Raw genomic sequence first — 72,089 nt, forward strand, 5'->3', positions numbered from 1 at the left:
GGACGTGCTGAGTTTGTGGATCTTGGGAGGTTTGCAGCTGCCCGTGCAGGGACTCCTATGCATAGATGTTGACTCAGAGCTCCCTGAGGCCCACACTAATTTCTGGCAGCGTCTCTGATGTTACTACCTGGCTCACAGCACAGTGCTCTTCCCTGAGGCATATCTGTCACGTGCCTCACAGTGGACATGTGAAGCATCAGGACCACTCCCAAGAGAAAACAGATGGAACACCCAGTCTGCCTCATGCAACAGGTTGGCCTGCTCCATTGGGCAAGCTGACAAAAACAATTTCTTCTTCTAATGGTTGCTCTTAAAGAAGACACTGGCTTTGTGACAGAATCTTGACTAAACTGCATGTGGTGTGGGTGTTGAGTATACACAGCTGGGATGCCATCTGTGTGTCCAGTTCTGGTCCTTTAGGTCCAAGGATGAACCATCATGAGTGCTTCTGAAACAGTAGCATATAGAGCAGATGCTGGGTGATGAATAACTGAAGCTTAATGTGATGTCCAGCCAACAGGCTTGAGTCTTTGGAACAGCTGCTTTTTCATTTAATTTTGGAAAATAAAAAACATACGCATTAGAGATCCACCCCAGGCAGAAGAAACATTCTTGAGCTCTCCTTCCCGCCTCCAGCCTCTCCATAATCTGGGAACTGTCCAGACTCATTCTGAAGTAACTCCATTCTTTATTCATGCCTCACTGATGAAAGATATGTAAAGGCTTCAATTGAACAATCAAACGTCGAGAAAGCAATGTTTTTAAAGGCTCTAACTTTAGGTCATACCATCTAGGCAACTAAGCATGTAATAAATGCCTATGATTAGTCACACATGCTTGAAGAAGTGAACTCTGGCTGACTTGAATGGCAACTTTGAATCATACTCACGGACTAAGTTCTCTCATAGTGTACAAAATTGTATTGGACAAATCGTGGGGTAAGGTCAGAAATTGATGCTCTGGAAGTGACTGGTCATAACTGATTTTAAAGTGGATAAGACTATGAGATAAACCCTCAGGTTTGTTGGTAAATATGTACTGAGGGAAACTTGTTAAATCTTGGTTGACAAATGTCAATTAAGATGACCTTGATATGTCCTTGAGAAAATACAATAGGGTGTAAATAAAGGTTACATATAAACAAATGAATATTATAAGCATGTCTAAGGAAAGCATTCTACCATGAAAGCAGAAGGGTGAGAGTACATCTGGGGTGTAGGGATAAGGATCAAAAGGGTGGAATAGGAGGGGTTTTGCCTCTATTCCAATTCCACAGTCACCAAGCACAATTCTCTTATTTAATTTGTCTCTGAGTGCTGGCTTTCCTGCAGGTGGAAGAGGTGCCAAAAACCTGGTACAATGATTTTCAATCACCTAATCAGAACATTCCTTATTGTAAATTGCTACCTTGTTAGTCAGATTTATATAAACTGGTAAGTTTGGCTGGTGCTAGTCAGTTCCATAACCTTTAACCTGATCTTCCTCATGAGCTACAATCTGTGGGGTTGCAGGACGTTTTAGACTTGCCAGTTAGCAGTATTTTGGTTTAAAAAGAACATTTTGAATTTGACTATTTGGTTTATTTAAAGTCCCATTCCAGGGGCATCTGGGTGGTTTAGCTGGTTAAGTGTCTGACTATTGATTTCATTGCAGGTCATGATCTCAGGGACAAGACATCAAGCTCCTGAGCTGGGCTCTGCACTCAGCGGGGAGTCTGCTTGAGATCCTCTCTCTCCCTGTTCCTCTGCCCCTCCCCTCCATGTTCTCACATGCTCTTTCTCTCTCTCTCTCTACCTCAAGTAAATACATAAAACTTCAAATTAAAAAACAGTCCCATTCCATATGGAATTTTGTCTTAGACAAAAGCTCAGTCTTCACAGTGTGACTCTCCTGTTTCACCTTTTCTACAACATGGTATCCCAAAGTATGAAGCTTGTTGTATAATAAAGAATGTGCCTGGCCTTTGTCCCTGGTTCCTGGGAGGGCATGGAAACTCCCAAGGACTCTTCCAGACCTTGCCCTATGTACCTTTTCATGTCTCACCCCCATTTGAATCTTTTATAATAAAACTGTATTTTTAAATACAGTGATTTCCTGAGTTCTGTGAATTGATCTAGTGAATTAATGAAATAAAGGTGGAGAGGTGGGCATGGGAAACTCCTGGACTTGTAGCCATTTGGTCAGAAGTGCAGATGGCCTGGGGATCCCTGAACTTGTGGCTGGCATCTTAAGTGGGGACAGTTCTATTGGGGACTGTGCCCTCTAGCCTGTAGAGCCTGGTGCTAACTCCAAGGGTTTGCATCAGACTTGAACTGAATTGCTATACACAAAGTCTATCCTCATGGCCGGGGCAAAGACATAACTACACTGTCCTGGTGTCCTCTGGATTCTTTCTGAGCCACACCTCAGGTAAGCTCAGTTTCTCTTATCTTCATTCATTTCATGCCTTTTGTCTCTAGAGGCCCATGTCTTGGGAGAGACTCATAAATGTGTAAGTTGACATTTTTGGTTATTGTTATAGCATTGAAATAACTTATAACTTTTTAAGTAATTAAAAAGTCAAAATTTCTTAGGAGGTCTGAAAATCATATTTTCAACAATTGGTGCCTGTGCATCTAGTATATGGGCTATTATCCAGGATGATGTTGAACCCAAGGGATGCCAATGCCCTTCTCTGAAAAATTAATTCTAAAAATCAAGCATTGAAGGGAACATAGGGCACTACTGCAAACACAGAAGCTCTGCTGCCTTAAGAAACAAACTTCTCCCAACTTGTTACTCAGAGGAGGCACCCCCACCACTACTCATCTCAGCCTGCTGCACAAAATTCCTTGAGAGCGTGGGGTCTGCGGAGGACTCTTTTGCTCCTCCCTGGGGTATCTATTCTCTTTGGGAGCAGCAGATGCTCCTCTGACAGCAGCTGCCACCCTCTACCTCAGCACTGGTACAGATTTCTCAATTCTGGCTGCAGGTTAGAATCACCAGGGAACGTTTCATAAAATGTCCATAGCTGTCTCTACCTTCAGAAGATCTTGCTTACCCAGCCTAGATAATTCTGGGTTCTGCTGGACACTGCCTTACAAGGCACCATGCTCTGCAATTGCCTGCAGCCTGCTGTCTTGGTTAACACCCAGGGAAAGGTTCCTATCCAGTTGCATCTCCTGATGCACTCGTGGGCTAGGCACATCCTGTCTCAGTCTTAGCTTTTACTACTAGAAAGAGTTGTCAGTTTGAAGTATTTCCTCTAGTTTTGCAGTTCCAATGAAGCATCTCCAAATCAATATCAAGAAAACCAACAACTACTTTATTTAATGAGAATTTACACTGTGCTAAAGATGTACATGCATTTTCTTTTTCTTAGCCTTTTTATGGTGAAATACGACACACATACAGAAAAAGTTTACAAAACAAAATATGCATCTGAGAGAATTATCACAAAGCAAACCCATGTATAAGCATTGCCTTAGTTAAAAAAGAAATACAGCACGGCTAGCACTCCAGAAACCACCCAGTTCCCCCCTTCTCACTAACCCCTCACTCCCCATCAAAGGTAGCCTCTGCCTTGACATTTAAGGTAATCACTTCCCTGTTCCTATTGATCGTCCATCACCAAATATGCATCTCCAAATTTGGGTTTTGTCTTGCAGTTTGTGAATTTCACACCTATGGAATCTCACAGTGTGTGTTCTTGTTCAGCTTCTTTTGCTCAATATCACATTTGAGATTAATCCATATTGTTAAATGCAGATGAAATTAATTTATCTTCATTGATATATAACATTCCATTGCATGAGAATAAATCCACTTATTCACTCTACTGTTGAATAGCATCTGAGCCAATTCCAGATTATGGTCATTGCAACAATGTTGCTATGAACATTCTTGCACATATCTCCTGCTGCGCATGGAATTGCTGGGCTATGGGCCATGCTCATCCTTTGCTTCAGTAGACAATGCTGAGCTATTTTCCAAAGTGGCTGCATTTATTCACATTCCCACACTCTATATTCTCACCAACACCTGATGTTGCCAGTCATCCTCTTGCTATCTGTGCTGGTGAGTGTGTATGGTAGCCCACCATGGTTTTGCTTTGCATTTCCCAATACAGTGAGGTTGAACACCCACCCTCTTTTATGTTCACTGGCCACCTGGGTATCTTCTTCTGAAAAGTACCTGTTCAGTTCTTTTGCTCATTTGCTCCTAAATTCTCTGCTTATCTCATGATTTTCAGGATATTCTGGATGCAAGCCTTCTCTGTTATATATGACAAAATAGCCCCTGCAGTGCAAGACCCGACACCTCATTCTCCCAACTAATGTACTGAGACAAACTGAGACTTGTTTTAAAGCAGACCATGTACATTTTCTCAAATGATCCTTCCAAAATTCCTATGAGGTAGAATTATTGCCCCTATCCTCAAGGTGAGGAAACTTACTCTTACAGAAGTTAGCTAAGATATCTAATAAGGGACAGACTTGAGATTAGCTCTCAGATCTGCCAGACTCCAAAGCCCATGCACTTAATCCCCAGGCTCTACTAATAACGACTTTGTATTTGTGTCTTGGTCACAGTCCCAGCAAGCAACACTTGAAAGCCAGGTTTGTAGATTTCTGTCCTTTGTTACCCACTCTGAACCACTACTCTACACAGGATAGATACACATTGACTGTTGACTATTAGTTATTAAATATTTACTTAAATAATACTGTGAATTTAATCCTGGAAAAAGTCTCAGAGGGGAATTATTATCAGGCCACACTTGGCAAAAAGTTAGCTCTAGTTAACCTCTTTTACTTTTTTTTTTTTAAGATTTTATTTATTTATTTGACAGAGATAGAGACAGCCAGCGAGAGGGAACACAAGCAGGGGGAGCGGGAGAGGAAGAAGCAGGCTCATAGCGGAGGAGCCTGATGTGGGGCTCGATCCCATAACGCCGGGATCACACCCTGAGCCGAAGGCAGGTGCTTAACCGCTGTGCCACTCAGGCACCCCTAACCTCTTTTACTTTTTTAACACAGTTTTCATGTTCTCCCAATCATAAGCATGACAGGGGAAAGATCAATCATGAGAATTCAAATGACATCTTCTGGGCCCCTCACCTGTCCACTCAGCAATGTAGGGTCCCTGCTTTGTGCTGCATTTGGGGGAACTTAACTGAGTGCATGTGGCTGAGTTGGCTGGTAGAAAAAACAAGAGTGATGTCAGACTTGTGGTGTTTCATCCTATGTTCGATGTGTATCAAACACAGGATGGTGGAAAACAGAGGGATAGAAAAGGAATACCTGGCAAATGCCAACCAAAGAAAGCTGGGTGGAAATATTATTATCAGTATTAGAATAACTGTGATTTCTTTGTTGCACAGAGCAAGCATTTTCAACCCCATCTGCCGCATTGCTCAGTGGTAGCTCTCATCCAGAGGATGAGTCCTTGCATTCTGATTCATTTTTAAATGGTCTACAAGAAAGTTTAAAGTTCTTCCCTTCTGCTTCTGGGTAAAGAGGGACAATGCCCAGCTGTGACCTGGACACTCCCCTACTGTGAGGCCAAGGAGAGAAGGTTCAGGTTTGACTTGATCATGAAGTGTTGCCATTGATTGTTTTGCGCCAAGACTAGTTTCTCTTAAGACCTGGTGCTATTCACAATGTGTTTAAGACCAAATTCTCAGAGTCAGATAGTATGTGTGTTAAAAAAGAGGCAACAAGCCCAAAGTGGAGTAATTTGTGCCCCCCCACCCCATCAAACAGCAAACCAAGACTTAATTATTGTTTCAACCTATCCCAGGAATGTGACCTTTTAATAGTCAATCTGATATTTCCTCATCAGCACTTGTGAGGTAATCTGCATGATACAAACCCTGCTGGCCCCTTCCTCCCCAAGAGTCATCCTGGCCTGAAACAATCCTTTTTTTTTTCCCCTTCTTTTGCTAATAACTTCCTTGCCTCATCCTCTTTCCTGTAAAAACCTTCCATCTGTACAACTCTTCCAGAATCTTTGTACTTGCTAGATGGAATGCTGCCCAATTCATGAATCACTTAATAAGGACAATTAGACCTTCAAATTCTCTTGGTTGAATTTTGTTTTTTAACAGTCTTATATCTGGAGGGAAGAGGGGCACTTGTTCGTTGACCTGGAAACAGAGATGGATCAGCCTGAAGGCTCCACTACTGGCAGAAGGAAGACTGACTGGGACAGACGTCCAGGAAGACGCACGGTGGGGCATTGCCTGGTGAACCCTCTTGGCAACACAGGGTGCCTGCAAAGAAGTGAATTCTGAAGAAAAAGGTTAGTTGCTTGGTCTAAAATGTTAAGCTTGCTCTTCCTTTCCCTCTTACTTAACTAGAGAAAGAGGTGAAAAGAACAGGAGTTACAAATTAACTGGAGAGAGGGAGGGAAAGAATCAATGTTTAAATGTTGACCCCTAGAAATTCAGTCTCTAGCACTGGGCCTCCCTTTGTGACTCACTCAACTCCCTGAACCATGGGGCTCTGGGTAGGGCCTCCGAGGGAGCCCTCCTTTGCATTGTATTCCTCAGAACGCTTGAACTGGGTATATGCTACTATTTGAATTTTTAATATACTGAAATGCATGTGCAACTACCCAATGTCTGTTTTGTCTTCTAGAGTGACTAGGACACTTTCACAGACATGGATCAGACCAGAGCAAGGGGATAAACTCTTTTCCTATTCTTGCTCTGGGGCAGGGTCCCAAAACTCTGCTGTTCCAATACCCGGGACACAAGTTTTGACACATCTATGCACCATCTGTTTTGTTATTTGTTTACTGATGTAGGAAAGAGGTTAGGGTTCCAAGCCAATGGCCAAGAAAGAATTCTTGAGATATCTTTGGTGCAAAAAGGTGGCTTTATTAAAACACGGGGTCAAGATCCATGGGCAGAAAGAGCTGCACTGGGGTCATGAGGAGTGGCCCATTATATATTTGAAGTTGGGAGGAGGTTAAGGACAGCATAAATCTCTAAGGAATTTTGGAAGCAAAGTTTCCAGGACCTTGAGGGAGCTAGCTATTGTTGGGAAAAGGTCATTTATTACTGTCTAATAAAACCTGATTCATGAGACACTTCAGATGTATATTGGTGGGCCATATGCTTGGGGGATGATTGCCAACATGTATCTTGGGAGGTATAGAGATAAAAGAAGTTTCCAAAAGAATTTTTGTATGTTGAAGTAGGCTTACAGGATTGGGGGGGGGAGGGTGGGAGTCGGGCTAGGATTGCCTTTTGCCCTTAGGAAAGTGTCAACATCAGGGCAGTTGAGTCCTTAGCGGAATGTCACTCTGCCTGTTTCAAGGACTTGCCAATGCGCTGTAGGTATTAAGGAAATTTAAGAACTTTTCTTCTGCCTTTGTTTCTCAGATCATTTACTATTTTAAAAAATATACTCTCCTTGTTAATTAATTGAATTTAAATAAAATAAAAATATACTCTCTTTTCTTTAGTAAATGCATTTTTTGTTAAACCTTTATACTTCTCAATCAGATTTTACCAATATATAAGTTATGTATACACATCTATTAAGCATTTTTAAAAAGCCTTTGACCACCATTGTTCTGATTGCCACATAGGGGGTACTGGGGGGGAAAAAACTGAAAAGACTGGTTACCAATTGCAATCAGGTAAAGAGACCAAGGATACTGAAAACTGCACCTGGGAATGAACAGGGTTTTTAAGGAGCCCGTCCATATTTATTGTACTGGGCTTCAAGGAAGTGTATGAAGAGATGAGAATTTTCTCCTTGGGAGGAACTGTAATATATTTTGGGACCAGCCAAAAACAAAACGATGTTCAAAATATTGACTCCTTGGCAGAAGTTCACAGGCAGGGGTGTCTCATCGGTTAAGTTTACCACCTCCAGAAGTACCCTTCTGAAATACAATGCAGTTATAAACAGTCCACCCTCTTGCCTGCCTGTCTCTTCCTCTCTCAGCCCCAAGAAAGAAGGATGTGTGGGATCTAGAATGCTCCATATCTCCATTTACCCCAATTACGCCAGTGTGCACAATTCTAATAAAAAACTTCATCTTGAAGGGAAACATTTCTAAGATTAAGAATTCCAAAGGCACAAAAAGAGAAAACAGAAAAATATCCTGAATCAAAGGCCTGAACAAACCTCAACTGAGAAGACGCACCCCACTCTGGCAGACGCACTGTGACCACAGTTTACACATGAAGAACCTCAACAGGTGCAAAAGCTAGTGTGGAGGTCAGAAGTCAAGGTGACCTTGGCTTCCAGCTGACTCCTTTGATTTAATGGCTTAAACCATACCCTTCCATGGTCACCTCCTGTCAGCAGGCCTCCTGTCATAGCAGCAAGCAGTAGAACATGATTTGCCTTCTGCCCTGTTGGAGTTGTACTTGGGGTATAAACACAAGTACAACTAGAATGGAGGGAACTGTGCATTTGGTCAAGAAGATGAGTTTTTTGATAAAGCAATAATGGAAAAAGTTCATTGTGGACTTTAATGCTGAAATGTTAATAGCTAACATTTATTGTAGACTTTTGGTACTTCAGGTGTTATTCAAACATTTTGCTGATGTAATCTTCACAGCAGCCCTAAGAAGTAGGTACTTTAGAGATGAGGGAACTGAGGCTCAGAAAGGTTAAGTGACTTGCCTAAAGGCTTCAGTTTGGAAGGTGCAGCCCAGGACTCTCACCTGGCAGTTTTTGGGCTGGCTGGCATCTGCAAGCCCAGACCACATGGAACCATTGTAGAGTCTTGATGAATATTAGCATGCTAACGAGTCTGAGAAGTTCAGTAGTAACACTTAAAAACAAAGTTGTTTATAATACTTCAGCCTGAAGTTTCTCATACTTAGCTGACAATAAGCCCTCTGCCCCACCTTTTAAAATGAGATTATTATTCTGCAGAACATATAAGGAAGTAAGCAAGGCCTCTGTGGGCATCTCTGTGCAGGTGTGGGAAGAATGTCTCCTCCCATGTCAGCTGCTCACCTGCCTGTCTCCAAGTACTCACTCCTGTCTTTGGCCAGCCAGGCTCCTGGCAATTGTCAGGCATGGGATTAGCCATGGAAGCCCAACTGCTGGCCAGGATCACTAAGTGCCACCTAGTCAGGTACTTGAGGCCAGTGCCTGTATACCCGGGGCGAGGCCCAAAGAAGGACTTTTTTTGCTTTTTCAAGACTTTTTTAAAATTATGAGTGTGAGAAGAGAGAGTGCAGTGATTTAAGGTGGGGAGGGGGAAAAGGAGGGTATACATGTATCAGTTCAAGAAGTCAAAGAATCCAGGGAATAAAGCTGGGTCCAGATCCATCAGAGTCCAGGGACCAAAATAAAGCCGCTCTCTGTCTCTCTCCACCATCTCTCAGCTTTGCCTTCCTTTGTATTGTCTTCGTTCTTGGACAATACTCTCCCTGTGTTGACAGACAGGAGCTCCAGGCTTTATCAGCTTTACTGCTGAAAGACCCTATAGTTCTAGCCCAGGCCCTGACCCTGCCTCTCCCTGCACTCATGGGGGTCATGGTCCATCCCAGAACCAATCTCTGGCACTTCTTTGATCTGCCAGCCTTGTGTGATGGGCCTAGGTGTGGTGTTGGCCCTCTCTTTGCCACGTGAAAGGTGATTTGGAGATCTGCGTTGCTCCCATACAGCCTGTTTGGGTTTTTTTAAAGATTTTATTTATTTATTTGAGAGAGAGACAGACAGTAACAGAGATAGTGAGAGAGAGCACAAGCGGGGAGGAAAGGGAGGAGCAGACTCCCTGCTGAGCAAGGAGCCCTATGTGGGGCTTGATCCCAGGACCCTGGGATCATGACCTGAGCTGAAGACAAACGCTTAACTGCCTGAGCCACCCAGGTGCCCCCATAGAGCCTATTTTCTAAGGGAAAGGGAGACTCAACACTAGTCTAGCAAAACCAACAGCTATGCTATTGGAGGTGGGGTGGGGGGTTGCTGTGAGTCAGGAGTTGTCTATTTTAGGGCTCATCCTCTGTCCGAGCAGTTCCACTTTTTTTTTTTTAATTTTTTAAACATATTTATTTATTTATTTATTTATTTATTTTAATAATGATTTTTTATTATATTATGTTAGTCACCATACAGTACATCCCTGGTTTTCGATGTAAGGCTCGATGATTCATTAGTTGTGTATAACACCCAGTGCACCATGCAATACGTGCCCTCCCCACTACCCATCACCGGTCTATCCCACTCCCCCACCCCCCTCCCCTCTGTAGCCCTCAGTTTGTTTCTCATAGTCCACAGTCTCTCATGTTTCATTCCCCCTTCTGATTACCCCCCATTTCTTTATCCCTTTCTTCCCCTACTGATCATCCTAGTTCTTATGTTCCATAGATGAGAGAAATCACATGATAGTTGTCTTTCTCTGCTTGACTTATTTCACTAAGCATTATCTCCTCCAGTGCCGTCCATGTTGTAGCAAATGTTGAGAACTCATTCTTTCTGATTGCTGAGTAATATTCCATTGTCTATATGGACCACAACTTCTTTTTTTTTTTTTTTTTTTTTTTTAAGATTTTATTTATTTATGTGACAGAGAGACAGCCAGCGAGAGAGGGAACACAGCAGGGGGAGTGGGAGAGGAAGAAGCAGGCTCACAGCAGAGGAGCCCGATGTGGGACTCGATCCCGGCGTGCCGGGATCACGCCCTGAGCCGAAGGCAGACGCTTTAACGACTGCGCTACCCAGGCGCCCCAGGACCACAACTTCTTAATCCAGTCATCTGTTGCAGGGCATCTCGGCTCCTTCCATGATTTAGCTATTGTGGACATTGCTGCTATGAACATTGGGGTGCATATGGCCTTTCTCTTCACTACGTCTGTATCTTTGGGGTAAACACCCAGTAGTGCAATGGCTGGATCATAGGGTAGCTCAATTTTTAACTTTTGAAGGGACCTCCACACGGTTTTCCAGAGTGGCTGTACCAACTCGCATTCCCACCAACAATGTAGGAGGGATCCCCTTTCTCCACATCCTCTCCAACAATTGTTGTTTCTTGCCTTGTCTATTTTTGCCATTCTACTGGCATAAGGTGGTATCTCAGTGTGGTTTTGATTTGAATTTCCTTGATGGCTAATGATTTTGAACATTTTTTCATGTGTCTGTTAGCCATTTGTATGTCTTCATTGGAAAAGTGTCTGTTCATATCTTCTGCCCATTTTTTGATTTGTTTATTTGTTTCTCGTGTATTGAGTTTGAGAAGTTCTTTGTAGATCTTGGATACCAGTCCTTTATCTGTAGTGTCATTTGCAAATATCTTCTCCCATTCCGTGGGCTGCCTCTTAGTTTTTCTGACTGTTTCCTTGGCTGTGCAGAAACTTTTAATCTTGATGAAGTCCCATAAATTCATTTTGTCTTTTGTTTCTCTTCGAGCAGTTCCACTTTTTGGAGCTTGTCCTAAGCAGATAATTGGACAGACATGCAAAAAAAATTAAACAACAACAACAAAACCCCAAGAAAACCAAAAAACTGCCAATTTAGCTAGATAGATAGATTATACTTATTGAAATGTTGCTTATTGTAGTGAAACAGTAGAAAGTCTATCAAGAGAAAATTATTTAAGTAAATTATTTACATCTGTTGGGGAGAGTGCATTCATCATACCCCTTAAGATCCTTCTGGCTGGACTAATCAAATTGACAAGAGCCAGATTAACAGGAGAAAATCAAAATAGTGTACATGGGGGGAATCCACACAGTCATGGAAATGCCAAAGACAGTCAGGCAACATGATGTTTATATGGGCTAAGGAGAAGGGCAGGGTCTAAGGATATAAAGGGGAGGAAGACCATTAGCAGGAAGGTGAAAGATGTCTGGAAAACAAAGGCTATCCAATTATATAATTAAGGTTCTTAGGTAAAGAGAAATCTCTCTCAATAACTCTCATCCTGATATAGGCAGGCAGCCGAAGGGGGAGGTAAAGAGGTTTTCCTGAATTTGCTGCTTTTGATTGCTTTTATTTAATTAGTATTTATTTATATTTATTTATTTATTTATTTTAGTTTCAGAGGTAGAATTTAGCGATTCATCAGTTGCTTATAACACCCAGTGCTCATTATATAAAGTGCCCTCCTTAATGCCTATCACTCCATTATTCCTTGCCCCCACCCACTTTCTCTCTAGCAACCCTCAGATTGTTTCCTAGAGTTCAGCATCTCTTATGGTTTGCCTGTCTTTCTATTTTTGTCTTATTTTATTTTTCCTTCCCTTCCCCTATGTTCATCTGTTTTGTTTCTTAATCCACATGTGAGTGAAATCATATGGTATTTGTCTTTCTCTGACTTATTTTCTTAGCATAGTACCCTTTAGTTCCATCCACATTGTTGCAAATGGCAAGACTTCCTTTTTTTTTAATGTTTCTGAGGTTTATTTTTTTCTTTTAAGATTTTATTTATTTACTTGAGAGAGTGAGTGAGAGAGAGAGCACAAGCCAGGGGAGGGGCAGAAAGAGAGGGAGGAGAAGAATCCCTGCTGAGCAGTGACCCCAATATGGGACTTGAGTCCAGGACCCTGGCACCATGACCTGAGCCAAAGGCAGATGCTTTATCAGCTGAGCCACCCAGGCACCCAAGACTTCATTTTTTTTTTATGGCTGAGTAATATTCCAGTGTGTGTGTGTGTGTGTGTGTGTGTGTGTGTGTGTGTGTGTGTATACCACCTCTTCTTTATCCATTCATCTGTTGATGGACATCTGGGCTCTTTCCGTATTTTGGCTATTGTGGACATAGCTGCTGTAAACATTGAGGTGCATGTACCCCTTCAAATCATTATGTTTGTATCCTTTGGTTAAATACCTAGTAGTACAGTTGCTGAGTTGTAGGGTAGTTCTATTTTTAACTTTTTGAGGAACCTATATACTGTTTTCCAGAGTAGTTGCACCAGTTTGCGTGCTCACCAGCAGTGTAAGACAGTTCCCCTCTACATCCTTGCCAGCAGCTGTTGTTTCCTGAGTAGTTCATTTTAGCTACTTTGATGGGTGTGAGGTAGTAACTGACTGTGGTTTTGATTTGTATTTCCCTGATGCTGAGTGAAGTCAATGCATTTTTTCATATGTCTGTTTGCAATTTGTATGTGTTCTCTGGAGAAATGTCTGTTCATGTCTTCTGCCCATTTCTTGACTGGATTTTTTGGGTTTGAGTATTGATATTGATAATTTCTTTATAGATTTTGGATACTAGCCCTTTATCTGATAAGAGATTTGCAAATATCTCCTCCCATTCTGTAGGTTGCCTTTAGTTTTGTTGACTGCTTCCTTTTCTGTGCATGAGCTTTTTATCCTGATGATGTCCCAGTAGTTCAGTTTTGCTTTTGTTTCCCTTGTCTTTGGAGACACATCTAGCAAGAGGTTGCTGCAGCTAAGGCCAAAGAGGTTGCTGCATGTGTTCTCCTTAAGGATCTTGATGGATTCTTGTCTCACATTTAGGTCTTTCATCCACTTTGAATTTATTTTTGTGCATTTATTTTGGTATAAGAAAGTGGTCCAGTTTCATTCTTCTGCATGTTGCTGTCCAGTTTTCCCAACACCATTTGTTAAAGAGACTCTTTTGGGGCACCTGGGTGGCTCATGTTGGTTGAGTGTCTGCCTTTGGCTCAGGTCATGATCCCAGGGTCCTGGGATTGAGCCCTGCATTGAGTTCCCTACTCAGCTGGGAGCCTCAGTTGGTTAAGCGTCTGCCTTTGGCTCAGGTCATGATCCCAGGGTCCTGGGATCGAGCCCCGCATCAGGCACCCTGCTCAGCAAGAAGCCTGCTTCTCCCTCTCCCTCTCCCCCTGCTTGTGTTCCCACTCTCGCTGTCTCTCTTTCTGTGTCGAATAAATAAATAAAATCTTTTAAAAAAAATCTAGTTTTTCTGAAGAGGACATTCTCAGATAGGAATTTTATCTCCCGCCTTTAATAAAAAGAAGGAAGATCCCTCCTTCCCTCAGCAACAATGTGTTAACCACAGCTTGGCTTTCTTTTTCAATATTCCTTTGGCTATTCAGGGTCTCTTGTGGTTCCATACAAATTTTAGGATTGTTTGTTCCAGCTCCTGAAAAATGTCAATGATATTTTGGTAGGGATTGCATTGAATGTGTAGATTGCTTTGGGTAGCATAGACATTTTAACAATAATTGTTTTTCCAATCCATGAGCATGGAATGTTTTTCCATTTGTGTGTGTGTATGTGTGTGTGTGTGTGTGTGTTCCTCAATTTCTTTCATATGTATTCTATAGTTTTCAGAGTACAGATCCCTTACCTCTTTGGTTAGGTTCATTGCTATGTATCTAATGGTTTTGGGTGCAATTCTAAATGGGATCAGTTCCTTGATTTTTCTTTCTTCTGGCTCAGGGCATACAAATGCAACTGACCTCTGTGTGTTGATTTTATATCCTGCCACTTTGCTGAATTCCTGTATCATTTCTACCAATTTTGGGGTGGAATCTTTTAGGTTTTCTACATAGAGTATCATATCGTTTGTGAAGAGTGAGAGTTTGACTTCTTTGCCAATTTGAATGCCTTTATTTCTTTTTGTTGTCTGATTGCTGAGGCTAGGACTTCTACTACTATGTGGAACAATAGTGGTGAGAGTGGACATGCCTGTTGTGTTGCTGATCTTAGGGGAAAAGCTCTGTTTTTCCTCACTGAGGATGATATTCACTGTGGGTTTTTCATATATGGCTTTTATGATACTGAGGTATGTTCCCTCTATCCCTACTTAGTTGAGGGTTTATATCAAGAAAGGATGCTCTATTTTGTCAGATGCTTTTTCTGCATCTATTGAGCAGATCATATGGTTCTTGTCCTTTCTTTTATTAATGTGGGATATCACATTTATTTATTTGTGGATGTTGAACCACCCTTGCAGCCCAGATAAATCCCACTTGGTCATGGTGAATAATCCTTTTAGTGTTCTCTTGGATCCTACTGGCTAGGATCTTCGTGAGTATTTTGGCATCCATGTTCATCAGGGATATTGTTCTGTAATTCTCTTTTTTCGTGGGGTTTTGTCTGGTTTTGGGATCAAGGTAATGTCGGACTTATAGAATTAGTTTGGAAGTTTTCCTTCCAATCCCATTTTTTGGAAACAGTTTCAGAAGAGTAGGTGTTAATTCTTCTTTAAATGTTTGGTGGAATTCTGCTGGGAGGCCATCTGGCCCTGCACTCATGCTTATTGGGAGATTTTTGATTACTGCTTCAATTTCTTTGCTGGTTATGGTTCTGTTCAGCTTTTCTTTTTCTTTCTGTTTCAGTTTGGTAGTTTGTATGTTTCTAGGAATTTATCCATTTCTTCCAGATTGCCTAATTTGTTGGTATATAATTGCTCAAAATATTCTTTTATAATTGTATTTCTTTGTTGTTGGTTGTGGTCTCTCCTCTTTCATTCATGATTTTATTTATTTGGGTCATTTCTCTTTTCTTTTCGATAAGTCTGGCTAGGAATTTATTGATCTTATCAATTTTTTCAATGAACAAGCTCCTAGTTTTGTTGATGTGTTCTACTGGTATTTTTGATTTCTATATCATTGGTTTCTGTTCTAATCTTTACTATTTCTCTTCTGCTTGGTTTAGGCTTTATTTGCTGTTCTTCTTCCAGGTCCTTTAGGTGTAAGGTTAGATTATGTATTTGAGACTTTTCTTGTTTCTTGAGAAAGGCCTGTATTGCTATATACTTCCATTTAGAACCACCTCTGATGCACCCCAAAGGTTCTGAACTGTGATGTTTTCATTTTCATTTGCTTCTGTGTATTTTTTAATTCTTCTTTAATTTCCTGGTTGACCCATTCATTCTTTAGTAGAGTACTCTTTAACCTCCATGTGTTTGTGGTCCTTCCAAATTTTTTCTTGCAGTTGACTTCAAGTTTTAAAGCACTATGGTCTAAAAATATGCAGGGAATGATATCGATCTTTTGGTACTGGTTGAGACCTGATTTTGGACCCAGTATGTGACCTATTCTGGAGAATATTCCATCTGCACTTGAGAAGAATGTGTATTCTGTTGCTTTAGGATGTAATGCTCTGAATATATCTGTGAAGTACATCGTCCAGTGTGTCATTCAAAGCTCTTGTTTCCTTGTTGATCTTCTGCTAATATGATCTGTCCATTGCTGTGAGTGGGGTGTTAAAGTCCCTGGTATTATTGTATTATTATCAATGTGTTTCTTTAATATTGTTATTCATTGTTTTATATAATTGGCTGCCCCCAGGTTAGGGGCATGAATATTTATAATTGTTAGCTCTCCTTGTTGGCTAGACCCTTTTATTATGATACAATGTCTTTCTTCATCTCTTATTACAGTCTTTGATTTAAAATCTAGTTTGGGGACATCTGGGTGACTCAGTTGGTTAAGCGTCTGCCTTTGGCTCAGGTCATGATCCCAGAGTCCTGGGATCGAGCCCCGCATCAGGCACCCTGCTCAGCAAGAAGCCTGCTTCTCCCTCTCCCTCTCCCCCTGCTTGTGTTCCTTCTCTCATGTCTCTCTTTCTGTGTCGAATAAATAAATAAAATCTTTAAAAAAAAATCTAGTTTGTCTGAAGAGAACATTCTCACATAGGAATTTTATCTCCTGCCTTTAATAAAAGGAAGGAAGATCCCTCCTTCCCTCAGCAACAATGCGTTAACCACAGCTTATAGCCAAGGAGAAACTGCTACAGCTTCAAACTCTTGTTCTTCTTCAATTAATTTTTGTTCAAAACAACCTTCCCCAATTTCCTCCTAAAACCTAATAATAGCTGACTTTCCCTTTGTCTGTTTAGATGTGCCAATGGTTCGTGATTTTTTGCTTGTCTTGAATTGTAATTTTCTGTGATCCCTTAATAAACTCATTCTGCTAGTAAAGAAAAAATAACAATAAATAAAATCTAGTTTGTCTGATATAAAGATGTCTATTCCAGCTTTGTTTTGATGTCATTAGCATGATAGATGATTTTCCGCCTCTCAATTTAATCTGCAGGTGTCTTTGGGTCTAAAATGAGTCTCTTGTGCACAGCATATGGATGGGTCTTATTTTTTTTATTCAATCTGATACCCTGTGTCTTTTGATTGGAGCATTTAATCCATTCAAATTGGAGTAATTATTGAAAGATATGAATTTAGTACCATCGTATTACCTGTAAAGTTGCTGTTTCTGTAGATTGTTTCTGTTCCTTTCTGGTCTTTGTTACTTTTGGGCTCTCTCTTCGCTCAAAGGATCCCCTGTAATATATCTTATAGAGCTGCTTTAGTGTTCACAAATTCCTTTAGTTTTTGTTTGTCCTGGAAACTTTTTATCTCTCCTTCTATTCTGAATGACAGCCTTGCTGCATATTCTTGGCTGCATATTCTTCCCATTTAGCGCATTGAATATATCAATTCAGTCCTTTCTGGCCTGCCAGGTATCTCTGGAGAGGTTTGCTGCCACCCTTATGTATCTACTCTTGTAGGTTAAGGACCTCTTGTCCCAAGCAGCTTTTAGGATTTTCTCTGTATCTCTGAATTTTGCAAACTTCACTATTATATGTCTACGTGTTGATCTATTTTTATTGATTTTTTGTGTGTGTGGGGGTGGTTTCTGTGCCTCTTGGACTTGAATGCCTGTTTCCTTCCCCAGATTAGGGAAATTCTCAGCTATTATTGTTCAAATAAACCTTTTCCCCCTTCCCTCTTCATCTTCTGGGACCCCTATTGTCCACACACTATTTCATTTTATGGAATCAATGATTTCTTGAAGTCACCCCTCATGACCTAGTAGTTGTCTTTCTCTTCTCCTTCAGCTTCTTTATTCTCCATCATTTTGTCTTCTATATCACTGACTCTCTCTTTTGCTTCATTTACCCTAACTGTTAAGCCTCCATTTTTTACTGCATCTCAGTAATAGCATTTTTAATTTCAGCCTGATTAGATTTAAGTTCTTTTATTTCTACAGTGAGGATTTCTCTAGTTGTCTTCTACGCTTTTTTCAAGTAAAGTTAGTATCTTTATAGTCGTTATTTTAAATTCTGGTTCAGGCATCTTACTTATATCCATATTGTTTAAATCCTTGGCAGTGAATACTCCTTCTGTTCTTTCTTTTGTGGAGAACTTCACCATCTCATCATTATGTCCAGAAAAGAATAGAAGAAAGAGAGAAAAGAGAACCCCACAATAATAACAGAAAAAAATAATGAAACAAACCAGAAGAAAACAAAAAACAAACCAAAATAAGAAAAAGTCAAGCCAGAAACAAAAGAGAAAAAAACAAATACTAGATCCTGGGTGTATTTTGGTCTGGTTGTTAAAAGGAACTAGACCCCTAAATAGAAAAGAATGAAAAACTTATACAAAATATAAAATATATATACAAAATAAGATATACAAAAATATATACAAAAATAAAGTAAAATAAAATATATATACACAAAAATAAAGTAAAATAAAATAAAATACAATGAATGGAAACCAAGAATAATATATATAATAAAAAAAGAATTAAAGAGTAAACAGGGGCACCTGGGTGGCTCAGTCATTATGTGTCTGCCTTTGGCTCAGGGCGTGATCCCAGGGTCCTGGGATCGAGCCCCACATTGGGCTCCCTGCTCCTCTGGGAGCCTGCTTCTTCCTCTCCCACACCCCCTGCTTCTGTTCTCTCTCTCACTGGCTGTGTCTCTCTCTGTCAAATAAATAAATAAAATCTTAAAAAAAAAAGTAAACAAATAGCTGGAAAAAAACCCTGAAAGATGAATAAACAAAAAAGAAACACAAAACCCCACAGATAACTATACGCTGTTTTCCCCCAAGAGCTGAAGTTTTGCAGCTTTCTATGATTGGTAAACTTGGTGCTAGCGAGTTATTCCTCCTGGCTTTCTCAGGGAGGGGCCTGTTGATCTGATTCTCAGGTGCCCTTGCACTTGTGAAGATGTGCCTCCCTTGCCGGGTCCGGGCTCAGTGTAAGTGGCTCTAGATTGCACTATGTGGAGCTGTTTAGCACCCTTTAGGCTTTTAGCACTGATGGGGGAGTATACAAATGGTGTCACCCTGATCTCAAACACCGAGGCTGAAAATTCATGTTCCCCCACTCTTCGGTGAGCCCTCACAGAAAAGCAGTCGGTCACTCTTGTCTCCCTGTTTACATCCAAACTCTGTGTTCACCCAGCCTGTGACCAAACATTTTTATCTCTTGCATGTGACTGAGTTTCAGGTCTCGAAATTTTATGGACTCCTGCGGGGCAGACTGGTGTCGCTCCTCCCTGGGAAGGTGGGGCATCTATCGCAGAGTTTCTGCCTTTTGCTGGGCCTCTGCCCAGAGAGTGGTCATGGGACTGTACAGTGGTTTGAAGTTTATGGCAACGTTGAGCAGAAAGCTGGTGCTTAGACTTACTGTTTTCAGCTAGCTTCCCTGTTCTGATGCCTGGGAACCCTGCCTTACTCAGGCACCCCTGTTTTCTCGTGACCCCAGGGGATTCTGAGACCATGCTCTCCTCCCTGGGATTCTGAACTACTTTATCACCTGAGCCCCTTTAAGCCAGGGACATCCCCCACTGTAGCAGACTTCTAAAAGTTCTGATTTTGCACTCCACTCCCTATAATACTTCGTGGTAGCCTCCTTAAGCAGGCTCCCTCCCCATATTGTATTTTCCTATATATTATCTCTGACTTAAATCTCTGCACCTCCTACCTTCCAAAAAGTGGTTGCTTATAAATAGAAATTTATAGAATTGCAGCATTTCTTTTTCTCAGATCTCTGATTTTGCAGGTGTTCAAAATGATTTGATGAATTTAGGGTCTCCTATTCCTCCACCATCTTAACTTCTCAGGGGTTTGATTACTTTTAACTCAAAATAATGTTCATGTCAAACTGGTCTATCTTGGGGTGGCCTGCCTTTGTCACCTACACATGCAACTGACAAAGAGATGATGTAAATCAGTAATTATCAATTTTTGGATGTCCAAAACCTATTGTTGAATGGAAAAACAACTTAAAAAATTATTTATGACAAGGGCCCACTTTTGAAAACTATCTTTTTTAGTTTACACGAATAGGGAGATATTTGATAGTTTCCAAAATATTAGCAGTTTCAAAATAATAGCAGTTTTATTGTTGTTTTATTATTTATTTATAGTTTTCAAAATTTAGCAGTTTTAGGTAATTTTTATAAGCTTTTTGCTTTCCCGAATTTTTACCATAAACATGTATATTTTTGTAAATTGGAGAAATTGCAGTTATTCATTATTTTCAAAGAAATTCATTAGTTTCTAAGTTAATATAAGATTCCTGGTTGAGAAAATCTTACTGTTTTCCTTCAAATCTGTATGTTCTCAAGCAGCATGTTGGCAAGCAGAGGCTGAGGGGATTGGCTGAAGCTCCTCCTTGTTATTTCGCTCTTGCCTATGGTCATCTGGGGGGGCCTGGCCCTGTGCCTCCTTTGCACTTTAGCTGTACTTCAGTGCTCATGGTGTTGGGGGCAGTGGCCCAGCACTGAAAGTGATCTTCCAATTTACCCAGCAGTCTTTGGGTGTTGCCCATCTCGTCTGATGGTTAGGACAGTAAATCTTTCTAACCAGTGTCTCTCTCCCTCTCCCTTCTTCTCCCCATTTAAGATGTCTTTGGCAGCAAAGCCTCCAAGTGCCATTGTGTCCCCTGGTTGGGCACACCCATTTCAGCTTGTCTGTACCATAAACAGTGCAAGGGCTTGGGCATTGGGCTGGAAGTCAAGAGCTCTTCACAATTTCATTTTTGAATCGCTTTGTGAAAAAAGACACTTTCTCTCCTAATTTCTTCCTTCACTAATAACTGAATCATTTGTCCAATAGACAAAAGGACCTTTTATTGCTACTCATTGTCAAACATAAATAAAGCCCTGGTTTAAATTCAGTAAAGCCTTTTGAGCAGCTGAGCTCACCTCTAAATTGGTGCAATTCAAGATTTTGCTATTTTACAGTCTATATTCTCAGGCAAGGTTTTTAAAGGAAAAGTGCTAAGTAATTTTAAAATAAAAGGCTGGAACTTTAAAGGTACTAACCTTGAGACAGGGCATAAGACAAATTTGCTGTGTTTTTCCTAATATTTCATTACTTAGACCACACCGTTATTTGTACTTCCACTCACCTTGAACAGAGTGCAAGATCACATTGGTATATTTTCCAAATTAAGCTCTTTGGATGATCATAGTTTTAACGAAGACAATCCCTAACATCTGTAGAGTGCATTCTCCACATGGCTACCAGGGTTGTTTCACTCAGTTACTAAGACAAGTTCTTAGCAAGTTACTGTCCTACTTAAAAACATTTGATGAGTCTCCATTGCCTTTGTGCTAAAGTCCAAACTCCTCAGCCAGCATTTCAAGAGTCTCCCATTTGACCTCAACCTACGTCTCCTTTCCCTCCCTCCACTCCCCCTGCTGATAGTACAGTGGATTCCCTCCTTCAGGGCCTGATCTCACCCCTGTGGAAGACCTTCATACCTCCCTAAAGTCGGACCATTCATAGCACACCTCATGCCCTTCTTATGGCCTCCCACCCTAATTCAGTTTCCTTCCTCTTCACTGAAGTATAACTGACAAATAAAAATTATATATCTTTAAGGTACAACATGGTGTTTTGACATGTACACACTTTGTGAAATGGTTACTACAATCAAAGTAATTAACATTTCCATCACCTCACATAAACCTTGTGTGTGTGTGTGTGTGTGTGTGTGTGTGTGTGTGTGTGTTAACACTTAAAGTCTACTCTCTTAGCAAATTTCAATATACGATACTGTGTTACTAACTACAGCGGTTGCCAGGGGCTGGGAGGTGGGCGAAATGGAGATGTTGGTCAAAGGGCATAAAATTTCAGTTGTGCAGGATGACTAAATTCTGGAGATTTAATGTACAACTGGTGATTGGCTCAGTTTTGTTTGTCTTTTCCACTAGATCTTGTGTCCTTTGGGAAAGCTGTTCCCAAGTCTAGCTAAGTATCAGGATCTCCTGGGAAGCTTGATAAAAATACAAAAATTCCTGAGCGCCACACCAGACCAACAGAATTAGAATCTCTGGGAGTGGAGACCAGGGATCCATAAGTTTAAAAAAGTTTTCCAGGTGATTCTGACCAGCAAGCAGGCTTAGTGACTACTGCCCCACACAAGTCATTCATTTTCTGTGAGCCCAGCCCAGTGAGAGCAAGAGATAGGATGAGGCAGAAAGTTGAAGTACACGAAGTCTTGCTTTTTACCAGGTCCTGATCTTCCAGTTTTTACATCTGCTCATTTAATCCCAGTCACCTTGAGAAACAGAGAGTATTATGCCCATTACTATAGATGAGGAAACCGTAGCTTGGGGGTTTGGCCCTGTTCTGAAGTTCCCAGTGGTAACAGATCCAGCTTTGTTGTCTCTTTAGGCTCATATTCTTTTTACTTAACCCATGTTAATTAAATGTTAGTTAAAATTAATTAACATTTAGGGACGCCTGGGTGGCTCAGTTGGTTATGCATCTGCCTTCGGCTCGGGTCATGATCTCAGGGTCCTCGGATCAAGTCCCACACTGGGCTCCCTGCTTAGTGGGGATTCTGCTTCTCCCTCTCCCTCTGCCCCTCCTCCCTGCTCCTGTGCTCTGTCTCTCACGCTCTGTCTCAAATAAGCAAAATCTTAAACATTGATATATATGGTAATATATAAATATATATATTTATAAACATACATATGTAACATTTAACATAAACATTTATATTTTTAGAATCTCCATGCCTTACTACCCTACACTGGATCAACCTGCATGACCTATTGACTCTATCTGCTCAACCTTGTTCTCTGCCATGTAGACGTTGGAAGCAACCTCTTAACTTCCCGCCATCTCCTGTTTTCCCAGTTGCAGATGAATGATCATTTAAATTTGCAAATCTGCAAAAGCCACTACTTCTGGTAACTTTCACCACATATGAGCTTTTTATTTTTACATATTTACATAATTTACAAATATGTCTACTTTTTCCTTGATAGTTTCGAGGTTTTCAGACTTGATACCGGGTGTTTAAGCAAGCCATCCCTGCCCTCCAGACTCCTAATGCAAAGGATAATCCAGCGGTTAGGTTTTGCAATGTATAAATAGTTTATACATATTGATGTAGAAAGGCAAACCTTAGAAAAAGGAGTGGTCAGTTTGACTAAGTAATTCACAGACAAGAAAATTAAACTAACAAACAAACAAATCAGTAAGGGTCAAAGAAACCAAGTGAGGTCATCCCTCAGATTAGAAAAAGTGAAGAGCAGCTATGATGCTATGACACTTATTCCTGGCAGTGATATGGGGAGAAGGGTGAACTCTTATTAACTGCTTGTCCAAATGGGAATTTTGTCCACCTTTCTGGAAAGCATTCTAGTAACATTTAAAAAGTAGGAACTGCAATACTGTTTGTTCTCATTTCCAATTCCTGGGAATCTATTTTCTAGCACAGAACCAATAGAATAAATAAATAAGTAAATAAATACTCTTTGAATCAGAGTATTTGCTACTATATTGTTTGAATGACAAAAACCTGAAAATTATATGACTGTCCATCTCTAACAGAATTGTTGGCTTTATTATGGAACAACCACATCAGGGTATAATATGATCCCATTAAAAATATGAATTAGAATTAAATTGTCCTAACATTGATATGATGAATGGTTGAGTGAGGAAAGCAAAGACGTAGAAAAGTGTCATATGATATCATTTTGTAAAATGGTACCACACAAACATATTCACACAAAGCCCATAAGATGTAGTGTGTGTGAGTGTGCATGTATATTTGTGTATGTCTGTGTCGATGTGTAAGTAAGTGTGGGGGTGAGTGTGTGTGTCTGTACACGGCTATGTGAACATGGAAAAAATACAAGAGGACTCACACCAGGTTATTAACATGGGTTATGGGGTACAGGATTGCTGATGGTAGGGAATACAGAAAAAGGGGGGAAAGCAAGTTAAGACAGTGAAAACAAGGAGAAATGGTTAATAAAAAATGTAATAAAAGCATACCAACCTGTATGATATAATGATTTATGCACTTATATGAAATTATATAATGTGTGTATGTGTATCACAAAATTAAAAAAAATTAAAAATGCAAGTCTAATCAGTTCATTCTTCCACCTTAAAACATGTCAGTGGCTCCCTGCTCCCCTATGGATCAATCCAGAATCTTTAGCCTGGGCCTCTTCCTACTCTCCTGTAAAACAGTTCCCTCTTCCGTCTGTGTCACAGACACACATTTCCCAGTTTTTCGCCTCCTTGTAGATCCCTAGCCTACCTCTGCTCTGCAGTTAACATGCTTCTCTTCGGCTCTTTACATGTGCTCTTCTCCTCTGTTAAAGATATTTGACCCCTCTTCTTTTCTTGGATGGACTCTTACTCATTTTTGTAGGTCTCAGCTTAAACATCAGTTTCCCAGGGGGCTTTTGCTGACCGATCTCTGTTTCAGGTAACCTGATATGTATTCCCACAGTTCTTTGTCCTTACTAACACTATGTTTTCTTACTAGCCTCTTTTTCCAAACTTTGCTCAGATTTTCCCAGCTGTAGATTACTGCTTATATGTTGTATCTGAATTGGATAAGAACCTGTAGCAGGGGTCTGGATCTCATAACTGGGGGAGGTGGAATCACCTCTCCAACCCGCTGGACATCCCATGTTTCTCTTAGCTGTGAGAAGCCCTGTTAGTTTTCCAAGGGAAGCAGTTTATGCCACCACAAGGTGTTAGTGAGGTATGGATGCCTTCCGCAGCACTGTCTCAGGGTATCTCCCTTGGGTCCCTCTCCTCTGGCCACCTGCATTTGTTGGTGCTCAGGGCCCCCTTCTCTGTTCCTGCCCCCCAGAGAGGATTCTGTGGGTAGAAGAACCCTAGTTACTGTGACTGATAGAATCTGCCCAGCACTGTCCTCATTCTCTGGAACTGAGAAGAGATTACAGTGAGGGTGACTGTAAAATCCAGAATGTGTCTGGGGGCAGCTGGAGCTGACACTTCCTTTAGCCCCAGAGAGCTAACCAATACAGGCATGAAGGAGTTAACACAGGGCACACTCCAGGGAGGGCACAACAACCAAGTTTATTAAGGATTATCTTGTTTCATGTTTCCAATTAAAGACGTTTATGAGAAAAAAAATTCATATGAAGAGAAGAGAAAGATAGTTCAGTTCATTTTCAAAGTGTATTGTTAATAAATTATTACTTTTATAATAATAGCCTTATTTTTTTAAGTAGTTGCATTTCTATATTCACAAAAAGAGGGACAGGAAGAAAGGATTGACTCTGTTTTTCCAGAAAAGATCCAGGGAAGCCAAATTCCCATCCAGGTCATCGCCCTTGATAAGCTTAGATAAAACATTCAGATTTGAAAATGAAAAGAAAATGTGGAAATAAATTACACTACATGGATCTTTGAATCCTGGGGAGTGTTAATTCTAAGAGCTTTTTATATTAAATAACCTGAGCTTCCCTGTCACATTGGCGGTCACTCTGTCCTGTACAGAGAGGATTGAGTTGGATAATGACTCCCATTAGCACTGGGGGAGGTTCCACATGTAAATCCCTTACAAATGGGAAAGTGAATAGAGAGTGTCCTGCTTCGGAAATCAACATAGCTTGGGTGTTAGATTTTTCTCCTAGAAGAGTGCCCTTGGTGGATTGTTATCTTTCAAGTGGGGGAAGCAGGCAGCTCTCAGCCCACTGTGCTTGCCTGCTTTTTCTTCTCATCAGGATTGTCCAGCATCTGCAGCCTTTTCTCCAGTCTCTGTTTCCATTCTTCTCTGAGCCTGAGGAGGGAAAAATATAAACGGTTAGTGCTTTTGTCTCCGTATCTGCTGGTCCAATTGAGGTTTTGTTTTTGTTTTTGTTTTCCTTCTAACAAATATTTTTAAGAGAAACAGATGGCTTTTACAAATTAATGAAGAAAAAAATCAATAGATAAAAGAGCAAAATCTATGAATATATAGTTTTATAAATTTGTTCCTTCCTAAACTGATGTGTGGATTCAATGTAGCATCAAACAAAATCCCAGCAAACCTTTTTGGTAGAAAACGACAAGCTGACTCTAGATTTTATATGGCAAGGCAAAAGAACTAGATTAGGAACAATTCTGAAGAAGGAAGTTGGAAGACTCTCATTATTTGATTCTGTGACTTAATATAAAGCTATCATAATCAAGACAGTATGACACTGGTGAAGGAACAATTAGGTCAATGGAACAGAATAGAGTCCAGAGATAAATATACCCAAATACAGTCAATTAATTGTTGACAAGAGACAAAGGCAACTTAGTGGAGGAAGGAATTTTTTTTTAAAACAAATGGTGCTGGAGCATCATACATGCATATTTTAAAAATGGGTTTTAGAGGTACCTGAGTGGCTTAGTTGGTTAAGTATCTGCCTTCTGCCTTCAGCTTGGGTCATAATCTCAGGGTTTGGGGATGAGCCCCACATGGGGCTCCCTGCTCAGTGGGGAGTCTGTTTTTCCCTCTCTCTTTGCCTCTCACCCCACCTCTCACCACTTGTGCTCTCAGCTCTCTCTCTTTCAAATAAATGGATGAAATCTTTAAAAAAAAAAAAGGACTTTAATCCATACTCCACATCTTATACAAAATTAACCTAAGTATAAAATGTAAGACTAAGACTTCTAGAGAAAAAAAAACAAAACCGTTAAATAATATCTTCATTATTTCCCTTGGGTTAGGAAAAAATTCTTAGATACAACACAAAAAGCATGATTCACAGAAAAAAAGAAAATTTGGGTCTTTATCAAAATTAAAAATTTGCTCTGTGAGACACTGTAAAAGAGAATAAAAGTGAGCCATAAATGGAGAACATATTTGCAAAGCACATATCTGTTAAGAGACTTGTTTCTAGAATATATAAAGTTCAAACTAAATGTGAAGAAATAAAACAATGTAATAGGCAAAAAATTTGAACAGACATTTTACCAAAGAAGTTGTATGGATGGCAAATAAACACATAAAAGTAATGCTTAACATAACTAGGAAAATGCAAATTAAAACTACAAGGAGGTAACACTAACCTCATAGAATGACCCAAACAAAAAAGAAGAACAACAAAAAAGTCCCCTCCTAATCCCTTCTCCCCAAAAAAACCCCAACAAAATTTTAAAAACCCTTAAAACAAAACTCAAATCAAGTGTTGGTCAGAATGCTGAGTAACTGGAGCTCTTTTACATTGTGGTGAAAATGCAAAATGGTATAGTCAGTTGGGAAAATGATTTGGCATTTATCATATGACCAAGCAATCTTAATCCTGGGTATTGACTCAAGAGAAATGGAGACCTATGTTTTACAGAAATCTGTATGCAAATGTTTACAGCAGTTTTACTCATAATCATCAAAAACTAGAAATGACCTAAATGTCCTTCAAGTGGGGAGTGGATCACCAAACTGTGATATGTCCACACAACAGAATAGTAGCAACAATAAGGAATAGATAACAGATATGCACAACAATAATTAATCCCAAATATATTTTGCTGAGTAAAAACAGCCAGACTTAAAGACTACATACTATATCCTTCATTTATGGAATTCTGGAAAAAGCAAAACTATAGGGATAAAGAACAGATGAGTGGTTGCCAGGGATTGGAAATTGGTGGAGGAATTGACCACAAAGGAGCAGCATGAGGGATTTTTCAGAGTGATGGAACTATACTATATCTTGATTGTGGTAATTACATGACTCTAAGCATCTGTCAAAACTCATAGAACTATATATATACACATGAAAAGAAATGCATGGTGCTTATAAATCAATTGAGAAAAAGAAAATCTATAGTAAAATGGGCAGAGGATATAAAATGGCTGTACCAGAAGAAATCCAGCTGTTTCCTATACATATAAAAAGGTGTCAACCAAACTTATAATTAATTAAATTCAGTTTAAAACAGTGAGATGCCATTTTTCACCTGTCAGATTAACAATGATTAAGAGTTTGACAACACACAGTGTGAGCAATTATGGAAATCGGCACTCCCATACTCAGGGTGGGAGTTTAAATCAATACAACATCTTTGGAAGACAAGAAGTCAAGAAGTCAGGAGCCCCTGGGTGGCACAGCCGTTAAGCATCTGCCTTCGGCTCAGGGCGTGGTCCCGGCGTTATGGGATTGAGCCCCACATCAGGCTCCTCCACTAGGAGCCTGCTTCTTCCTCTCCCACTCCCCTGCTGTGTTCCCTCTCTCGCTGGCTGTCTCTATCTCTGTCAAATAAATAAATAAAATCTTTAAAAAAAAAGAAGTCAAGAAGTCAAAATTAAACAACAAAGAACTCATCTTTTGACTTAATATTTTCATTTTATGAACTTATTCCATAATTCTTATCCACTATGCAAAAATGTATGTGCAAGTATTCTTATTACAACATTGTTTGTGAAGCCAGAAAATGAAAAACAACCTAAGTGTTCTTTGATGTGATTGGTTAAATCAACTGTTAACATCACTATAATGGAAAACATTAAAGAAGAACTGAATGTGCTTATATAGAAAAACTTCTGGGTAAGTTAAAAAAAACAAGGTGCAGATTAGTGAAGATAGTGTAGTCTCATTTTGCATAAAAATATAGCACACATATTTATTTGCTTATTCAAATTGAAGCTTTGGAGAAAGATACACAGGGAACTTGATGTCAGCTTTCCCTGGAGAGCTGGTCTAGGAGCCTAAGTAAGAAGGATACTCACTTCTAATATATGAGCATTTCATACTCAGCGTATGTGTTCATTTCATAAATATAAAGATAACCAAAATGAAAAGATTGGGTAATGTTATTAGTTCTCTAGAGCCGCCATAACAAAATACACAGACTGGGGGGGTTAAACAACAGAAATTTATTTTCTCATAGCTCTGGAGGCTGGAAGTCCTAGACCAAGGTGTCAGTAGATTTGGTTTCTCCCAATGCCTCTCTCCTTTGCTGGCAGATGGCCTTCTTGCTTCATTCTCATGTGACCTTTCCTCTGGGTGTGTGTGCATTCCTGGTGTCCCTTTGTGCATCCTAATCTCCTCTTCTTAGGACATCAATCAGATTGGATTACGCCCACACTAAAGGTCTCACTCTTTTAAAGGCCCTATAACCGAATACAGTCACACTCTGAGGTACTGGGGGTTAGGACTTTAACATGAATTTGAGGGGATACAACTCAGTTCATAACATTGCTAAAGCAGAGTAATGCATGCTTACTGCAGGAAAATCAGAATATACCAAAAAGGATTTAAAAGTTGGATTCAACCTTAATTTTTCACTCATAAATAACCGTAAAATGAGTGTAATAATACTTAATACTTTTTTCACATACCCATCTATTTTCCTTGGAAAGATTCCTAGAAGCCAGTACGTTATTAAAAATATTTTGAAGCCTTTAGGCACCTATTACTGTTCAGCTCCTGGAAGCTTCTCACTTAAAACTCTGCTCAATTATAGGCCCAGGAAAGAATGTAAAGAATCTGGAGTGTCCACCTGTTGTTAGGTAACTTAACTTAGCTTAATGCTTGAGCATATTAGCAACCAAGGATTGAAAGTTGAAGTATTGAGAGAAGAATTAGGGATATGGGGAATAATGTTAAGACATTGGTTATATCCTTATTCTACCTCAAGTTAAAGTGACGGACATAAAAATAACAGTTTGCTTGTTTGAATGGTGAGATAAAACATGGAATGGCTGCTCTCCGATAAGCAGGCAGCAGCTTCACAGCTCTTTGCACACTTTACTTAGGAAGTGATGATTTATTGAACTTATATGACCTTCTGTTGATACCCACCTATTAGTAATTTTCAGAAGCTGTGTTTCTTCATTATGCTTATTAAGTATGCATCTTGTATTTTAACTTGTAACCAACTTCCAGGCCCACAATCTCCCTTTATTAAGGATCTCTAAAAGGGTCTTTAACTAAATCACGCACATGACTTTTGTGATTGAGATCTTTTAAAGTTCACTAATGACTGTTTTTAAAGAAATTCCTGTGTATTTCATGGAACTTGATGAACTTCTTAATATAATGTGAACTCATTCACTAATTAAAGGGGCTTTAACTTTTCCTGGAAATAGTGGGCGTGAAAACGTGCCACTCAGAGATGCTGCTGTGGGGAGCATAGCTAACTTCGCATCTGCAACTACTTCCCGTCTACACCTGCCCCAAGCATTTGCACCAAGACCAAACCTTTCTTGGGCTATCGTCTCAGCCAGTGACTGAGCACACCAGAGGTACTAATGCAGGCCTCTCTCTGCAAGGTGCAGAACTTCTTCAAACAGTTGCCTATGACTCAAGGACTTCCCATTAGTCTGGCCAAAACTTTATTAGGCTTATTCTGCTGCCTAACCCAGCTCCACTTCCTTCCCTTTCTCTTTCATGGAGGTCAGACCTCTATCACAGTCTGATGACTCTCCTTAACTTCTCTGGCTCTTCCGAGTGGGGTGCTATTAGTTTGTGAGGACAATTATTAATTTTTTAGGGATTTCGTAAGCTGATTATTAAATATAAACATTATTAAGAGTAAATTATAAAATTACAATTAAATTATATTAATTTTAATCTATTAAATTTATTAAGATTATTAATTTAATGTTATATTAATTATATTAATTCTTAATTATATTAAAACAGTCATAACTATGTGAAAGTCATCAGTTTCTAGTTATTTTACTGCATTTTATAATAATCTATGATCTTCAGGTTATTTAGGCCTATTACATTTATATGGTGAAATTATTATATGATGGGATGCCACTGCCTTCTCAGCTCATCTTCATTGATGTCACATCGGTAGCTTGAAATAGACCATTTACAACATGGATGTTGGCAAACACTACAAATCATGGCCTGGTTTATTGTTTTGTTCATTGTCTGGACAAAGGACTGGCCCTCAGGCCAAATCTGGCCAGCTGCCCGTGTATGTAAATAAAGTTTCACTGAAATACAGTGCTGCCCCTTTGTTTACATATTGTCTACAGCTGCTTTCATACAACAATGACAGAGTTGAGTAGTTGCAACAGAGACCACATGACCCCCCTCATTTAGACTTTTAAAGTGATGGAGACAATTTTAATAATGCTGATTAAATTTAGGAGTGTGCTGTGTTTATAGCTATGACATTGCAAATATCAAACAAATAAATACATGCATACAGATAGATTGTGTAAATATTCTTCCAGGGCTAGAAAACTATCCTTGATCTGACTTACTTGTTAAATTAATAGTAATTAAGTGTTCATTGTCCGATTTTGTCAAATCATGGTTGAATTGCAACTATAGGTTGGCTATGGATGAAAAAGGGTGGCAAAAACCAATAAAAGCATACTATGAAAATCAGTTAGCTATATGGAATTTATAATAAAGAGCATTGTATATTTTCTTAATATTTGTGAATTTTGTGCTACACATCCTTTATACCTGTGAAATTTATGATAAACTTACATATGTATACACACATGTACATTTTCTGCACAGAGAGCCAGTTTTTAAACATTTATTAGCACACCGCAACTTCCTCCCTATTTTTGTCTGACAGGTGTTTCCCCCAATAAATCTCATACCCACCCAATCTTGCCCTTTGCTTCTCACCAAATTAACACATTTGAAACGATGAATTTATTCTAGGAACAGAGTTTAGGAATCTGGGGTTCATGACACATTTATCCACTTTTTATAATGGCTATAACACTATTTATTGGTGAAGGATTCAGGACTCTATCTACCCAAGTTTTCTTTAAATCTTGTTTTCTGAATATTTAGACTGTTTGCTGCCCCTTTCTGATCAACATTATTTATCATTGTGTTGCTTCCATTTATCTTGGGTTCTCAGTAAACTGGTGAATATAAGTGCATATACACACCTTTTATTATGTGGTAAAGAAGGTCAATATGAGAAAGGTAATGCTTAAAAATTGGTGTGCAGACTGAGATACAATAGAGAGCAATACAACCGGCATTTGAAGCTTGAAGATAACATTTTCCCTTATGCCTACAAATATTGACCTCACTTTTCACATGGAGACCAAACAATATTTACTATTTATTATTCTAGATTCATCTAATTTTTGGAGGAGTTGTAGTTAATATATAGGAACACAGATTCTCCCTGAGGAGTATGGGGTTTGACTAGAACACATGATGTTTTTTCTGAGATTCTTAAACTAGAATAGTAATGTCCTAACTGGGAACCTATGATGAGCAGTTGGGCACAAAATTAGATTTTTTAAATCATGTGCGAGGCACATAAATATATGTGTCAGTTTGGATCCTACAAGAAGCAGACTTGCAGGAATCACCCATGAAAAATAAAGGTGGAGAGTGAACCGAAGTGGTCAGGACAGCTTTCAGACTTCCATGCTGGCCTGATCACTGTGGAAGGAGAGGGAGGGGGAAAAATGTGGGTAGGAAGAGCTCCACCCCACAGCATAGTTCTAAAAAAGCTTGGGCTGGGTTGATGGGGAGGCCCTGGGCAAGTTGCCCAGCAGAGGAACTCTGTCATGCAGGAACTGCCCAGAACTAGTTTCCTCTGCCATGCTCAGTCATGGGCTAGGAGCTGTCAGGGTTAAGTGTGGCTTCAGCTCAAGCTCAGTGGTGGATCCAGAAGGGTGGCAGCTAGAGTTCTCAGTCAGTTATGTGCCCCATGGCTAGCTGTCTTGAAGGAGCTCTGAATAGAGCACTTCTGTGGTTTCTACCATATGTAAAGAAGAGTAAAATTTAGTAAAAAATATTTTACTAAAATAATCCCTGTCATCAAAGAGTTTATAGTTTATTGAGTTCTTGATCTCCCAGTCCAGATCTTGGTACTCCGTTACAATCTCTGTACTTCTGTTTGAATACGAAAGGTCAGACAATGATGTTGCTGCTTCTATTCCAGTAAAATAACAGACACGCCTTTATAGTAGTTTTTCCTTAGTAAAGAGAGATGGGCCTGATCCTGGTTTCTTTGTGACCTACAGCTCCCTGGCCTGATGGTGGGGCAGAGCTCCAACAACCAACACAGGCTGACAGCCCTGGCCCTAATGATCTGACCAAGTAAGTTTACTAATCACATTCCCCGTCCTCAGTTTAATGAAAAATCTAATTTTTTTTCTCACTGGTGTTCTTTTTAGACTAAATCTTATTTTATAACAAGTTTGAAACAATGATTTCATCTAGCTAGGAGATTATGAGTTGGATATTTTGTTACCTGCAGCTGAAAGCATCCTGACTGACACAGCTGACAAGCAGGAATCAAGCAGAGGGAGGTGAGTGGTCTTGTGGTGAGGCTTGATAAACCCCTTTTCCCACTCAAGTCCACCAGATTTTATGTCTACCTGATGCTGTGAATTCTGCTAAATTCTGAAGAGGTATTTTGAAGACTATTCTTATACTAAACCACTATTTATATATATATAAGCACTGCACAGTTTCTCAGTTACAGTTACAAGCTGATCATTTAGACTTAGGTGTTCATATAATTTATCATCTAAACTGAAATACTTTTAAAATAAAAGGGAAAATTATAATCTGTAATTATAACAAAATGATAGGTGTATACCTGGACTGTCCGCAAAACCAGGAGGTTTGGTCATCATACCTACAATGCATCTGACTATTCTCAAATTGTCTCCATTAGTTATTTGCAAGCATTTTTCAGCTTCTCTATGGACCAACCCTATGCCAGTTGTGTTGCTTCTTTCTGGCCACACTCAGAGAAAGTAAGAGGTTTCTAGTTCTGGAGTCACTCACCTTTCTTCATGATCTCACAAGGCCTCTGCCAGGTATACCAGTTACCGGGGTAAATAGATGCTCTGCAGCTCTGGCTGAATTCCTCTATCAGTGAGCCTACAGGAGTGTGCTAACAAGCATATCCATGGCAAAACACCTGTTTCCACTCTACCCAGCTCTGGCACAAGGCTTGCTCGTTGGACCAGCAGAGAAGAACATAAAGCAATATTGATTTTGTTCTATCAGCAAAGGGGTTGGTGGAAAATTTTAAGGTTTTTGTCTTCTAGCATTCACTTAGAACATTTCTGTATTGCACAGTGGCTTGAATTTGCCTTTTGTAAGTGGAGAGTAGAATAAAAAAGACAGTGAGTATTATGTATGTATGTTGGGAGAGTGTGCTTATCATGGTGGAGTATGGGGAGGTATAGGCCACAGCACTAGAATAGGGAAGTTCAGGTTTATGACATTCACTGATCTGCAAGTGTATTGGAAGGTACACTATTATTCTGTTTCGAACTGTTTGTTCAGATCATCAGGATTTAAACAAATATTCCAACTTTCCGGTTTTGGTGTGAAAATAAATCTGGGATATTTAGCAGAAATAGTAACAAAACCATTAGGTTTTCATTCAGTGTTTGCCAAAATAAGAAAGGCTTTGGGTTTTTTATGCATAGTTGATAAGGGAAACAGCTCTGGTAAGTGAGACTCCAGAACAGAGGGGGGAACCACAGCAAGCTGCCTCTATTCCCCTGCTCTTGAAGATTTTCAGTGCAGAGGCTCTGTTCACATCTTTAAACATTTATTTGTGGGACACAATGATGAAATGTTTCATGATGAGCACATCTTGAAGATTCGTTCTCTTGGTTATAGAAGAGAGAAAAGTGCCCCAACGTAGAAGGGGTCATTTCTGGGGCACATGGGAATCTGGAGAATTATTTGTTTAATCTATTTTAAAATTTAAAAAAATTGTTTGATTTTTTGTGAATGCATTTGTTCTATGCACCATTTGCAGTTGGCTGTCTTTTTCATAACTTTATTTTGTCTAATTACAAAACAGCAGAGCATCCTTATAGAAGCTTTGGAAAAACCAGGAGGACTTATACACACAAAATCTGCCATTCCACCAGTCAAAAATAACTGTTCTTAGTATCTTAGAGTATTTTCTTTTCTTATATATACAGATAGACTGTGTATAGTTTGATAAAAATAAAATGATATTACAAATTACGTTTTTCATTCTGTATCTTGAGAGTTCTGGAAAGGAAGATGTACAAAGAGTTCATCCTGGGATTTGACTCCCAGTGGGTTTGTGGGCCAAGACTTGGAGTGTGAAAGAAGGCGGGAACCACACAACTGACTTTCCTCACTCCCCTGGAACCACCAGGACTGGATGCTCTAATATGTGACTCTTCTGCACGTAAAAAAGCCTGATTTTGCTTGCTGGTTAAACAGGAATGTAGCTGGAATGGTGGCAGAGCTCTTCTTCGGCTATGGAGAGAAACTATTTCCCCTCCAGAGCTAATAAAGGTTTTTAGAAGTTAATGTTGGTTCAACACACGCGAATTACACGTTTTCAGCTCAGCATGATCAGAAACACGGAGGCATAGTGCCTTGTGACTAGCAGAATACTCAGCTGCCCCTCCACAGTGAGTCGGCATCTTAGCAAAACAGACAGCCTGGCTGGGCTGTTCCCATTTTAGGGAGAAAGAACCCAGATAGTTTCTGAAAAGGTGAGTTGATCTGTCTGTTCCAAAGCTCTGCATGTGTGAGGGCAGGTGCTGGCTCTTTTATTCAGAGTGATGTGGTCACATGTGACCTCACATAAGTGTATGTTTCCCTTCGGTAGATTCCTTTGGCAAGAATATCACGTTTACTTGTCAAAGAGAGGAAGACCACATTTTCCTTCCCCCAAGAATATTAATATATGTCATCCCAGATGTGAGATCTTTTATGCTTACATATATCTGTTGACCTAACCTTGAAATTTAGTGTACGTCATGTGCTGGGGATTGCAACAGAGGAGAGGTGAGGAAAAAAATTCTTCGGTTTATCAAGATACAAATAATAGAATCTCACTTTTATTTATACATAAAAAGACTCATCCTTATCTATAAGTCATTAGTTCTCAATAAAGGGTGAATTTGCCATCCAGGGGATAGTTGGTAATGTCAGCAAATATTTTTGTTCTCACATGGGTAGGGGTGTCCTACTGGACTGTACCATTTTGAGGGATGCTGCTAAACATCTTACAAAGCACAGGACAGCCCCCTGCCCCTAAAGAATTATATGGCCCTAAATGTCAATAGTGCTAGGTTGAAAAACCCTGGTATGGGTGGTGGTAAGTCTGAATGAGTAGATGAATTAATCATGTCTTGAATTTTCTGTACTTTATGATGTTTTGACATCTTAAGAAGCTTGCTGGCCATGGAAAGGACTAGCCTTTTCTTAGAGATATCAAAAGGCTTGCTGTGAGCATGTCAACCAATCCTGACTCTGGGCTGCAACCACCTCTAATTCTCACCCATGAAGCCATATTTCCCCTTCCTTAAATGGCCCCAGAGCTAGGTACCAGACTGTTTACTCTGCCTTGCCTTTTGTTCAGAAACTCCAATAAAAGGTCTGGCTTAGATTTTCACCATGCTTCTGTCTTTTGACACCTGGGCAAGACCTGGTGCTTCCTCTGTGGCTCTGCATGGTATGTGGTGACCCTTTCTCTAAGACCTGTGAATATAAGAAGCTTCTTCCAGGTCTTGTTTTCCTTTCTTCTCATGGCTTCACTGACTTCACCATACCATATTGGATATTTGCATTTTTAGAACAGTGATAATGAAAATAATTCAGTCTCCCATCTTCACATCTGGTATATTTCTACAGAAATCTAATTTAAAAATAGTAGAGAAATAATCCACATACTTTCTCAGGGCGCTCCTTCCCTGACGATCTTCTTCCAGTTCTCTGTAACAAGTCTGTTTGCTAATTTCTTTTTCCCAGAAGCTTTTGAGCTCATGACAAGTTTCACAGCAGAAGACTTCCCGACGGATATATTGATTATTCATCCCCTGAAAAACAGAAGAAAAAAAATCCCAGTTTTCAAATAAAGCCACTCTAATTTTGGAGTGATGAAAGGTGAATTTGAATCCAGCCCTTGCCATTTACACTTTTGTTGACTGTAGACACATTACACAGTCACCATGATTTTGTTTCCTCGCCTGCAAATGGGAATAATAATGGTTCTGTCAGAAAATATAGTAAAAAAATTGAAATGAACAAAAATAAAAAGGATGTCTAATAACCCTTACAGACTATCTGACTCTACAGAGGCCTGCCCATTTTATTGTCTTTGAGCTACTTTATAACTCTGAAATTATAGAAAAAATACGGTAATGCAAATGATTCTTGAACATAGAGATTCAAATAAATTTTGTCTAAGGGAATGCAATTGATAGCTGTGTGGATACCAAGCAATTTTAATCTACTTCTAAATTCACTTAGTGTTTGTGATAGCCTACATATGTGTTCTTTTTATTATTCTTTTTGAATTAGTTGTAATATCTTACTAGTTTTCTCATAAGTTAAATAAAATATTTGATTCATATTCATTTTATATTTGTATGATACTTATGATTTTAACTTGAAGAAATGATCCTTAACAGTCACTCCACAGTTGTGTGTGTATGTATACAAAATGAAACGTACGTGCAGAAGCTCTAAGTACAATATATGGCAAATAGGTAATCAATAGATGTTATGCTCTTTCCATCTTTCCTCGCAGAATAACAATCACCTTTGCCATTTATTGAGCACATAATATGTGATAGGCCTTCTATGCACACTTGTATTTGATCCTTCCTACAACTCTGGGAGCTGGGTGATTCTGCACTCATTGTTCAGATGAGTCAACTGAGAAATAGAATTTGCCTATATCCTCATAGCTGAACATGGGATGGTGGAATTTGAACCTAGGTCTGTCCATTTTCAAAATGGATACTCTTGGTTCTGAGATTCTCATCACAAGAAATGGTCGCCATATCTGGAAATGGCCACATCCAGAGCAACCTTGTGTGGCATGTGTGTGTGTCCCATGAAAGTGCACATTTAATACTCAAAAATGTTCACTTCTTAAGTGAACATTGCTCATTTTCCCGGTCTTAGTGTCTGTGGAAGGCAGGTAGATGTGAAGGACAGCGGAAAAGATCTTTCTCTGACTGTTGGTGAGCACCTGCTCAGAGAAGAGCTTTGGCCCTGACTGGAGATGGCGAAGGACTTGGGCCTTACTGTTTTGCTATTGTTTTTGATATCTTGAAACATATAATAGGTTCTTAGTTATTCTTCATTAAATTAAATTAAATGACCCTTGCCAAGTTAATTTTTTTTCTAAAGAAAGCTGGCCTGGAATTGCCAACAGCCTTTCTGAAGTATCTCAGATGCTGAGCAAAAGTCTGGAGGGTGACTTTCGCACTTTCTGAGTAGGGAACGTGCTCAAACCTATTGGCCTTCTGCAGTCTCAGGAGGTGTCGTGCCCTAGAAAGCCTCTCCAGGTTTTCTCTAAGCCTTACTTGAGTTCTGAAGCTCCAGCCTGGAGATAGCAAATGCTCCATCTTTTAAGAGCGTATTTCCCACTTATTTTCTCCCCCAGGCTAATGGATTCAGTGCACAGAATTCTAATAAATTCTTAGTCATTTGATGTTAAAGGGGTTGTTAAAAATATATAGCAGCATTCATAGAACTAGAGTATAGATGTGTGTTCCCCTATAGCAATTAGGTTTCCTACGGATTTAGTTCAAGCTGCCGAGGTGTCCTAAGTTTTCTCATTTTCCTCATGTGACTCTACCTATATAAATGTTACATAAGAAAATAGTGCTTGCTTAGAACAGGCAAGTTTGCAAACTTGCAACTTAAGTAGACCAAAAGTAATGCATGACTTATTCACACGTTCCTTTATTACACGATGCTCCTAAACATTTTAGTTCATATTAGATATTCCGTATTCAGAGAAAGGATGGTTTGGTTACATAGGTACTCACTGGAATTTCTTTCTTTTCTTGAAATTTAGAATTAACATTTTTCTAAATAATTTTTCATTAAAAAAAAGAAGCCTATGCAGGTACAAAGACTACTCACATCATCCTGTCATTTCACATCCGCCCCATTTGGGATGAAGGTATGGAAGGAAGATTTATTCTAGCAGTCACCATAGTTGCATAATTATGAGCTAGTTTAAGAGAAACAGAAGAAAACAGGGTGGTGTCCATACACTAAAGGAATAAATTAAATCCAGGTGAGCCCAAAGGAAATCAGGGCAGGCTCCAAAGAATCTGATACATGTTGGTTCTGCTTCCTGTTCCCTTTGGGTTAGGAAGCACTTTGGGGGCTGCGACCTTTGGCTGTGACTCTTCAGAAGAAGTCATGAATTTAGATACTCTCAGTGGCCAGGCAGGCGTCATATAGGAGTGAAGCTACTGCACTGTAGTGACAGTGGGGTGGGCACTGGGCATTTTGTTATGCCAAAAAGCAAAAAAAGTGAAAAATACATGGGGGGCATTGCAAAAAGACAGAGGAGCCAACTTGAAAGAGCTTGCAATCACAAAGCAACAAAATACATAACCTGATTATTAATTATAACCCAAAGAATGAATCCAAACTGATATAAATTATTTTAAAAAATTAATGAGGGTGAAGGGACAACTATTTCTTCCAGAAGAATTCTGATGAGTAAATATAGAAGGATAGAGGGAAATAGAAAATCACCATGAAAACACCCCAGCAATAATCGCAATAGGCAGGATCCATTGATGAATAATAAAATTAGTGATGAAACTTTAAGGATAAACAGTATATTTGTACAGCCTCAAAAATATCCCTCCCCAAATTTACTAACTATTGTGTTTTTAACATATGATCACAGGTAGGGTTGAATCCCCCTCTGTTTGCATCTGGGATGACTTGGTGACTGACTGACGTGAAAATAATAACTTCACGGGGGAGAAAAAAGCACCACTCTACCCATGTGATGAAGGCTCATATCACTGGCAATGAGCAACGTTGATATTATATGCCCCCAATATAGTTTGATAGAGGGGCACATTGCCTCTGTAATATACCTCCTCTAACACCATAAAATTATCTATTTATAAGAAAACTGTAGATAAATTCAAATTTGAGAACATTCTACAAAATATTCATTAAAAGTGTCAAGGTCACAAAAGACAAGGAAACACTGAAAAATTATGTGAATATTGGAGACAAAGGAGACATGATAAATATATGATATATATACACTACCTAAATGCAATGTAGTATCTTGGATTGGATCCTGGAACAGGAAAAAAAAAAAGATGTTAGTGGATCCAAATAAAGTCTGCAGTTAATTTTATTATATGAATGTTAATTTCGGAGTTCTGTTATGTATCTTTGGTTATGTACGATGTTATCATTGGAGTAAACCAGGTGACAGGTTTGCGACTCTGTCTAAATCCAAAATGACTTCAAAATAAAAAGTTAGAAAATAGTCTTTACACAAAAGGATACATCTGACACTATCGGCAGTTGTGAATTATGGGCTATTCTCTTGCTGAGGAATGTTTTCAATGCACACAGAGATATCCTGCTCTGGAGCCGAGAGTGTCATGGAGCAGAGCCCTGCCTGTATCAAGGAAAGAGCCCTGGACTAGGAGGTAGGAGACCTCTATACCCCACATGGGCAAGTTACTTGCCCAATAACAGAACTAAGTCTCTGTTTTCCCATCTGTAAGATGAAATTATATGTACTTTCACAGGGTTAATGAGTTTTCAACTGAAAAGGCTGCTGTGGTAAATATTTAGCACTTGACACAGTAAATGCTTAACAAAATTCTGGGTTGTCTAATTTATATACATAATGTTGATTACCTACAAATCAAAGGCCACAGATTCAGAAGCCTGTGTGGTCTAGATGTGTTTATTTTATTATTATTTATTATTATTATTATTGGTCTAGGTGTGTTTAGAAGGCTCTGTGGCAAATTCTAGAACATATGGTCCATTTGAAGGAGACACAGCCAGTCAGCTCCAACTGACTATTGCCAGTGGAGCACTGTTCAGTGTTACCAGATATTCATTTTCCAAGAGAAGCTGGAAACCCTAATTTTAAAAAATATGTATAACCTCCTTATTTTAAAATGTTAATAATTAATTTAAGACGTTTTAAAGTATTGTATGAAACACCAGAGCTTGTCTCGTGGTGGATTTGGTCTTTTGGTCACCAGTCTTTGAAACCTATAGTAGGTACTGGAGGGGAAAACCTGAATTCCTCATGAACCACGTAGCTATGTCTTAGATTCCAGGACCAACATACACTGGGCACGTGTAAAGTTAAAATGAAACATGGCAAAGCAAAAGCGAACAGAATTTAGCCTCCTCCACCTCCTAGGTCACTGCTAACCACTACAGGTTTATATTGGTCACCTCCTGGTTGTTCCGTTTGATCTCCACCTAATTGGGGCTGGGAGGGAACTGAGAGGCTAGTAAAACCATCCTGCCATGCACAGAGAAGACCCTGGGTCTGCGTCTTCCCAACTCTTCTGAAGCATGAAGAGCTTCCACACCGGCTGAGGTAGGAGTAGGAGCTAGGTCTCCATACCCGTGTCCCATTAACTGGACTCTAAACTACTCTGGAGCAGGGACACTTCTTCATTTGGTGCCCTTCACACAGTGCATTTTGGATTTGCTTGTCCAATAGACAAAACACCTATGATATTTTGTGTTGACACCACTCATCTGGTCAATTAAAAATCTCCAAAGAGGGGTACCTGGGTGACTCAGTCAGTTGTGCCTGCCTTTGGCTCAGGTCGTGATCCCTGGGCCCTGGGTTTGAGCGCCCTGTCAGGCTCTTGCTAGCAGGGAGTCTGCTTCTTCCTCTGCCCCTCCCCCCCTTGTGCACGCATGAAAGCACGCTATCTCTCTCCCTCTTTCTCTCAAGTAAATAAATAAAAATATTTTTAAAAAATCTCCAAAGAATTTTGAGCTAAAAATGATAACTTCTTTAGCAAATTTATATTCTATTCCTATTAAAAACTTTGAAAGGTAAGTTGGCTAAAATACAAAATTTGGCTAAAATATTGTTTCTCTCCTCCCCACCTTTACCAAAATCCCAGCTCAGTGCCTGACTGTCACTACTATTCATTGTTATTTTTTTTCTGAACTAGAAAATCGACTGTGTATCTTTTTAAAAAGAGTAGGCTTTAACCAGATTCCAACTTCCCCAAATCATTGTTTCCAGAAACTTTTTTTTCTTTGTAGCAAATGGGATGTCTGGAACAAATCCTCTTTAATCATCTCTATTGCCCTGATGAGTGAGAATAGTCATGATGGTGTTCTTCCTAATTTCTGTCTCACAGGATGTGCTTTCTAAATAAACTGGATCGTTGTGATCAATAAAGCATAATTCCTTAGAAACTCAAGAGGTGTGAGAGGCAGCTGTGTTGAAATGCACAAATTCAGCAGGAAGGTTGGACTGGGAGGAAGGAACAGTGAATAGGGCTGACAAAGGACAGCAAATAACTGGCACAGTTGGTGGTGGTATTGAAGAAAATAAGACACTTGAGAGGAGAAATATGGAGACTTAGAGGAACATTCACTTTCCTTTTTCTCTCTGAATATTATAGGACAGTGTTTTTCCTTTGTTTCCTTTGTTGTGATGGTCCATATATTTGAGGGTGCATATGATAATTACTGTATGCCATAATTTAGTCAATCTTTCTCAACAGAAAATCTCCCAAATAATTTGGCCAATGGGTTACAAAGTTTTACATTATCATCAGAGATGGTCTTTTAAAACTACATTTAAAAAAGTGAATATGGTATGTGCACAGCAGAACACTTTAAAAGTACTGAAGTATACAAAACTAAAAGTCTTTCTCCTCCTTCCCCATTGCTGCTGGGTTTATTTCCTGAAGATATCCGCTATTAATGATGATATTTCCACTTTCATGAAAGCATGTGTACACATACATATGTGTATATAACATTTTCTTTTTTGCAAGTAGGACAATACTATATATGTTGTTCTGCATTTTGCTTTTTTCATGTAAGAAGATATTTCCTCACCAGCCCACATTGTTTTTTATGGTCCCCATTTTTTTGGGATATGCCATTATTTATTTAATCATTCTCATATTGATGGACATTTAAGTTAATTCCTGTCTGGGTCTATTAACAAAAAATTACAGCGAGTCATACATTTTGCTCATATATACAAGTGTATCAGGAGCATAAACTCCTAGAAGTATAATTGCATTAAATGTTGAGTGTATAATATTGCCCTCTGCAGTTACATGAGTGTTGGAATGTTTATGCACATAGAGACCCTCTGCTAAAGAAGTACTTCCAGCCTCCACGAGGGCAAAAAAGACCAATGTATTCAGCTCTTAGTGAAAAGGCACAAGCACAGTCTCTGGTCCTGTACTCAGGAGAACATACTTGAATGCGCCACCTCAAGGTAGACCATGGAAAGTAGTTGGCGCTTACTTGCAATGATGTGGATGGAACTAGAGGGTATTATGCTAAGCGAAATAAGTCAATCAGAGAAAGACAATTATCATATGATCTCACTGATATGTGGAATTTAAGAAACAAAACAGAGGATCATAGGGGAAGAGAGGAAAAAATAAAACAAGACGAAACCAGAGAGTGAGACAAACTGTAAGAGACTCAACAAACTGAACGTTGCTGGAGGGGAGAGGGATGGAGGGATGGGTTAACTCGGTGATGGATGTCAAGGAAGGCACGTGATGTAATGAGCACTTGGTATTATATAAGACTGATGAATCACAGGCCTGTACCTCTGAAACCAATAATACACCATATGTTAATTAATCAAATTTAAATAAAAAATGTAAAAAAAAAGAAAGTAGTTGGCACTTAAATTTGTTGAATTAATGAATAAACAATCATGGTATACTGATTTACAGACAGTATGTCTTTTAATTAAATTATGCTTAACACGTAAAAAGAATTCATCGTTTAAACAAATATAAATTTTAACCAGTTTTATTGCATGCTTGTGTTAATAGGAAAGATACATAGTTTGAGATAAGTAAAAAGAAATGCTCAAAGTTCTAACTGTGGATATTCTGAAAGGGCCAGCTATAATTCTATTTCTCCTATTTTCTTTGGATGATATTTGGCTTATAGCTATTTCAATCATATTATTACTAACATATAGTTATTTATCTATATATTCAAAAATTTTTTTTAATTTTATGAGTGTCATTTCCTGTTTAAAATGTTTCTTTTTTAGATTTTGGCAAAGATTTGCACTGTCCTACAATCTCAAGGTCATTTGAGCCTAATTAATGGCAGAATCAGACAGTATCTTTTCCGGGACATTGCAGCCTCACTTGTGAGAGACAGCTCTGAATAAATTCCACTTCATTCTCCTCATCTGTGAACTGAGGTTCATTGAGTTTCCCTCCAGCTCTAATAGTCTGGGAAATCCATCAGCATCAAGGTCAAGGGAATAATCTGTGTTTTCAACATTACAGGGGTTTGTATTTCAGTTTCTTCGCCCCAAATGAGAAATCTAGCTGCCTTGCACATAAGGAAAGGACAAATACCAGTAATTAGGCCTTTAGCAAAAGTGGGCTATTCTCTGATAAATGAGCAGCTCTATTTCTCTGCATCCCCCATAGCAAAATGTGTTTGTTTTTTTAACTAGAGTTTATATGTATTGAGAGGATTAGTTTTATTTGCAGTAACTCATTTCCAATTTGATAAGTCAAAATCCCAATGACAATTATTAAATTTACTTTACAGATTAATTTTCACTTCAAGAATAACTCCCTCTTAAATAAATATTACTATAATCAAATAACATTTATTAAACCTTGACTTTGCGTGAGACTCATGTACTTACGTCTGTATAACTAGGGACCACACAATGGCCAATCACAGAAAATAAAACAAAAGAAAATTCTCCAGTTTAATTTCTTCAGTGTCAGGTTACTCAGTCAAGTAACAACCCCAAATTAAAGATTAACCTTCCTGACTGTCAGTTTTCCAAGAAGCCTCCATAGTTTGGGGAACTACAGTGAATGTTTCCATCAATATGAAGTTACCCATCAATCAATATGAGATATATTCTGTATTTTATTTAATCTTAAGAGAGCCTTGCTCAGTGAGATCGACACTAATTTTTTTTCATACTCTTTAACTTGAAATCTATGCATTGTTGACATGCAGAAATCAGAGATGGAAAGCCTCTGTCTAAACTTATTCTCAAACCAGTGCAAAGTGGGGAGAAAATGAGCCCAAGTGGCCAACATAGGACAAAAGTATAAGGATTGTATCTCAGGGGCGCCTGGGTGGTGCAGTTGTTAAGCATCTGCCTTCGGCTCAGTGCGTGATCCCAGCGTTCTGGGATCGAGCCCCACATCAGGCTCCTCTGCTAGGAGCCTGCTTCTTCCTCTCCCACTCCCCCTGCTTGCGTTCCCTCTCTCGCTGGCTGTCTCTGTCAAATAAATAAATAAAATCTTAAAAAAAAAAGATTGTATCTCAATTCCCAGCTCCAAATGTGAGCTGTTCCCACATCTGACAACACAAGCTCAACACACTGTACCTTAAAGATGAATTTGCAGGTGAGCTGATATCCTGCTGTAGTGCAAAGTAGGTCAAGTTTCACAGCTCTGCTCCTGACTCCTTGGCTCTGTTTTGTGAAGGCCACAGGCACTGTCTTACAATCTCATTGTTGCAGCCCTTTATATATGGAAGGAGGAATTACAGAAATCCCTGAGCCTTTCAAGGTCATTTGAGCCTAATTAGTAGCAGAATCAGACAATATCTTTTCAGGGATGTTGCAGCCTCACTTGTGGTGAAAGACAGCTCTAAATAAATTCCATCTCTTGCTACCCAACCAGCTCCAAAGGCAGCGAGCTTCTGTTTTGGCCGGTCCCATGAGCGCTATGACTTGGCCTGAACCAAGAGTGACGATTTAGAACATGTACTGGATTATCCATGTGCCTGTCCTTCTGAGACTTGTGAAAAGCCACCCTCTGACCCTCGGTGTGCAAAGGGGACTGGAATGGTGGAAAAAGTCACTCTTGGGTGTAATATTACAGGAAGACTTAGAGAGGCATCTTGTACTTTGGAGCCATTAATCCTTGAATGGAATCTGGTGATGACATATCACGGTCTGCTTAGTTCTCTAACCAGCTGGAGCAGGAATTGACCCCTGGTGAGTGTTTTCCAATAAAATGCATCCAAGTGAGATCGACTTCTCATTTTAGAGTGGCTCTTATCCCGTTACAGGGGAGCACATTTTGTCCTTAGGAAAAACATTTAGAATACTCACTCATCTGATAACAAAAATAGCTCTGGGTTTCATCAAATCCTTCCACCGGGCTATGAATTGCATACCTATTACTTGCTTCAGTGGGTTAGAAATTTATAGTTTACATGACACGTGACAACCTTGACTAATATTGATATTCAAATTTTATCTTGCTGAGGTGGCAATATTTAATGTTGAGTCTATGAAGTGCTTTAATAAGCCAGTTTACTTTCAACTGGATGCCCACTTTAATAGCAGAACCAAATTTTACAGATGAGATTTTTTTTTTCATTAGGAGAGAGAGGAGCTAATTCTGAAACCATTTTACAGGATACCACCTACACAAAAGCAGCCTTATAAGAGAGAAAAACTCAATACAAAATATCTCCAAGGAGCACTTGAAATCACAGGCGTGAAGTTTATACATATACCATTTAAGAAAGTGCAGTGAAATTGAATAACTAGTAGATGACAGATTATAGAAGACAGTCTTTCTTTTCCTACCTCCCTTTCTCACTTTTTCCCCTCCCTCCCTTCCTTCTTTCCTTCCTTCTTTTTTTCCTTCCCTCCTTCCTCTCATTTTCTCTCTGTCTCCCCTCTCCCTCTCTTCTCTTCCCTCCTTCTCTTTATCACTAATATTCCTAAAGCCATGACAATAATTTTGGTTATATGAGATTCCTCGGGTCTTTATTTAAGCCATTAGCAAGATTCCAAGAGAAAGGTTATCAAAAATACTCTTGTGTGGTATTATTTCACCTGGCTGATGGCAATTTTATAAATTTCTAATCCACTAAATGTGGAATTTTGCACAATTAATAATTTGTTATATTTCAAAGAATTAGATTTATGTTCTTCCTAGTTCAACTGAGGTTTTAACCTGTAAGTATCTGTATGTTCAAATTTTGATCTTATTTTTATATTTTATTAGATTGGGAGAAGAGGAGCACAGAGAGGTTAGGTCATACAGCTAGGAAGTGGCAGGATTGGAATCTGAACCCAGGCTGTTCAACTCTCAAGTTCTTACTCAGATGAGATGTTCACTTACAAGGAAGCATGTCTCTTCCCCAAGCCCCGAGTGCTTCCGCTATTCATTCCCCTCCAATAAAGAAAGGGGAAGAAAGAAGAAGAAGACATGACAGAGCATGTGCTCAGGTCAGAGCCCTGCAGAACCCTTCTTCCTGAAAGGTGCATCAGGGCCTGGACAAGGCCCTGACAAGGACAACACAAAAAAAGACTAAATATCAATATGTCTCATGAATTTATATGTAGAAATATCCAATAAAATATTAATAAACTAAAACTAGAAATGTATTTTAAAAATTATACCCCATGGGATTTGTTCTAGTTATATAAGCCTGATTCAACACTTGAAAGAAATTAAAGGGATTTATCTTCTCAAAAGCTAAAGCAGAAAAATAATACGATAATAGCAAATGACTCTAAAAAAGGCACTTGACAAAATCCAACACAAATTCACAATAAAGGTTTTCAACAAACTAGGAATAGAGCGAACTACTACAACTTGATAGAGAGTACCTATAAAACAAAAGCAAAAACAAAACTCTGACAGCTAACATTATGCCCAATAGTGAAATAATGAATGCTTTTCCCGTAAGATACGGAGGAAGGCAGAGATACACATTACACCACTCTAATTCAACGTAGTATTGAAAGTCTAGACATTGCAAAAATTAAAAATCAATTTAAACAATTTATGGAGACCAATGAGAATGAAAACACATCGGTCCAAAACCTATGGGACACTGCAAAGGCAGTCCTAAGAGGAAAAAACATAACCATCCAAGCCTCACTCAAAAGAATAGAAAAATCTAAAATGCAGTTTTTATATTCTCACCTCAAGAAGCTGGAGCTGGAACAGAAGAACAGGAGAGTAGATATCAATGAATTAGAAACCAGAAGTACAGTAGAGCAAATCAACAAAACTAGAAGCTGGTTCTTTGAAAGAATAAATAAGATCGATAAGCCACTGGCCAGACTTATTCAAAAGAATAGAGAAAGGATCCAAATTAATAAAATTATGAATGAAAGGGGAGAGGTCATGACCAACACCAATGAAATAGAAAGGATCATTAAAAACTTTTTATCAACAACTTTATGCCAATAAATTAAACAACCTGGAAGAAATGGATGCCTTCCTGGAAACCTATAAACTACCAAGACTGAAACAGGAAGAAATTGATGATTTAAACAGACTGATTATTTATGAAGAGATTGAAGCAGTGATCAAAAACCTCCCCAAAAACAAGAGCCCAGGGCCTGACGGATTCCCCGGGGAATTCTACCAAACATTTAAAGAAGAAATAATACCTATTCTCCTGAAGCTGTTTCAAAAAATAGAAACAGAAGGAAAGCTACCAAACTCATTCTATGAGGCCAGTATTACCTTGATCCCCAAACCAGGCAAAGACCCCATCAAAAAGGAGAATTACAGACCGATATCCCTGATGAATTTGGACACCAAAATTCTCAACAAGATCCTAGCTAATAGGATCCAATGGTATATTAAAAGGATTATCCATCAAGACCAAGTGGGTTTTATCCCTGGGATGCAAGGGTGGTTCAACATTTGCAAATCGATCAGTGTGATAGATCATATCAACAAGAAAAGAGTCAAGAACCATATGATCCTTTCAATTGATGCAGAAAAAGCATTTGACAAAATACAGCATCCTTTACTGATTAAAACCTTTCAGAATGTAGGGATAGAGGGCACATTCCTCAATTTCATAAAAACCATTTACGAAAAGCCTACAGCAAATATCATTCTCAATGGGGAAAAGCTGGAAGCCTTTCCCTTAAGATCAGGAACACAATAAGGATTCCCACTCTCGCCATTATTATTCAACATAGTTCTAGAAATCCTTGCAACAGCAATCAGACAACAAAAAGGGATAAAAGGTATCCAAATCAGTGAAGAAGAAGTCAAACTGTCTCTTTCCACAGATGACATGATACTCTACATGGAAAACCCAAAAGAATCCACTCCCAAACTACTAGAAGTTATAGAGCAATTCAGTAATGTGGCGGGATACAAAATCAATGCTCAGAAATCAGCTGCATTTCTATACACGAATAATGAGACTGAAGAAAGAGAAATTAGGGAATCCATTCCATTTACAATAGCACCGAAAATCATACGTTATCTCAGAATTAACTTAACCAGAGATGTAAAGGATCTATATTGTAGAAACTACAAATCACTCTTGAAAGACATTGAGGAAGACACAAAAAGATGGAAAAATATTCCATGCTCATGGATCAGAAGAATAAACGTAGTTCAAATGTCTATGCTACCCAGAGCAGTCTACACTTTCAATGCCATCCCGATCAAAATACCAATGACATTTTTCAAAGAACTGGAACAAAGAGCCCTTAAATTTGTGTGGAACCAGAAAAGGCCCCGAATCACCAAGGATTGTTGAAAAGGAAAAAAAAGCTGGGGGCATCACGTTGCCATATTTCAAGCTGTACTACAAAGCTGTGATCACAAAGACAGCATGGAACTGGCACAAAAACAGACACATAGACCAATGGAACAGAATAGAGAACCCAGAAATGGACCCTCTGCTCTTTGGGAAACTAATGTTTGACAAAGCAGGAAAAAATGTCCAGTCGAAAAAAAGACAGTCTCTTCACTAAATGGTGCTGGGAAAATTGGACAGCTACATGCAAAAGAATGGAACTTGACCACTCTCTCACACCATCCACAAAGATAAACTCCAAATGGACGAAAGACCTTGATATGAGACAGGAATCCATCAAAATCCTAGAGGAGAGCATGGTCTGCAACCTCTTTTGACATCGGCCACAGCAACTTTTTTCATGACATATCTCCAAAGACAAGAGAAACAAAAGCAAAAATGAACTTGTGGGACTTCATCCAGATAAAAAGCTTCTGCATAGCCAAGGAAACAGTCAATAAAACTAAGAGGCAGCCCACGGAATGGGAGAAGATATTTGCAAATGACACTACAGATAAAAGACTGGTATCCAAGATCTACAAAGAACTTCTCAAACTCAATACACAAGAAACAAATAATCAAATCAAAAAATGGGCAGAAGATATGAATAGACACTTTCCAATGAAGACATACAAATGGCTAACAGACACATGAAAAAATGTTCAACATCATTAGCCATCAGGAAAATTCAAATCAAAACCTCCTTGAGATACCACCTTATGCCAGTTAGAATGGCAAAAATTGACAAGGCAGGAAACAACAAATGTTGGAGAGGATGTGGAGAAGGGGGATCCCTCTTACATGTAGGTGGGAATGCAAGTTGGTACAGCCACTCTGGAAAACAGTGTGGAGGTCCCTTAAAAAGTTAAAAATTGAGCTACCCTATGATCCAGCAATTGCACTACTGGGTATTTACCCCAAAGATACAGATGTAGTGAAGAGAAGGGCCATATGCACCCCAATGTTCATAGCAGCATTGTCCACAATAGGTAAATCATGGAAGGAACTGAGATGCCCTTCAACAGACGACTGGATTAAGAAGCTGTGGTCCATATATACAATGGAATATTACTCAACCATCAGAAAGAACAATTACCCAACATTTGCTGCAACATGGACGGCACTGGAGGAGATTATGCTAAGTGAAATAAGTCAAGCAGAGAAAGACAATTATCATATGGTTTCACTCATTTATGGAACATAAAAAGTAGGAAGATCAGTAGGAGAAGGAAGGGAAGAATGAAGGGGGGTAATCAGGGGGGAATGAACCATGAGAGACTATGGACTCTGGGAAACAAACTGAGGACTTCAGAGGGGAGGGGGGTGGGGGATTGGGATAGGCCAGTGATGGGTATTAAGGAGGGCACGTATTGCATGGTGCACTGGGTGTTATACGCAAGTAATGAATCATGGAACATTACATCAAAAATTAAGGATATACTGTATGGTGGCTAACATAACGTAATAAAAAATTATTATAAAAAGAAAGAAAGTCTAGACATTGCAATAATGCAAGAAAAAAATTAAATGCATATAGATTGGTGAGAAAGACATAAAGCTGTCCCTATTTTCAGATGACAAGATTGCCTACATAGAAAATCCCAAAGACTCTATAAGAGACAGAGAGAGAAAGGGAGAGAAATTTCAGAGGGTATGAGAATATAAGAACACTCAAAAATCAATCATATTCCTGTACACTAATGGACATATATAAATGGAAATTAAAAACTAAATATGAGGGTGCCTGGTTTGCTCTCAGCCAGTTAAGTATCCAGATTTGATTTTGACTCAGGTCATGATCTCTGGGTTGTGAGACTGAGCCCTGCATCAGGCTCCATGCTGGGCATGGAGCCTGCTTAAGATAATCTCCCTCTCCCTCTGCCCAGCCCCGTCTAAAAAAGAAAAAAAATATATATATATATAGATAGATATAGATATATAATATTTATATATTATATATAATCTTATATAGAGATGATTCATATTTATATTTGCATTCGTAATAAAAAATGTAATGTTTAGGTATACTTACAAAATACATACGGGATCTGTATGTTGAAATTCACAAAATGTTAATGCAAGAAATCAAAGACTCAAATGGAAAGACATATGTGTTTATGAATTGGAAAACTCAATATAATAAAGATATCATTTTTTCCCAAACGGAGCTATAAGTTAAATGTAATTACTATTTTTGTCTTTGTAGACATAGCCAAGCTTATTATCAAATTTATGTGGAATAGGTCAATAAATCACTTAAACATTCTTGAAAAGGAAGAATTAAGTAGGATGAGTGACTATATGTGAATCTACAATTATCTCAAAATTTTAAAAGTTAAGTTAAAGAAAAATTTAAGAAAATCGTAAGGGAGAAATATATTCTCTTTTTCAAAAGAGAAGAAATGGAAAACTTTCAATGACTGAAACAGAGTATTCCATTTCCTCAATTATTTTAGCCCCTAACACAGTAATTTTCTAAACTTGTCTGAACATCAGAATCACCTGGGAATCTCAAAAATTCCAAAGCCCACGCTATGCTCAAATCAACTAAATCACACTTTCTGGATATAGAGCACAGTTATCAGTACAATCACAGAGTCAACTGATATTTCATTTTACAGTGTTGCCAAGTAAAATATCAGAGTTCCCCCTCACCCGTTTTTGTTCATTAGCAAGAAAAGGCAAGTTGGAGGGCTTATGAGGAAAATTTAGGCTATGCTATCCTCCTATTTCACCTCTGCCCTAATCAGAAGCTTCTGGTAACACTGGGTCCATCCTAGATATACATACATGTTGTTTATGTTGAAAGTTCTCCAGTGGTAGCTTTGCCATGGTAGCTGCAAGACATGCAAATGAGGAATGTTTCCATGCTCAGCATTCATAGAAAAGGAACACTATTTTGTTCCTGAGGGAGTTCTGCAAACTTTGGCATTTAACAATTAGTGATATAAAGTATTTGGAATAAACTATATAGTAGCTATTTTGGGGAACAGTGAAGAAAGGGGATAAGCACAGTAGGAGTTCTTCAGGATACTGTGGGAGTTCCTGGAACCAAGGAAGAAAATTCTGCCTTTGACTTAAGAGAAGACATTAGAACTTCAACAGACTGAGGGCTTCGGAGGGGAGGGGCAGGGGATTGGGATAGGCCGGTGATGGGTATTAAGGAGGACATGTATTGCATGGAGCGCTGGGTGTTATACGCATGTAATGAATCATGGAACAGTGCATCAAAAACTGGGGATGTACTGTATGGTGACTACTATAACAAAATAAAAGTTATATAAAAAAAAGAACTTCAGCAGAATAGATTATGATGGAATAGAGATTTATGGTAATTATTTACATTTATGAAAACTAAGATGTACATTAGATAACTTGGAAAAGATGGGAGACCTGCTGAAACATTCTTGCAATAACTCCAGTAATTATTTCAGCCTACACCAAAGTGAGTCTGAGGAACAAATAGTGACATCTTGGCATATGAGATGGTCTAAAGGGAGGAAACCAGTATGTTAGATGTGGATTTAAGGAGGAATTACTGGTTCAGCAGTGGTCTCCAGGAAGAATTATGTTAGACCTACCAACCTGAATTAGCCATTATCCCTTAATTATGAACAAGAAACACACAAGAGGTTCATCTTCCCATAACTAAGTCAAGATGTTATTAGCCAAATTTCCCTTGATTTGAAAAAAAAAAAAAAAGTACACAGCTGGCACTTTTTGCCCATTCACTTCTTTCTTCTTTCCAGCCACTGCCTACCTCTGGACTGGTTGTTAAATGAGAGAAAAACAAGATTCTATCTTCTCTAACCCGTTGCTTTTTGTTTTGTTTTTGTTGCTGTTTTCCCAGTATAGTTTTTTTTTTCACTTAGATACAACACCCAGTGCTCAAAACAAGTGCCGTCCTTAATACCCACCCATCACCCATTTAACCCATCTCCCACTCACCACCACCCCTCCAGATATGGAGGAATAAACCTAACCAAAGAAGTAAAAGATCTGTACTCTTCTCTGACCCACTGTCAGTAAAATTGTGTCTTATGTGCCTCCAGATACAGTCCTTAACTTCATGTGCTGCTATTTTTTGAATTAGCAGATACACACATTTTTTATCCTCTCCCTGTTCATCCACATTACCACCCATCCCAATAGAATTATATCATTTTTAGTTCTCTTTTGGCTCCTTTATAATCTTTAAATAATCCGCTTGCATCTTTATGTCTTGACAGATGAACTACAGCTGGTATCTCATTGGCCCTACCATCCTTCTCTTCCTCCCACCTCTCTCTCCTGTGCTTCTCAACTTCTGCCATTTCTTCTATCATTTTTATATTTCTTTCTTTTATATCTCCATTGATACTATACCCATTTCATCAGAAAATTACTTTATTTAAATTGAATGATATTTTGGCTGAATATAGAATTCGAGGTTGCAGGTTATTTTCCTACATTCTTTTAAATATGTTGCTGCTTCTTCTTCCTCTTTCTAATGTTGCTGATAAGAAGTCTGATGTTAATCTGTTTTTCCATTCTTTTGTGGACGATACATCCACTCTTCATTCCTGAAGCTTTTAGGCCTTTTCTTGATTCTAGGTGTACAGCAATTTCACTTCGATGTGTGCAAGAACAGGGAGTTGAGGCATCACGTGTGTCATTATTGTCATTGGCCCTCGAACTTGAACCCTGAACATCTATGGGCTTTCGTTAAGAGCTTTTTGTTGTTCTGTTATCCAAGGCCAGAAAGGCCTGAGAAAGTGATCAGAGCTTTGAACTTCACCCCATGTAAATGGCCGTGGCCTTTTCTACCTGGAAACACATCTCCCAACCTTGAGTGCAGCAGTTTGCCTGCCATGAAGAGTCACCGGCTGTAAGCACAAAGCCCACAACCACTGCCCTTACCTTGCACGTCTGCAAGTCACGCCCACAGCGCAGATCTGGCAGCTGCTCACAGTGTTCTGGGAGGTCCACAGTGGCCTGAAGTTGCCCCTGCCTGCTGTGTGCTCTAAGTACACAGAGTGCTGGTACCCTGGGGGCAGGGGTTTCTTCTGACAGTCACCCCCTCTATTGTACTGCACCACAGTCCACGTGGCATCCTGTGAGCAGTAGAGGAGATATTACTGGGCTCCAGACATCAGCACAAATGTGCAGAGCAGAAAGGTCTTCCCATTTGAATTAAGTTCTTAGTTCAAATCTGTAGCGATTTTTAAAAGTTGGATTTATATAAAAATGGATATAGCCAGAACTCAGACTCTAAGAAAAAATACATTGGGAGAACTGATTACTAAAGTTAAGTGACATATCTAAAAGTATATAATGGAAGCAATGACTTTGTAGTTCTTAGAGCTATTTTTAAAATCAACACAAAAATGAGACCAGACTTTTATTGCATGTACATTGATCCTTTTCATCAGCATTTCCCTCTTCTGTATGTGCATCTGTTCTTCTCAATATCAAATAACTTTATGAAGGTACGTTTTGGGGTGATGAGACTCATATATGCATGGAGTATAATAGGAAGTGATTCTATTAAAATAAAATTGTTGTGTCAGCTTCTCAATCAGAGACCAAGCACTGAAAAAGCATGTGTCTTGAGTGTCTCACAGAAGTATTCCTGGGTATTCCTGCTGTTAACCATGAATGTCTGCTGACACAATTTCTAATGTCTAATAAATTTCTGTCACTTTAATTACTTATATTTGCTTGAATGAAATTAAGACAACAACAACAACAAACAACCTCCACAATCCCATAAGAGCAGAAACACCTTTGAGTTGTTTAGCGTTCCCACAACGTGCCTGTATCTGGCAACATAAAGCAGTCATGTGTAGTGATTCAGTAGATAAGAAGTTGATTTGAAGTCGCTCTAATTCTACTAAAATCCTACATTTGTGCTGTCTGGTCTTTTGACCATCCCCAAAAATGTATGTTTTACACTGAGAAGTCACTCTCCCAACTCATCAATCTCAGGATTTTTAATGACTTGGCATTGGAATGTGCACAAAACAAATTTAACTGTCTTATTGCTGCTCACACACTGCTAACAAATCAAAATAGTAACAATGATAATAACAATAGCAGCAACAACAACACAACAACAGAGATCTAGGAGAAGAGGGACAAGAAAGCAACCAGTGCTGTTTGAATAACTCTAGACACAGTTTCCATGGAGAACAACAGCATATCACCCACAAATGGAGAGCAAGTAGAGAAAGAATCTATGAACTGAAATAACTAATGCAATTTTAAATAAAATGATCACTGAGAGGAGGAGGAGCTAAATGGCAGCATAGTAGGAGGACCCTAGGCTTGCCTCATCCCTCAAACACAGCTAGATAACTGTTAAATCATTCTGAATGCCCAAGAAATCTTAGGACTGACAGAACAAACTGCACAACTAGAGGGAGAGAAGAGGCTTTATCATGGAAGGTAGGAGGTGCAGAGATGTGGTTTGGGGGAGAAAAAGATTGGGGGTGCTGCAGAGGGAAGGGAGCTGTGGTCGCAGAGAAATGTGAGAGAGAGAGCGAGCAGCTCACAGGGGACCTCACAAGGAAAACACTTCCCCAAAGCCATTGACTGGGAAAATTAGAAGGGATGATTTTGGGGGGGGGTTTACAATGAGTGGAGCTCAAAAACTAGTGTTTTAGAGGTCCATCCATGGTGTGGCTGGTATAGGGCCATGAGGATTCTGCAGTGGTCCTGTGGAGAAGGCAGGCAGGTAGCCCGGGGGGCGGACAGCATGATTACAGGGTCTCCTGAGACACAGTGGTAGAGGAGGTTCCCCCTTTATAGAGTGCATCTGAGAGAGATGGCATTGCCTCTCCATGGACAAAGGAGCTGGGGGGAGATATTTCCCTCCCCCATCACTCAGCAGAGGTGCAGAGACACCTGCTGAGGGAGGATAACCTGGACACTGGCTGCTTAGTGTACTTTGTTCTAAATTCCATCCTCCTGAGCTCTGCTGTAACTGCCCTTCTGCATCAAATCTACATTGATCCCAGTTGGCGAGACCCTCCCCCAGAAGACTAGGACTGGTCCCTGCCACACCAGGTCCTTAAAGTTTGGAGTTTTAAAACTCAGCCTGCCTGGCTGGATAAAGCCCAAAATGCACTGCAGTTCTTCAGGCAGGCAAGCAGCCTGGACACAGACAGTGTGTAAGCAGTGATATGAAAAACACCTAGGACACATGAGGGAAATTCATTCAGTTTTCTGGGAGGGCTTCCCTGACAGCACCAAGCATGAACTCCTCTCTCCGAGGACAAAAGAGTTGGCTGGTGCCGTTTCCCTCTCCATCCCTTCAGTATAATCTAACTTGACTAAACAGCACAGCACCAACACTTGCTACCTAAATTGCTTACAAAGGCCCTGACCCCCCGCCCCCCCCCCACTGCTGGTAATGCTTTTCTTGGGTAAGTGCCCCTGAAAACCAGTGCAATGGGCCCCGACCCACCCAGAAGATCAGCACAAACCCCTGCACACTCCACATCTACCGACCATAAACTTCTTCAAAGCTTCAGCTCTTGTGGAAATAGCATCAAGTCTCTTTTAACAAGCAGACCAGAGCACACCTAGTTAAAACTTGTCACAATCTGGCCAAGGTTGAAACACTGCTAACTGCAGGCAAGGAGAAACTCTGCAGAGGACTGACCTGAGGGATGGAGCAGCCATAACACAGTAGCAGAGTTCACAGAGCACACACCGTCTGACACTTCCTGAAGCACCAGGCCCTGGGCATTATACGACCTCTTCTTCATAAAGCCATTACTCTCAGGAGCAGGAAACATAACAGACTTTCCTAACACAGAGAAGAAGACAGAGACCTAGACACAAATGCCAAGATGGGGGAATTCATTCCAAAAGAAAGAACAAGAAAAGGTCACTGCCAGGGATCTAATTGAAAAGATGTAAGTAATACGCCTAATGCAGAATTTAAAGCAACAATCAGGGGCACCTGGGTGGCTTAGCTGGTTAAGCATCTGACTCTTGGTTTTGGCTCAGGTCATGACCTCAGGGTTGTAGAAGCGAGGCCCACCTCAGGCTCCATGCTTAGAGTGGAGCCTGCTTAAGATTCTCTCTCTCCTTCTCTCTCTGCCCCTCCCCCCACTTCCTCCCTAAAAAAAAAAAAAGCAACAATCATAAGGATCCTGGCTTGGCTTGAGAAAAGCATGGAAGATGCCAGAGAATCCCTTACCTTAAAGGTAAAAGAGCTTAAAACCAATCTGGACAAAATGAAAAATGCAATAACTGAAATTTGAAACTGACTGGATGTAATGACCACAAGGATGTAAGAAGCAGAGGAATCCTCCCACCCACCTCCCCCTCAGTAACCCTCATTTGTTTCCTAAGTTAAGAGTCTCCTATGGTTTGTCTTTCTGATATCGTCTTACTTCGTTTTTCTTTCCCTTCCCCTATGTTCTTAAATTCCACATATGAATGAAAGCATATGATAATTGTCTTTCTCTGATTGAATTATTTCACTTAGCATAATACATTCTAGTTCCATCCATGTCTTTGGCTTAGCATAGTACTTCCTAGCTTTATCCACATCATTGCAAATGGTAAGATTTCATTTTTTTGATGGCTGAGTAATATTCCACTGTATATATATACCACATCTTCTTTATCCATTCATCTGTCAATGGATATCTGGGCTCTTTCAATGGTTTGGCTATTTTGGACATTGCTGCTATAAACTTTGAGGTACGGGTGACACTTCAGATCACTACATTTGTATCCTTTGGGGAAATACCCAGTAGTGCAATTGCTGGGTCACAGGGTAGCTCTATTTTTAACTTTTTGAGGAACCTTCCCATGCTGTTTTCCAGAGTGGCTGTACCAGCTTACATTCCCACCAACAGAGTAAGAGGGTTCCCCTTTCTCTGCATCCTTGTTGTTTCCTGACTTGTTAATTTTACCATTCTGACTGATGTGAGGTGGTATCTCATTGTGGTTTTGATTTGTATTTCTCTGATGCCGAGTGATAATGGACATTTTTTTCATTTGTCTGTTGGCCATTTGTATGTCTTCTTTGGAGAAATGTCTGTTTATGTCTTCTGACCATTTCTTGACTGGATTATTTGTTTTTTGGGTGTTACAGATTTTTCCATTCACCTCTTTGAATATAACATACCATTTCCTTCCAGCTTGCAAAGTTTCTGCTGAAAAAAACAACTGATAGCCTTATGACGTTTCCCTTGCATATTACTATCTTCTTTGGTCTTGCTTTAAAGATTTTTCCTTTCTCACTCTATTTTGCCAATTTAATTATAATATATCTTGGTGTGGATCTGCTTTTGTTGATTCTTGTGACTTCTGGATGTCTGTTTCCTTTCCAAGATGAGGGAAATTTTCAGCTATTATTTCCTCAAAATTTTTGGCCCCTTTTCTCTTTCTTCTTCTTTTGGGACTCCTATAATACGAATGTTATTACATTTGATGCTGTCACTGAGTTCCCTAAGTTTATAACTGTTTTGCATAATTCTTTGTTTTTCTGTTTTGTTCAGCTTGATTATTTTCCATTACTCTATCTTCTGCAACATTAATCATTCCTCTGCTTCTTCCAGACTGTTTTTCATTCCATCCAGTGTTTTTCTCATTTCATTTATTGAGCTCCTTGTCTCTACTATGTTATTCCTTATCTCTGTGTTAAGGGTCTCACTCATGTCTTCTACTCTTTTCTCAAGTCCAGTGAGTATCTTTTATTATGTTAAATACTCTCTCAGGCATGTTAACTTCATCTGTTTCACATATGTCTCTGTCCTGTTCTTACATATGGGACAAATTCTTCTGTCTTCTCATTTTGTCTAAGTCTCTGTGCCTGCTTCTCTGTGTTAGGAAAGACAGCTATGTCTGTTATTCTTGATGGTAATGGACTTATTAAGAAGAGGCCCTGTAGTTCCCTGCCATGTAGTGTCCCCTGTTCTTCAGGGCCTGGCACTTTAGGGAATGTCTCCAGGGCATGCTGTGTATGCTCTGCTGTTTTGTCTTGGCTGCTTTATCCTTCAGGCTAGTTGTCTGCAGAGGCTCTCTTTGCCTGTTGTGGGCAGTGTTTGGTTGCTGGCCTGATTGTGGCAATTTTTAATTAGGTGTGGTCTGGTCTTATAAAATGAGACCTTTCGGCACTGCTGTTAGAACTGAGGCCCCACAAAACTTCTAGGTCAGGAAGGTGTTGGCTGGGGTTTGGGCTGTTCTTTTCAGGGTGGGTGCCTACCTTGCTGTGACTGAGGCAAGCCTGACTGGGAAGGGCAGTTCCACTGGAATGTGGGGGTGTGGGGTTTGTGTAAGCAAGTTAGTAGCAAGGGCCAGTGCTGTGCTGGTTCCCATAGGTGGTCCTGTGCTTATACCAAAGGGCACAGGGAGGAAATGGCACTTGCCATTTTCTTTTTTCCCAGAGGGTTGTCCCTGAATGCTGCTTCTGGGACAGGCTCAGCGATAAGCAAATAACCTTCCCACTGTGTGTCCCAGGTGCTCATCAGATCACTGTTTCCATGCTGTGTGTCCGTGGGATGTTTTCCCTGCCTTTTCTCCAAGAGCAGCCCCAATGTCCTCCAGGCTCTATCCCAGTCAAGTCTGCTGACTTTTGACACTCCAGAATTTAAGCCCTGCTGGTTGCAAGAACTCAAGAAATTCAGCCCCTTTCACTTTCCAAGCCAATTGCTGTGGGGATTCATCTTCCTTGTGTGGGTTCTCCTGTGTACTAGTCTGTGTTTTGACTTTCTCGGTGACTACAGCTCCCTTCCTCCTTTGGCAGCCATGGTCAGTTTCTCTCCCAAACCACATCTCCATACTTCCTGCCTTCTTTGACGTGGTCTCTTCTCTACCCTTTGTTGTGGAGTTTGTTTTGCCAGTCTTTAGGTCGATTTCTGGGGTATTTAGGATGACTTGATAGTTACCTAGTTGTATTCATGGGACAAGGCGTGCCTAGGGTCATCCTACCCCACTGCCATCTTCACTTTCCCAATAATTGCCTTATTTTGTCTCAGCCAAACTGAGATGCTTTTAAATATTTTATCGTGCATGTTTTTAGGAAAGGGTTTCTTGGAATATTTAGTTTTCAAGTTTCATCTTTCCTCTGTTTCTTCTTTTGTACTTATCCTAAATACTTAAATCCAATGATTGTCTTATTTGTTAATTTTATTTTTTTACTTTTTATTTATTTTTTAAGATTTTATTTATTTTTGCATGGGTGAGAGAGAAAGCGAGAAAGAGAGAGACCACAAGTGGGGGAGGCGCAGAGGGAGATGCAGGCTCCCCGCCGAGCACGGAGACTGATATGGGATTTGATCCCGGGACCCTGGGATCACAAACTGAGCTGAAGGCAGACGCTTAACCGACTAAGCCACCCGGGCTCCCTATTTTCACTTTTTAAAATTAAATGAGGAAGGCAGAGTTAAGATGGGAGAGAAGTTGGGGGACCTGGGGCTTTCCTCATCCTGAGAACACAGCTGTATGAAGATCAAATCACCTGGACCCAAGGAAATCAATCTGAGGATTGGAAGAAGGATTTCCACAATTGGAAGGAGACAATGTGGCAGGCGCGAGGTGCATGGAAATTAATTGGGGGAGAGAAAAGCTGCAGTGCTCTGGAGGGGAGGGAAGCCTTTCTGTGGGGGAAGAAAAGGGAGAGAGGGAAAGAGGGGTTTAGAGTGTGCAGTGGTGGGTTCACACAAGAAGAAAACTTCTTGGACCACAGTCTGGGGAGCTGGGCAAACTGAGTGGTGCAGGTTTTTTGCAAATAGTGAGTGAAACTCAAACTCTGAGCTTTGGAAGTGTGTGACTTTTGCTGGAGCAGAGCTGTTGCATGTGCTCCTGGAGAGGATGGCACTGGCCTGGGAGTGCAAAGTGGTGTAGGGGTCTCTGAGGTTGCACTGGGAAAGATTGCTCTACTTCCTGGAGTACACTTGGGAGAGGGTATATTGCCTCTCCAGGGACAAAAGACCCTGCACGGACCAGCAGATAGCCTTTCATCAGCAAGGGACTAAGACTCCCACAGAGGTTGGATAACCTGGTTGTTCCTTTTTGCATTGCCATAACATAGAATTCACACATCGCACAGGCAGGGAACCATTTTTTCTGTGACGAAGAGCACAAGTCAGAGGGAAGTGAGCCTCTAATTTGGAAGAGGGAGTGAATCCAAGTGGTTCCCAGTCCTTTCAGATGTGGGAGTTTTGATTCTAGCTGTGCACCAAAGATAAAACACACAAGATTTGGAGTTGAATCCCAGCCATGCCAAAGATAAATGCAGGAGACATGGGTGCCAGGAGTGCTTATGGCCCTTGCTTTTCTGTGAGGGCTTCCTGAAAAGTGGGGGGTGTGAAATCCCCTTTCAGGGGTGGAAAAGTGGGGTGTTACCATTTTATCCCCACTCCCAACACAGTCGTACATCAGAGAGCAAAACAGAAGCCCCCATGGAGGTGGAAACCACTTATATCAAACCCAGCCCCCCTGTGCTTGGCAAGTGCTTTTTTTTTTTTACTGGGGCAGGACTGACTTTGAGCCAGCACAGCAGGCCTCTCCCCCAGGGGAGTAACACAGGCGGCACATCACGTGCACCAGGCCCACTGTTTATACCGTGTCTCACAGTGGCCCCTTCAGGTCTGGTGCAAATAGGGTCAGGTTATATTTTTTCTTTTCTCTTATTTTTTTCTGTCTTTTTCTTTGGAATTAGGCTTATAGTTTTTTGTTCTTTTTGTTTCTTTCTCTCTCTCTCTCTCTTTTTCTTTCTTGGTTCAGGCTTTTTTCTTTTCTTTCTTTCTTTCTTTCTTTCTTTCTTTCTTTCTTTTTTCCTTTCTTTTTCTTTGGAATTAGGCTTATAGTTTTTTTGTTTGTTTTGATTGCCTGTGTGTGTTTTTTTTTAATTTTTCCTTTTCCTTTTTTCTTATTTTTGGATCAGGATTTTTTTTCCTTTTTTTCTCCTTTTTCCTCTTTCTTTTTCAGGCTTTTTTCCAACAAACAAATCAAAACACACCTCATAAAGTTCCAAAAACTCCCCACTGCACACGAGGAAGAACTCTGCAGAGAACTGACCAGTGGGAAAGAGCAGCCAAAATGCAACAGCAGAGTGCACACAGCATACACCAGAAACACTTCCTCAAGTGCCAGGCCCTGGACAGTGTATGACCGCTTTTAAATATAGCATTACTCTGAGTTGCAAGAAACACAACAAGCTTTCATAACAAGCAAAAGAAAGAAACTTAGCCAAAATTACAAGATGAGGAATTCTCCCCAAAAGAAAGGTCAAGAAGATATCACAGCCAGGGACTTGCTCAAAGCAAATAAAAGCAACATATCTGAACAAGAACTTATATCAACAGCTATAAGACTACTAGCTAGTATTGAAAAAAACATAGAAGACACCAAAGAAACCCTTGCTGCAGAAATAAAACACCTAAAAACTAGTCACATTGAAATAAAAAATGCTATAATGGAGATGCAAAACAGACTGGATATAATCACTTTGAGGATTGAAGAAGCAGAGTAGAGAACAGGTGATATAGAAGATAAAATTATGGAAAATAATGAAGATGAAAAGAAAAGGAAAAGAAAACTATTAGATCCTGAAGGTAGACCTAGGGAATTCAACAATTCTGTAAGGTGAAATAATGTTCATATCATGGTAGTCCTACAAGAAGAAGGAGGGGAAAGGGGGCAGAGGTTTATTTGAACAAATTATACCTGATAAATTCCCTAATCTGGGGAAGGAAACAGGCATTCAAGGTCCAAGAAGCAAAGAGAACTCCCTTCAAAATCAACAAAAACAGGTCAACACCATGACATAACATAGTGAACCTTGCAAAATACAAAAAGAGAATTCTGAAAGCAGCTCGGAATGAAAGGTCCTTAGCCTACAAGTGTAGACACATAAGGTTAGCAGCAGACCTATCCATAAAACCTGGCAGGACAGAAAGAAGTTGATGGAAATAGTGAACGTGCTAAATGGGAGAAAAAACAGCCAAGAATACTTTATCTATCAAGGCTGTCACTCAGAATAGAAGGAGAGATAAAGTTTCCAAGATAAAGACTAAAAGTTCATAAAACCAGTCCTGGAGGAAATATTAAGGGGACCCTTTGAGTGGAAAGAGAGATCAAAGTAACAAAGACTAGAAAGGAACAGAGACATCTACAGGAATAGTGACTTTACAGGTAATAAAATGGCACTAAATTCATATCTTTCATTAACTACTCTGAATGTAAATGGACTACATGCTCCAATCAAAAGACATAGGGTATCAGAATGGATAAAAACAAAAACAAAAACAAAACAAGACCCATCAATATGCTGCTAAAAGAGATTCATTATATATATTTATTTACTATTTTTTATTTAAATTCAATTAGCCAACATATAGTACTTCAGTAGGTTCTGATGTGTTCAATGATTCATTTGTTGTGTATAACACCAAGTGCTATCACATCATGTGCCCTCCTTAATGCCCATCACCCAGTTACCCCTTCCCCCCGCCCACCTCCCCTTCCGCAACCCTCAGTTCATTTCCCAGAGTCAAGAGTCTGTCATGGTTTGTCTCCCTCTCTGAGTTCTTCCCATTGAGTTTTCCCTCCCTTTCCCTATGATCCTCTGCATTATTTCTTATCTTCCACAAATGAGTGAAACCCCATGATACTTGTTTTTCTCTGCCTGACTTATTTCCCTCAGCATAATCTCCAGTTCCATCCATATCAATGCAAATAGTACGTATTCATCCTCTCTGATGGCTGCATAACATTCCATTGTATATATGAACCACATCTTATTTATTCATTCAACTGTTGAAGGACATCTCAACTCTTTCCACATTTTCGCTATTGTGGACATTGCTGCTATGAATATTGGGGTGCATGTGCCCCTTCTTTTCACTACAGCTGTATCTTTGGGTAAATACCTAGTAGTGCAATTGCTGGGTCATAGGATAGCTCAATTTTTAACTTTTTAAGGGACCTCCACACTGTTTTCCAAAGTGGCTGTACCAACTTGCATTCCCACCAACAGTGTAAGAGGGATCCACTTTCTCCAATTCCTCTCCAACATCTGTTGTTTCCTGCCTTGCCAATTTTTGCCATTTTAACTGGTGTAAGATGGTATCTCATTGTTTTGATTTGTATTGATTTGTATTTCCCAGATGACAAGTGATGTTGAGCATTTTTTCATGTGTCTGTTGGCCATTTGTATGTCTTGTTTGGAGAAGTGTTTGTTCATGTATTCTGTCCATTTCTTGACTGGACTATTTGTTTTTTGGGTGTTGAGTTTGATAAGTTCTTTATAGATTTTGGATACCAGCCCGTTACTTGATATGTCATTTGCAAATACAAAAGACTAATTTTAGACACAAAGACACCTCCAGATTGAAAGTGAGGGAATGGAGAACCATTTATCATGCTGATGGACATCAATCAACATGATACACTACATGAATAAAAGAAAGAATAAGAACCATATGATCCTCTCAATAGATGCAGAAAAAGCATTTGACAAAATACAGCATGTTTTCTTGATAAAAACCCTCAAAAAAGTAGAGATAGAGGGAACATACTTCAACATTTTAAAGGCCATATACAAAAGACCCATAACTAATATCACTCTCACGGAGAAAAACTGAGAACTTTTCCCTTAAGGTCAGGAACCAGACAGGGATGTCTATTCTCGCCACTATCATTCATCATAGTACTAGAAGTCCTAACCTCAGCAATCAGACAAGAAAAAGAAATAAAAGACATCCCTATCTTCAAAGAAGAAGTCAAACGTTTTCTCTGTGCAGACAACATGATATTGTGTGTGGAAAACCTGAAAGACTCCACCAAAAATTTCTAGAACTGATAAAGGAATTTAGCAAAGTCACAGGATAAAAAAATCAACCCACAGAAGTCTGTTGCATTTCTATACATCAATAATGAAGCAGCAGAGAGAGAAATCAAGGAATCAATCCCATTTATAATTGCACTAAAAACAATAAGATACCTAGGAATAAACCTAACCAAAGACAAATAAGATTTGTACTGTGAAAACTACAGAATACTTATGAGGAAAATTGGGAAAGACCCAAGGAAATGGAAAAACATTCCCTGCTCATGAATTAGAAGAACAAATATTGTTAAAATGTCTATACCTCCCAAAGCAATCTACACATTCAATGCAATGCTTATCAAAATACCACCAGCATTTTTCGCAGAGCTGGAACAAATAATTCTGAAATTTGTATGGAAACAAAAAAGACCCCAAATAGCCAGAGGGATGCTGAAAAAGAAAACCAAAGCTGGAAGCATTACAATTCTGGATTTCAAGCTGTATTCCAAAGCTGTAATCATCAAAACAGACACTTAGATCAATGGAATAGAATAGAGAACCCAGAAAAGAATATCCAAAAGAAAAAAGGCAGTCTCTTCAACAAATGGTGTTGGGAAAATTGGGCAACCACACACAGAAGAGTGAAACTGGGCCACTTTCTTATGCCATACACAAAAATTAACTCCAAATGGATGAAAGACCTAAATGTGAGACAGGAATACGTCAACATCTTAGAGGAGAGCACAGGCAGCAACCTCTTTTACCTTGGCTGCAGCAACTTCTTGCTGGACACATCTACAAAGGCAAGGGAAACAAAAGCAAAATGAACGATTGAGACTTCATCAGGATAAAAAGCTTTTGCACAGCAAAAGAAACAATCAATAAAACTAAAAGGCACCCTACAGAATGAGAGAAGATACTTGCAAATGACATATCAGATAAAGGTCTGGTATCCACAGTCTAAATAAAGAACTTCTCAAACTCAACACCCAAAAAAACAAATAATTCAGTCAAGAAATAGGTAGAAGACATGAACAGATATTTCTCCAAAGAAGACATCCATGGCAAACAGACACATGAAAAAATGCTCAATATCACTCATCAGCAGGGGAATACAAATCAAAACTACAACGAGATACTACATCATACCAATCAGAGTGGATAAAATTAACAACTCAGGAAACAACAGATGTTGGTGAGGATGAAGAAAAAGGGGTACCCTCTCACTGTTGATGGGAATGCAAAACGGTGCAGCGACTCTGGAAAACAGTATGGGGGTTCCTCAGAAAGTTCAAAATAGAACTGCCCTACAACCCAGCAATTGTACTACTAGATATTTATCCAAGGATATAAACATAGTGATTTGAACGAGCACATGCACCCCAATTTTATAGTAGCAATGTCCACAATAGGCAAAATATGGAAAGAGCTCAGATGTCCATCAACAGATGAATGGATAAAGAAGAAGTAAATATATATATATTTATATATTCAAATATATATTTAAATATTTTTATATATGCTTATATATTTAAATATTTAAATATTTTTATATATTTAAATATTTATATATTTTTCCCCAAGGGAAAATTTTTTAAATAATTTTTATTTTGTTATATTAGTCACCATACAGTACATCCCCAGTTTTTGATGCAATGTTCCATGATTCATTATTTGCATATAACACCCAGTGCACCATGCAATATGTGTCCTCCTTAATACCCATCACCGGCCTATCCCAACCTGCCACCCCCCTCCCCTCTGAAGCCCTCAGTTTGTTTCCCAGAGTCCACAGTCTCTCATGGTTCATTCCCCCTTCTGTTTACACCCCCTTCATTCTTCCCTTCCTTCTCCTACCAATCTTCCTATTTCTTATGTTCCATAAATGAATGAAACCATATGATAATTGTCTTTCTCTGCTTGACTTTTTTCACTTAGCATAATCTCCTCTAGTCCTGTCCATGTTATATATATATATATATTCATATATATTTAAATATTTATATATTTTTTTATATATTTAAATATTTATATAATATATATTTGTATAATATAATATATATATGCGCAACAGAATAGTACTCAGCTGTCAAAAAGAATGAAAATCTTGCCATTTTCAAGAACATGGATGGAACCAGACAGTATTACGCTAAGTGAAATAAATCAGAGAAAGACAAATACCATATGATTTCACTCATATGTGGAATTTAAGAAACAAATCAGATGAACATAAGGAAAGGGAAGGAAATATAAGATAATAATAGAGAGAGAAGGAAACCATAAGAGACTCTTAACTATAGGGAGGAAACTGAGGGTTGCTGGAGGGAAGGTGGGTTGGGGGATGGTTTAATTGGGTGGTGGGCATTAAGGAGGGCAGTTGGTTAATGAGCACTGGATTTTACATGCAATTGATGAGTCACTAAATTTACCCAAGAACTAATAATACACTATATGTTAACTAACTTGAATTTAATTTAAAAAAAATGAATATATGGTAATTTTCCTGTATATTTGAATATCTTTCCAAGAAGGTTTTAATTCCTTTCATATTGAAAGGAAGGGTTTGCTTAAGTTTAAACTAGTCTCTTCAACAATGGTGTTAGGAAAATTGGACAGTCACATGCAGAAGAGTGAAACTGGGACACTTTCTTACACCACACACAAAAATATAAATATAAAAGAATCTCCTTATAGATTCCTAGCCCCTTCCCACCATGTGAGGACACAGTGAGAAGTTTCTGTCTATGAACCAGGAAGAGGGACTTCACCAGAAGTTGATCATGCTGGCACCTTGATCTTGGACTTCCCGGACTCCAGAATTGTGAGAAATAAATTTCTGTTACTGTTACATAATCCACCCTGTCTGTGGTATTTTGTTATAGAAACCCTAGTGGACTAAGACCACATGTTTCAAAACTTACCTGAAAAAAAGTTAAAACTAAGACAGAAATAAAATAAAAAGTCAGGTCAAGACAACATATGAAAAATGTTATCAGTAGAAAATCATGGATTCTTGGATTTGGAAATACTGGATTGGTTTGTGAAAGGATAAGTGTGTGTGTGTGTGTGTGTGTGTGTGTGTGTGTGTGTGTGTATCCGGCATGTCCCAAAAGTCTTTGTCCAGTTTAGAGCTTTACTAACTTCAGAATTATAAATGCTACAAACTTAAAAAAAAATCATTTGAAGTTTTATTTGTAAAACTAAAAGTTTATTTGCAAACTTTTGCACTTTGATTTATGAATTTTAAATAATGAATTATTTTATTTTGTGTGTGTCTTCCTGAAGATGAGACAAAACACAAATTTATAAAACTAAGTACAAAAGAAATTTAAATTATGTACCTGGGTTTATACAAGACAAAAACAAATGAGAAGCTGAAGTTGAAGACAGAGAAAATCCTGAGGGTAAAATTTCCTGGAAAATAGCCAGATTTCTAGGGTCAACATCAGATTTTCAAGAGCTATGAAATTGGTGGGCTTTAAGTCAAGATAGTTAGTGGACAAAGGGGACCAGGTAATATCTGAGTTCCAGATGGAACGAATGGAAAATTGGCTAGGGTCTCTCTGATGTACAAGGAGAGTTGGAAGGAGGAAATCTAGAAGGCCCAGGAAGGCACAGGGTTCTGTGGGGCTGAATGGTGGGGGAGGGGTGGTGATCCAGCCTGCTCCTCTGACTGCTCCCTCCCCCATTCTCAGGAACCCTTTATGACAAGGCCAGGGCTCTGTGATGCAAGCCTGAGGCTCTGTCCCCAAGTGAACTCCCAGTGCTCAGTTAGTTGCCTGAGGGCAGCAGCATGATTTCAAAGATAGAGAATTTCTCTTCTCTGAGAAGCACTGTTATGACCTGGCTGAGCTCCAGTCCCCCCTCCTGGGTGATTGATACCATCTTTGCTTTCCTGTGTGGACTTGGGCTCTTTCTTCTGTTACTCCCCTGCTTTCAGAGTAATCCATCCTTATCACCAGCTAGGAAGTATAGAAACACCAGAAAGGTAAGGAAACTTTGGCTAAACCCCAACAGAGATTATCTCTTTTTTTCTTAGTCTTATATCCACTTTTCTTTTTTTTTTTTTAAAGATTTTATTTATTTATTCGACAGAGATAGAGACAGCCAGCGAGAGAGGGAACACAAGCAGGGGGAGTGGGAGAGGAAGAAGCAGGCTCATAGTGGAGGAGCCTGATGTGGGGCTCGATCCCATAATGCCGGGATCACGCCCTGAGCTGAAGGCAGATGCTTAACCGCTGTGCCACCCAGGCGCCCCTATATCCACTTTTCTAAATCACTTTTCTAAATCCTAAATCACTGAGAAACTTCTCAGATAGAAAGTCTCAGAATAGAACATCATCCTTCTGGGGACAAGCCAGGCCACTTGAGGGTTAGAAAGGGCACCGGATTCTATCCGAAGATCTTAGATCCAGAGTCCAGATGTGGTAGAGGGTTCCAGGGCAAGTCCCAAACATAGAAACCAGTGAGTAAGGACTGTATACTAAGAGTTCATCTTCTTTAGGAGGACAGACTCCTAAGCATTGTTTTCACCAGCCACTTTTCCCTTCCTGTGGCAAGTGTCTCAGGTAAGTTCTTCCTCTGTATCATGGCCTATCTGAGGGCAGTGCTGATACCTGGAGAGCCTCTAAAGCACTAGAATGGGGCTCTGAGCTTGGGAAACAGAGTCTTATCTGATGGAGCAGAGAAGGACCTGAGAATGTGTGTGTTTTTTGAGTAGAGGAACAGCGATGAAAGAAATCCCTAGTGATCTGACATAGAAAATCCATCTTTGCATTCTTCAAAGAAGAAAAATTAAAAATATTTTTATCCACTTTAAAAATGAGTAAAAGGGAAAAAATGAGTAAAAGGAAAGAAAACCACAGACCTCCATTAGATGTATACATACAGAATGTAGATGTTCATATTGTCCATGAAGAGTGAGCATTTGCAGACCATCTAGAGAGAACAGAGAATTGAGTCCCAGCCCCTCGTCTTTTCTTTTAGCATCAAGTGGAGCTGAGGAAGAGGAGCAGGAGTAAGAAGAAAAGCGGAGCTTTGAAAGGTAAGCTTATGTCATTTAGCCCTGTGTGCCCCAAGTTATCCTTCATCTTTCTTTCCCCTGAGGGTCCAGCACCATGGTCTCTGAGGATGCCAGGGGCAGAGACCAACCTTCAGGAAACAGAGCCCTTGGAGAGGCTCCTGGGAAGGAGATCAGATACTGTATTCTTCCCAGATTCTACGCTTGGAAAGAAGCTGATAGGGGCTGAAATGGGTGTTGGCTGGCAAGGACGTGTGGGCTGCAGTGGACCAGTAATGCCTGGATTAAGAGGTGGAACCTCCAGGTCCAACTGTAGATAAGTGGTTTAACTTTGCTCAGATTTCTTTGTGACCCCTATCCTTTCTCTCCAACTAGGCAGTTGTGAGGGCTCCAGGGGGTGATGGATGGGAGAGTGCTTTGTCATAGGCCATCATAGGCCTTCCCATCACTGTGAGGAATCATATGGCTTTGAGCACTGATGCTTGGGCTCCATAGTCTAATCACCCAACAGTCTCCCCCTAAAGGGACATTGCACTCAGCCTTCTGTAAGACCCTCAAGCCCTTATTTTCACCACCGTAACCCAGTTTCCTGATTTCCAGCTTGCAGAAATTGCCTGAAAGAACTGGAGGGAGCTCGCAGCCTGATTTCACTTTTGCAAAGGTAAAGAATCTTTCCCCTTCTCCTTGACCCACCTACGTCTGGGAGCCTATGATGTGACCCTGGAGCCACAGGGAGCCCTGGGAGGGGGAACCGCAGGAACAAGGTGTGGCTAAAGCTCTGGGGTTAGGAATAGCAGGGACAGTGTGAAGTCAGCATGGAGGCTGTGGAGGGCTGTGGGTCTCAGGCGTTTACCTCCGCCCAACCTGCCCTGCCCTCCTTGCCCTGTCAGCTTCTAGCTGCAGCTTGTGCCTCCTGTCTCTGCAGCTGCCTGGGGAGGCTCCCTGACAAGGGTGGCTTTCATCAGCTCTTATGTCAAGATCCCCCGGGTGAGGTGTACAAATCAGCGCCTGCTGGAGCCCACCAGCCATGCGGGGAGCCTGTGGATGCTGCTACTCCTGCCATGTCCTTGCTGGCTACCCCAGTTCCTCTGACTCAGCGTCCTCTACTTCTTAGCCCAAAGACCTCTTCAGTTTCTGTTCACTCCCACTCATCCCTGAGTGCCTCTTGGCCACCAGAGCCTTTTCTTCCCCTAGGCAGCCTTTTACCACAGCCACTTGCTCTTTCCCCTCCCCCTCCATGTCCCCTTAATTCAGAGGCCTGCCCTCCACCTCTCACAGCCTCTTCTGCTCCACAACCTCCAGACTCCATTCTGACTCTTCCTCAGTGTGACTCAATGGCACTCCCACTGGGCACCATTACACAGAGGTCATCTCATACCCCATGGTCAGCTTCTCCTATCCCAGCCACCTCAGGCCTTGGCCACTCAAGCTGTCCCATTTCAGCCCTGTCCTGGTGGCACACTGCTGCCAAAGCCTTGTGCCTCTCAACCTCATCAAATTATGAGTCTCAGCAAGAACACCTTTCCCACCACTCCCCAGAGGCCTCATTCTGGGGAAGCCCTACTGACAGACAAGTAGGAGTTACTAGCCCCTCTTTGCTCAGCTCTGATGACCAGAAGTTCCTGGAGATTCAAGTCACAAAGGGAGTCAAGATCAACATTTGGAAAGAAAAAGAAAAAGATGGATCATATCCAAAACAAATGAGCCCAGACTACAACCTGAATTCTTTGGGGAATATGTTGAAATCACTGGGTGCTGAGCAGAAAACCACAAGCTCCCAACACTTCTGGAGCACAAAAGGCAAACCAGAGCAGTTGCCTGGTCCTCAGCAGCTCTCATATCCTAAGGTTTTGGGGCACCATCTACAGCAGAAATATAACCAGCTTTTTTGGGGTCTCCCCACTCT

The 72,089-nt window shown here is 39.8% G+C and overlaps 2 protein-coding genes across 3 annotated transcripts in view; one reads left to right on the plus strand and one right to left on the minus strand.

Moving 5' to 3' along the window:
• Positions 1-24,969: 24,969 nt before the first annotated feature.
• FAM240B (family with sequence similarity 240 member B) lies at positions 24,970-45,635 on the minus strand. Of its 2 annotated transcripts, XM_045780914.2 has the most exons (4): positions 45,196-45,635; positions 39,885-39,915; positions 36,516-36,661; positions 24,970-25,690 (listed from the first exon to the last, which is right to left on the minus strand). In XM_045780914.2, the coding sequence occupies exons 3-4, from the start codon at positions 36,656-36,658 to the stop codon at positions 25,597-25,599; spliced, it is 237 nt and encodes a 78-aa protein (XP_045636870.1). In that variant the 5' UTR covers positions 36,659-36,661; positions 39,885-39,915; positions 45,196-45,635; the 3' UTR covers positions 24,970-25,596. The 2 variants fall into 2 exon arrangements, with proteins under 2 accessions (XP_045636870.1, XP_045636869.1); XM_045780913.2 differs by lacking the exon at positions 39,885-39,915 and having other exon boundaries at positions 45,196-45,634.
• Positions 45,636-71,229: 25,594 nt separating this feature from the next.
• The window catches only part of LOC123781441 (spermatogenesis-associated protein 31A3-like), a 3,741-nt gene continuing 2,881 nt past the window's right edge, over positions 71,230-72,089 (plus strand). Inside the window, exon 1 of the mRNA XM_045780920.2 lies at positions 71,230-72,089. This exon is cut by the window's right edge and continues 2,881 nt beyond it. Coding sequence (XP_045636876.2) covers positions 71,245-72,089 — 845 coding nt within the window. The 5' untranslated portion in view covers positions 71,230-71,244.

Source organism: Ursus americanus, chromosome 34 (genome assembly GCF_024610735.1).
Source record: "Ursus americanus isolate L20-20 chromosome 34, mUrsAme1.1.p, whole genome shotgun sequence".
Lineage (NCBI taxonomy): Eukaryota > Metazoa > Chordata > Mammalia > Carnivora > Ursidae > Ursus > Ursus americanus.

What these genes read in the sequence shown, in the direction of transcription:
- FAM240B (XM_045780914.2), bottom strand. Translation starts at nt 36,658, where the DNA reads ATGAATAATCAATATATCCGTCGGGAAGTCTTCTGCTGTGAAACTTGT. An exon ending in GGAAGGAGCGCCCTGAGAAA is followed by an intron (nt 25,691 to 36,515) that starts GTATGTGGATTA and finishes TTCCCTCCTCAG; the next exon opens with GCTCAGAGAAGAATGGAAAC.